Source organism: Hippocampus bargibanti, linkage group LG14 (genome assembly GCF_051943395.1).
Source record: "Hippocampus bargibanti isolate YZ-2025 linkage group LG14, ASM5194339v1, whole genome shotgun sequence".
NCBI lineage: Eukaryota > Metazoa > Chordata > Actinopteri > Syngnathiformes > Syngnathidae > Hippocampus > Hippocampus bargibanti.
The window spans coordinates 15,419,998-15,491,838 of NC_142747.1; the positions used below are offsets into that span (position 1 = coordinate 15,419,998).

Here is a 71,841-nt window from a genome sequence, read left to right on the forward strand (position 1 = left end):
AGGTGGCCACAGGAGGTGGCCATTTTGGACCATTGTTTTGAAACTGAAAAATAAACTTTTAATAAAATGTATGCTCTATAAAGATATGTACATATACAACTGGAGCGAATACGAGATATGTTACTACAAAAATGTTCATATCTACCGTTGTTCGTAACTCGAATGTATTTCTGCTAGCCCGGTAGTCGAGTGGTTAGCACCCTGGCTGCAGAGGTTGCGAGTTCAAGACCCGGTTTGGCCTCCCTGTGTGGAGTTTGCATGTTCTCCCCGGGCCCGCGTGGGTTTTCTCCGGGTACTCCGGTTTCCTCCCACGTTCTAAAACAGGCATGCCAGGCTGATTGAACACTCCAAATTGTCCCTAAATTTGACTGTGAGTGTGACTGGTTGTTTGTCTCTCTGTGCCCTGCGATTGGTGTCCCTCGCCTTGTGCCAAAAGACAGCTGTGATAGGCTCCAGAGCCCACAGCGACCCTAATGACGATTGAGCAGTCTGGAAAATGGATGGATGGAAGTCAAGCTAATAAAGTGACTTTTTGTATAATTTTCCCCAGAAAGTACTCAGGAGAACGAGAGCCAACAAGGATATGACAAGAGAGTCAACTCCATGTAGATTTGCAGTTGTGAAGAAATGTACACAAAGCTAATCGGCGTAGGCTTTAGTAATGTGTTGATATAATCGCATAGCAGCCTAATTGGCCGCTGCAAAGCTCATGCTCCAAACACCTCACTGTAAGAAATGTTAAGCACTGGTATCTTCTTTTTTCATGAAGTTGAAACACTAGATGCCCCTGCATAGTTCAAAATAAAATATTCGGGGTGTATAGGAAAACAATAATTCTCACAATGCTCAGTACATCCTGACACAACAAGGATGCAAACAATTACACGTCGGCAGATTGTTTCTCAGATTTTTTTTTTCACCAAGCCTGTATGAATCTGATAATTACATGTATTGTTGATGATCAGAATCAGAATCATCTCACCAGATACAATCAGATACAACTCACATATTAACCTTCAACAAGCTTATTTTGTTATGCTTAGAATATCTTGTTTTCTATCCTTTCACAACCACCCCAACCCCATCCCTTTTCAATTGCTGCTGTGGACCGCAAATTTCCCCATTGTGGGACGAATAAAGGAATTCTGATTCTGATTCTGAGAACTTATCAATAGGATGGTAGGCTTATGATTTAACAGTCAATAGCTGCCATATTCACCATCGTCAGCATAATGGGTGACAATCCCAAAGTTGTAGCAAAAATACTTTAAAAAGATGATTGGTTTTTATTGACACTATCAGGGATTATTATTGTGCTTTTCATTTGGACAGGTGTCACAAATTGCGCTGCCGTTTCCTGACAGTTGTTAGTCATGTCATTTTCACCTATTATGCAACTCCAACAGGTAGAGGTGCAATGATTAATCAAAAACTAATTATTACTGTGTAATTATTTTTTGTCACCCTACAATCATTTGCATTGAATGCCTTTTTTTTAATTGTTCGATGATTTGGATTTTCAGTTTCTCAACAGTAAATATTATCCGATTTCAGTGGAAAGCTGTCATGTCTGTGATTGTTTCATTTTCAATCTCAGCTGGAGTGAAGGGCGTTACCCTCCAAAAGGTGTTTATGTATTATCTGGCAACATGGTTTCTCAACGATTTGTGTTCAGACGGCCAGGTGAACGAGTGCTTAGCAGGGTTTGAATCCAGCTCCAGCCTTCCTGTTTTGGGTTTGCATGTTCTCCTCGTGCCTGTGTGGCATTTCTCCAGGTACTTGGGCATCATTCCACATATTAAACCTTTCAAATTTAAAATTGTCCCTAGGTGTGAGTGTGAGCATAGATGGTTGTTCGTCTCTCTGTGTCTTGTAATTGGCTGGCAAGCGGTTCAGGGTGTCCCTTGCCTACTTCCCGAAGACAGCTGGGATAGGCTTAATCAAGCCCTGCGATCTTTGTGAGGATAAGAGGATTGGAAAATGGACGGATTTGTGTTCATGTATCTGTTGCTTAATTATCGCACTACATCAACAATGATATTTATTACTAATGGTGGTTTAGTTTTTTTCTTCTTTTTTGATGGGGCACAACAAAGCTGGGGAACTCAGCTAAGTTTAATGGTAATTGCTTAGTAAGCGCAAAATTGGCAAATTTCCCCAGAGTTTTGCTTGAATGTGATGAAACACTAGCAAAAAACACACACATATACAATGACAAAACCACACAAAAAAGTGCATAATTCGCAGACATCTGGTCCAAACCCGCAACATAACAATTTGGTAAAAGTCACATTTTTCCCCACAATTCTACATTATTTTCCTGTTCAAATGTGGGTGTGATTTTTTTTACACGTTATTGACTTGTCTAAGTTTTGAAAATGTAATGATAAGAGTTGAACAAACACACTGCCTACAGAAAAGTGACTATTTTGGAGGTATAAAATGAATTGTGCATGTGCGTGTTTACCTTGGTGTCAACTATGGAGCAGGCAATTTGTTTCACGTAGGCCAGGTCTGCACTCTGTGGCATCAGCACAGACTCTCGCGTCAGGCCAATCTGGATGCTGAAAGACACCCCCGAAGGAGCCGGGGACACCGAGGGCATCATTGCACCTCCAGACGCCCCGAGCCCGTGGGTGAAGTCCATCACGTTGAATCCACCCTGGGAGGCGACGGAGCCCACGGGGAGGGGAGTCGCCGCGGGCGAACCATGCAGCGGGGAGGCCCCTGGAGAAAAGAAAACCTGGCCCAGGGGTCCCGAAGGCATGCAGGGGCTGGCGTTGGCCATCCTCGCAACCTCCCAAGCTGCGCTTTGAATCTCTTAACACTATTAAAAAAAAAGACAAGCTCGTTCACAGGCTCACCCACTCAGGAGTACTGGGCATAGTCCTCGTTTCCCAGTGGAATAAAGGAATTGATCCCTCTCTTGCAGGAAGTGCTTTCTGCGCTTCCTTGACGGTGTCTTGAACTGTCTTCCCTTCTTCACGTGAGCGTGAGAAACAAACACCCTCACTAAAGTAGGGGAAACTAACCCCCTCTTCCTCCTCCTCTTTCTACTCCTTTGTAGGAAGTTTTTCCTCCTCGTGATTTTAATGAGAAAGTCCACAAACTAAAAACCAATAGAAAGACAAAGTAAAACAACAATTACAAAAGCTGATGATTCGGGGTTACAAAATGGCCTCTCTTCGCACAGGAAACGATGGTAATAAAAACGTACGACAGATTGCGCTCATTTTACCAGTAAGCTTCAACCATTTTTTAAGAGAAAAGGAAGCTCAAAGACGGCATCAAACTCGCCTCCCAACAGGAAGTGAAATGATTGACGCGCGCTTCAGCCAATAGGGTTTTATAAAGGCAGGGTTATCTCAACTACTTGCTCCTCCCCCCCCCCCCCCCCTTCCCCTTTGCTTTGCTGCAGAACGATTCTCTCGCTTAGACTTGGGAGGGGGGCACACAACACTGGAAAAACACACCCAACCTCCTCCTACTCCGTGAAAATGCATTTCCTTTCCTTGATTCCACCCTTTCCCTCCTCTTGACACACTTAAACCAGCACTTTCTCAAGCGACATCAATGCCCAAACGGAAAAGGAGCACCGCACCTCACACACTACTTAATGACACACTTGTTTCTGTGGTTAGTTCGGGCAGGTCCAAAACATTTGCCACGCCTGACATTCAATAGTATAAAATACTCACACCCACTTTTGTCGTTTAGCTTTCAATAATTATCTAAAAATGTTCATTTTTATCATGTAAAAATTACATGTTTCAAATACCGAGGAAGTGAAGGACTTAAAAATACTCAAATATTTAAAATATCTTATTCAGCACGTCAAGAATCAGTTACTTACCATATTTGTAATTTAAAATGTTTTCATGCCTTAAAGGATAACCGACATCTCCGGACAAGTGTCCATAATTTGTAAAATGGATTCAAATGACTTCTACTGAGCGTATCTTACAAAGATTCCACCGCATGTAGCTATATTTTACGTTTTAAGACTCGTGCTGAATATTCCGGAAGTCTTGTTTTTGAGTTGGTGACGAGTCCGTACGTGCCGTCACTGAAGGAACGAATGTGACCGAAAAAAAGGACACATTGTAGCAGTCCTTCCATCACGTCAATGCTTGTTTGGTCTGAAAAGCTCATGTTGCACCAGAAAGAGCCAGAAGAGGGCGTCCAAGCTCCATGTAGGGAATTTATAAGCATGTGGAAACGGGCTGATTCATTTCTCCCAGGAGCTCGGTGGCCATTTTCTGCCTCTTTTTGGGTGAGACATTTCCCCCCAATGTTGCCTCAAAATGGCACGGAATAAATTATTTAATCGATTGCAAACATGTATGCTCTCCTCTTCAGAACTATTTGAATCATATTCATAACTGGATGTGTAACAAGAAAGCATATTCTCAGAATCTGAAGCCATTGTTTTGATTCTCCAGCAATGCAAGACGTCTTGGCGTGACGTCACAAACTGGGGGTGGGACTTTCTGAAAATGCCCAATTCGCAGCTCAATTTTTTGCAGATTTTGGACACTAAGTCATTTTTATTGGTGTTTTGCATTTGAATAATAATATCATACTGCGTGTTTTGGGTATTTTAGATGCTATAAAACGTTTTTCTGATGTCAGTTAAAAAACAAAAAAGTGACGTCGGTTGTCCTTTAAATGAAGAAGCTATAAATTGAAGGTGGAAAAAAATGTAATGATTTGCACTGTATCTTCGGTCATGTAAACCATAGCAAAGAAATAATTCAACCGGAAGGTAGACTGAGACGAAACAAGGAAACAAACATTCATTCTAATTATTTGTGAACAAGCATACTCCAGACAGCATGGTACCAGAATTAAATTGTGCAGACGCAGTTGATTATTTTGACTCTACGGGTACTGCATTGCCATAAATGTGTAAGATTTCAGTTGCTTCAGTACTGTAATTGCAAACAGCAAGGCAAAGAATGATGATAAATACACATGGTTACTGTACAAAATCATCTTTTTATCCTTTTATCTTAATGACATACAACAAGCGACCCATCACAAAAAAAACAGAAGTCATTTGATACATGCTAGAATGCAGTTCAAAAATAGATAAAATTAAAAAAAAGCAGGTCTCTTATCCCTTGTAGTTCAAAGAAATAGTTTGAATAGAGCTTAATGATATACAAAGTATCACACAGTGATAAATTGCTAATAAAAATAAAAATAATGAATCATTTACCTTGGCCTCTGACTGGTAACACATTTTTGGGCTTTTTTTCCAATGTGTATTTTTTTTTAATGAAGTAGCAAAATGTCATTAGCAATTTCTGTATAAGCAAGTCTTATGACAGGTAAGAAAGGATGATTAACTTATGCTGTGACAGAATTCTTTACGTTCAGAATCAAAGCAGATGTAAGAAAATAAAAATATTTGGGATGCCGACACCACATCTATAACCATTTTCATTTTTTGTAGACGTGTCAGTGATTTGCACTCACACGGAGCTCGTTTTGGCTTTAAGTAAACCCTTTACTATCATCTGTAAATTGATTGCATGTAATCTGGAGATCAAACGAGGTGATCATAAATCACAGGGCACCCTATTCGGCTGCCATGTCTATAGGAATAATAATAAAAAAAACAACAACAAGGACTCAAAAATGGGGGCTGTCAAAAGACCTTTCACAGGAACTTTCAACAATGACGAGAAACACTAATGAAAGCAGCAAGCGAGCAGTTGGCTCTTATCTGTATATAAAATGTCGCATAAACTAATAATTAAACTCTGGATACAATAGTTTGATTTATGTTGAAAAAGAGGCATTGTCACTGCTTCATCAAAGATCGAATACTGTTTTCGTATTATGAAAATAATACTTTAAAGGACAACCGACGTCTCCGGACAAGTTGTGTGCATAATTTGTAAAATAGCTTCAAATGACTTCTACTGAGCGTATTTTACAAAGATTCCACCGCATATAGCTATATTTTAAGTCTTGTTTTTGAGTTGGTGACGAGTCCGTATGTGACGTCACTAAAGGACCGCCCTTTACCGTAAAAAAGACGCATTGTAGCGGTCCTTCCATCGCGTCAATGTATTTATTTGCTGTACTTGTTTGGTCTGGGGACCTCGTGTTGCACCCAAAAGCCGCCAGAAGGCCAGAAGAGGGCGTCCAAGTGCCATATAAGGAATTTATCAGCCTATGTAAACAGAGGTGGACACAGGATGTCGCCATTTTGTGCCTCTTTTTTTTGGGTGAGAGATCTTCCCCCAATGTTGTCTCAAAATGGCACAAATAAATTCTTTAATCGATTGCAAACATGTATGCTTTCCTCTTCGGAACTATTTGAATCATATTCATAACTGGATGTGTAACAAGAAAGCATATTCTCCGAATCTAAAGCCATTGTTTTGATTCAATAGCAATGCAATACGTCTTGGGGTGACGTCACGAACTGGGGGCGGGACTTTCTGAAAATGCCCAATTCGCAGCTCATTTTTTTTGCAGATTTTGGACACTTTGTCATTTTTATTGGTGTTTTGCATTTGACTAAACATATCATACTGCGTGTTTTGGGTATTTTAGATGCTATAAAATGTTTTTCTGGTGTCAGTTAAAAAACAAAAAAGTGACGTCGGTTGTCCTTTAAGGCCGGAAAAAAGTGGAAAACGATAAGGGATAAAATGGCAAAACACAAAAGTGCTTCATTTTGCTATCAGGCGTTCTTAGAGTTCTGCTACGGTACTTAATGTAGTCACATGTCTATTTTTTCCAGTTTTGCAAATGCAGGTTGTAAAGGTTAAGTATCTGAATGTATCTGAAAATACAAAATACAAATAATAAAGTGACCGTAAAGGTACCCTGTTATCTTAAGAGTTGCAAAGGGGACAACTTCTGTCACAATTTTTTTTTTCAGTCATGACTAGGGATTAAACTAGGAGTCATTAGATGTATTAAACTAAAAGTTGCTTTCTTTAATCATAAATACAACTCTACAGAAAACTGTTCTCCATGATGGGTTAGGCCTTCCCCAGACAAATATGATAACACAGTGGCCTGACACTTTGGAGTTCTGATCAAAAGTTACTAAACACAAACTACACTTTCTATGTGTAGTGATAAACGTGACTGATTCAAAATAACAGTTTCATTCCCCTTTTGAGCTGTTTCTCCTTTGCCAAAGTGCAACTCATATGCGCCATACAACAAGAGGGACTCTCAGGAGGGTGGCCTGTTTTTTTCTTTTTTTGTGTGTGGAGGGTGCGGGGGTTCTGAATGCAGAACGCCGACATTCCATGGGGAGGGTTGGAGGGGGGGGGGCGATTAAGAATCTCTCTTGCACTCACACATATCACCGAGGAGAAATTTAGAAAATTCAAAATGGTGAAATGCATGGAAAGTTAACAAAGTGGTTCAACAGTGACGCGTCAACACCGCAAGTCTGACTCTACCATGCGCAAAAAAAATCATAATAATGTCCCTGAACTAACGCAAGCTTTCTTAGCACCATGGTGTCACTAGTGCGTACGCATGCACACACACATTTCTCTGTACAGTAAAAAGCAGCAAATAACCCAATTTGCTGAGAACGCACAGATTGGCCTCAAACCACACTCCCCTACTGTGCCTTCACCTTACTGATATACAAGAGCGCTGTCAGCCTTAAAGAAGAACTCAACCCAACGCTTTTTCAAGCAAGAATACAGTATATTGTCTCTACTAGCGCAAGTATGGCGCTGTAATCAATATTGTGCTAATGGAGTATGAATTAAAACGAATTATTAACTCATTCACTGCCAGACGAGCAAAAATGTGTCCATTCCGGTGCCAGGGTTTCTGTCATTGTCACTCGAATTCCAGGACCCACAGAATATTTACTTTTAGGACTACATAAACATTCAATGCCACATAAGAAACCTTAGATTCTCTTCTTTCATCAGAAAAAAAGAGTTAATTACTAAATCATATGGGTCTGGAGTTATATGATCTTGAAATGCGGGAGGCTGCCCAAAATACAATGCAATACACATGTAGGTTTATGTAGTGCTTTAACAACAGATGAATCTGTAACAAAGCGTTAACACGGAAAAACAGTAAATGATGCTCCCTTGTGGAAGGGAAAAACATTGTCAGAGGCCATAGCCAGCGCTTTATCGGCACCCAAACAAGAAAAAAACAAAACCCGAACAAATTCGGGAATGGTGCTCAATGTCATATTTTCAATTCCTGAATAAATTTGTGAATGGCAGTGAATGAGTTCATCAACATTAGGGGGCTGCGACACCACGTTGGGCCTAATCATTACCAGCTAGCCAGGAAGTAACGTGATGTATGATCAGAGCAATACCGGGAACCAGGGTGCACCATTGAATTATGTCGTTTGGCAGCCTGTCGAGAGCGATGAATTAATTAAGATGATATGTCCCAAAATCAGTCATCTGTTACAGTATATTACTTTTTACTAAACACTCTAAAGTTTAAACATGAATTGTGAGGTGATGTGCTGATGTTTGTGTGCAATACTTTATGATCGCAACATAAAGTATATTACTAATTAGAGCAATGCACTGTTGAGCAAGATGCAGTTTTTGGGCACTTACTGAAAGTTACTAATTTTGAGCAACTAACTGAGTTAGTACTAACCCTGGGTGGTTCTTTCATGAAAGAAAGCTTCATAATAAGTCGAGCAAATAGGTCACATTCTTGAGAATCTCAAAAAGAACTAGAAATGTCAGTCTCCGGAAGATTATACAAGGGCAGATGGATTTTTCCAAAAACTATTTGAAACGGCACTAGAAAAGCAAAAGTTTTAACGTATTGGGTTCAGTTCTACTTTAAATCTCGACAAATTTACATTCCATACAAAATCATACAATGAAAATGGGTTGTGACACCAAGTTGAAATTAAAGCTATTAAGTTGAAACACTGGAATGTTGAACATTGTCGGACCTTGAGAAAAGAAGTGGATAACCATTGAAAAAAAAAAAAAAAAAATGTGCCACATACACCTCATTGGGTCTTTGGAATGTGACATGTACAGACAGAATCCCGGATTTGATAACATACCTACATCCCACTGGTCAGCCACACGAGATTTACATGTTGCATTCAGAGGGCATGCACGAGTCTAATTGATGGTTCTCCTTAAAACAACCAGTAATTCAAAGAGCTCGAGTGCACATGCCACCTAGACATAACGATCGGTAGACGGAATTAAAAAACAAATAAAGCGGACAAAGCGTATTGTAGTGTAGAAATTGTTTTTTTGGGGGGAAGCTGCGGTTAAGAGCTTCTAGAGTTAAAAAAGAAAGCAGTGTGGTTTGTATAAGAAGTCACTGAGGCATAAACCAGTGAGGAAGTGAGGGGAGGTGACGTCCTGTGACAATAACCCAGCCAGTGGGGTGCATGACAACAGAGTGCGTGTGTGTGTGTGTGTGTGTGTGTGTGTGTTTGTGTGTGTTTGTGTGTGTGTGTGTGTGTGTACGTGCGTGCATGTGTGTGTGTGCGCGTGTAGACACGTGCTTGTGTGTATGAACGGGAAATTGTGTCCATTGTAGTCCCTTTCAGCACAGTCAATGGTGTCTGAAAAAGAAAAAAGGAGAAACATGGTCATATTTAAATTACTGTATTTTCCGGTGTATAAGGCGCACCGGAGTTGAAGGCGCGCACCGGAGTTGAAGGCGCGCCCCCCCCCCATTGAATGGTGTTTTTTCAAACTTTTTCCATATACAAGGCGCACCAGAGTATAAGGTGCGCCCCCAATGAATGGTGTATTTTCAAACTTTTTCCATATATAAGGGTCACCAGAGTGAAAGTCGCAACCCCAATGAATGGTGTGTTTTCATTTTTTTCCATATGTGGCGCACCGGTGTATAATGCGCACCCGCAATGAATGGTGTATTTCCAAACTTTTTCCATATATAATACGCACCGGAGTATAAGGCAGACCCCAATGAATGGTGTATTTTCAAACCTTTTCCAAATACAAGGTGCACCAGAGTATAAGGCGCACCACCAATGAATGATGTATTTTCAAACTTTTTCCATATATAAGGCTAACCACAGTATAAGGCGCACCCCCAATGAATGGTGTATTTTCAAACGTTTTCCATATATAAGGTGCACTGTACTATAAGGCGCACCATTCAATGAACGAAAACAATTTTCCAAATACAGTAAAGTCTCGTTATATCGATATCGGTTATATCGACAGTACTGCTTATTACGATACTATTTCTATGAACGCAAGGAGAAAATTTACATGCCGCAGGATCGGATATATCGATAGTCCGGTTATATCGATATTTTGTCCGACTCCCGAGAATATCGATATAACGAGACTTTACTGTATAATATATAAAAAAATAAAAGTTTTCCAAATATACGGCACACCACATTATAAGGCGCTACAGTATAGGTGGAGTTTACGCACAACTTCTTCTACAGGGCGAAATTGGGTCTGTGGCTGTTGTAGTTGCCAGACTTGTTGTGGCTCAATATTACTTCACATATAAGGCTGAATATGATGAAATGTGTAGAGTATCGCACCCGACACTTCTGCCTCACCAGATGGAACAGCGGTACTGTCAGACGAAGATCTTGGCGAGTGCGTCGGCGCCTGCGCTGGCGATGAAGGGCTGCGAACTGTGGAAGGCCACGTCGTGAATAGCCTCATCATGCTTCTTCCTGTGGGCCGTGATCTCCTGCACGCACGTCCTGTTGTCGAGCATCCACAGGCGCACGGAGCAGTCGTGGCCTGCAGGGGATGGAAGGAATCATAATACTGTACTGACTGCTTGACTTCCACTCGCCGCACAATACTGTGTATACTATAAGTTATTTAAATATTGAGTCGTTAACTCATTCACTGCCAGACGATGTGCAAAAATGTGTCCACTCCAGTGCCAGGGTTTTTGTCATTGTCACTTGAATTCCAGGACCCACAGAATACTGAGTTATAGGACTACATAAACATTCAATACAGCGTAAGAAACCTTAGACTCTTCTTTTATCAGAAAAAAAGATGTGTTAATTCCTAAATTATACGGATCTGGAGTTATCTGAGCTTGAAATGAGGGCAGCTGTCTAAATTACAATGCAATGCATACATATTGCTTTATATAGCGCTGAAGTTAGAACAAAGCGCTAACATGGAAAAGGGGAAATGATGCCCCTTGTGGAAGGGAACATCACTGCCAGAGGCCATGGCCAGCACTTTATCGGCACCCCCCCCCCCCCACAAGAAAATAAAAAACAAACACATTTGGGAATGCTGTTCTACGTCATATTTTCAATTCCCAAATAAATTTGTGAATGGCAGTGAATGAATTAACCAGAATTTCAATGAAAGGAACTACGGAGGTGGGATCAAGTTATTTTTAGAGCATTGTTACTGATTTAGTTTCAACTCACTGCCAGAGATGAGGTAAGTGCCTTTTGGATCTGTTGTTAGACATGTAACTGCATCCAAGTGAGCCACCATAGAATGGACCACTTTACCTATAGGGAAAAAATAAGAGTATTGACATGCTCTAATAGCCACAAAACACAAGGCCATTAAATATAAAACTGCGAGTACCCACCCGATTTGTTGTCTAGGAAGCGGATGGTCCGGTTCTCGTGTGCAGTGATGGAGAGGGCTTCAGATGGGTGACTCACCACACGGTTAATTAGCTCACTTCCTGCAAACGACAATACAATACATAGTGTACATATTTATATAGCGTTTTAACAACAGCTGAAGCTGCAACAAAGTGCTTAACATGGTCAGCTATCATATACAGGAAATAAAGCAGTCGCAAAGTTAGTAAAAAGCAACAGGGAGTAAAACCAAGATCAAATCGGAATCATGCTGAGTCAAATGTCAAAGAGTACAGGTGAGTTTTGAGATGGGTTTTAAAGATGGACAGTGAGGGGGCTTCCCGAATGTTCAGTGGTAGGTCATTCCAGAGAGTGGGACCAATAAACAAACATATCTCCAGATGCGTGAAAACGTCTTTATAAGGTTTATTCAGTGTGCCTGCACGTACCGTCCTTGGTTTGCGTCTCGAGTGCTGTGATACTCTGCTCCGTGTTGAGGTCATAGAGCAGCGTTTCGCCTGCGTCAAATGACACCACCACCTGGTTGGGGTCGGAAGCCACAAAGGCCACCGATGTGGGCGTCCCGTGTTCTGTAGAGACGTGAAAGTAGAGTCATTACATGTGGCAACAACAGAAAGGCGTAAGTGACGGGCATGTACTAACCTTTCTCCTTATTGATGACTGACAGGCAGGGGGCAGAGTTCCACGGGTCCCAGATGCGAACGGTGCCGTCCGCTGAGCACGAGGCCAGCCGATGGTGGACTGTGGAATATGTGAGACCCCACACGCTGTCCTCATGACCTGCCAGCACGCTGCTCTCTATGCCAGGATCTAATTAAGGTGACACAACATGCAGTTGATATAACAGCTCACTTAATCCAGCTGGCAAGCATATTGCTGGGATGCATCTGGGAAATGTAAAAATTCTAAAATTGAGGGGGCCTGATTTAATTACATTGCCAAAGTATACAACACTGATTAAAAAAAATATATATATATATTCATTGGAGCATTATATTTCTAAATGGCTAATTAAAGAAAAAACATTATTTGACTAATCTATTTTTCTAATACAGGTAACATCCAACTTACGACCGAGTTCCGTTCTGACCAAACGGTCGTAAGTCAAAATCCATTCAAAATGTTGAATACAGACTCGGAGGCTAAATTATTATTACTATTATAACTTCCCCCTCTGGTGCCATCACACGGTCGATTGCTGTGTGAGAGTGAGATGCTGGCTGGCCGGCCAAAATTGTTGTACGCGTTGCGGTGCCAGGCGTAGAATTTTTAAAATAGGGTCTGAAGGTCATGGTCGTAAGTCGAGCCAGTCGTAAGTCGGATGTTACCTATATATTAAATTGAAGTCAAATAATTTCTTCATACATAAAATAAACAAACCTTTTCTATTTTCTTGAGTTACTACACAATCAATCCCGTATTATTTTGATATTCTACGGTATTACAAAAAAGACAGAGAACAGACTTATCACAATATTTCTTACTAGTGCTTACTTTAACAAATGTCTTTGCTTTAAAGAGTTCCAATGTGCTTCAACAGCTCTGAAATCACTCCTATCGGCCCCTAAATTCGAATGATTAACAGCAGTTTGCTGAAACGAATTGTCAGTACCCTCTGTTGTTTTTTAAAAAACGAGAATTCTGTATAGTTTGTTTGCTGCTCATTTTTAATGTCTTTTAAAGTTTTACTCCTGTTCTCTCGCTCCATATTGCAACCATCTATGTCAATGTCGTTCGATCAAAATACTGCAATGCACCATGGGTAAATGAAGATTTGATTATCTCTTTCGGCAGTTTCCAACGGATCACGACAAAAGTTAAAACCTCTGAAGGAAAACGAGCAGTTTACAATTGCTGTTTAATTAAATGTGTTTCTTTAGCTATTTTAACAGAAGTATGTCATATGTGGCGCAGATCATGTAGCTGTGACTGCAAAGTGACCTTGAGAGTTCTGAAAGGCGCTTAGAAATGAAATGTATTATTATTATTATTATTAATATGCGCCAATCGTAATAGACATGCGTCGGTGCTAGCGCAGTGGAGTTCCGAAGTTGCGCCAGTAGCTGTCAAAATGCGTACTGGGTAGCTGACTCACTGACCGTAGTTATCGTAAGGATCGACATTGAAGTCTGGCATCTTCCAACACCTGACGCTTCCATCCAGGCCTCCGCTATAGCAGGATTCTCCGTCTTCACCCATGGTCAGTGACAAAACAGCACCACTGGACGCAAAGTTTAATGTGTTAGATACAGTGAACCACTTTTCTGAATCAATATGTAAATGTCTCCAATTAGAGACTAATAAAGGCGAATCCAAGCCAATTCAATCTGATATTCAGGAGTGGCCCAGTGCTGTAAAGGGCAGGATGAGCAGGAATTCACTTCACTAGAAATATGAACTGAATTGACATACAACATGATTCAAGTCTTGTTTAGCTCAACAACATAATAGGGTGTGTTCATAATTATGACTGCTCATTAGGGAGATGTTTAAACTCACCTGTGAGCTCGAAACGTGTAAATGGGTTCAACGTCCAAAGCAGCATTTCTGTGGAGAAAATGTTACTTAATTTTATTCGTTAAGAGGTCAAATTTACACTCCAAATTGCATTTAAATTAAATAGAGTGGTGCTTTGAGATAATTGGAGAAAAAAAATGTCTCCTATGGTCGTTCCCCATTGAAATGAATGGATATAATGTAATCTGCTAATATAGAGAGCACTTTAGAATATTTTCAATAAAGCACTGTCATAAATAATAGAATAATTAAAAAAATTATCAGTTTTGATCCTTTTTTTTCTTCAGTTCAATGGAAACCGTGCTGCTTTTTCCGATTTACAGCTCTTGATCACCTGGGGGACAGAAAATCCTGACACATCAGTGTACTTGATACTCATGGTGGTCATTAAGCTGGTTCCTTAGTTCTATTTGGAGGATAAATAAATAAATAAATAGGTAGGTAGGTAGGTAGGTAAAAAATTCTCCCTTCACATATTTTGACACAGAAAAAGTCCTAAGCATATGATGATTTTGATCAACTCTGCTGAATTCAGCATCTGTAGTTAGACAAATTCCCCTTAAAATAAAGTATTCATGAATACAATCAGTATTTAGTTTTTTTGTAAGCTTGGTGTAAGATCACCAGACTGGATTTGATTAAATTTGTGCTGGCAAGTCTGTGTGAAAACTGAGGTGAACCGACAGCTTTGGTTCACTCAAGGCAATGTCAAGGCAATAACTATGTAATTTTCAAGAAGGTCAGAGGATTCCTACTTCTTGGAATGCATGGCCTTGTTGAGGTTCCACAATTTTAGTGTTCCATCTTCCGAGGCTGTGAGCAGCACTGCTTGGTTGGGGTGAAACGTCAGTGCACGGATGGCATCAAAGTGGCTGCGAAGTGTGAAACGGGGGTTCCACGTCTTCTTAAACTCCTCTCTGTTATCCTGCATCTGTAACATCCACACGAGTTACATCATTAAAATCAGTGGATTCTGAGGGGTTGAAACGTATTGGGTGTGGCGAATAGAGCAAATGTGTTAATTACATCCATGGAGAGATCGTTGTCATTAGCGACGGTGAGATCAGCCAGTTCGCCCAAGTTCATGTCTCCACTTCCAACCGCATCCATGATGAAGACATCTGAGGAGAAACCCAAAGCGCCACCTGGAGGTTCGGAACATGCCAGTCAGTCTTGCTAACGTCACAGTTTCAGAAACAGAAGAGCAAAATCTGGAAAGTGATTCTTGTCTATCCTGGGATCATGTTACTCTGCTTTGAGTTGGCATAGTGGAATAATTTATTTTTGGATGGAGAAGAAACTTTACGCCAAAGCATCTTATTTGGGGTTCAAAACTACAAGCACACAGTTGGCAGACAGAGAAGCAGAACTCACATTTATTTTTCTTAAAAGTCTTACCTTCGCCAGAGCGAGTTTGTCCCGATAAAGAAGGGGGCGGAGCAGGTTTTGCGGGGAAGTCCGACATCATGCCTTGTAACTTGTTCCTGTGGTTCTCTGAACCCGACGACAGGAAAGACACACAACATATGCAGTCACGTGGAGGGATGGAAGATGATTTTTGAGGGCCAAACATAGACCAAAAAGATATAGATTTGTCCATTCTTTTAAATATGGACTTATGTGTGGGAGACAAAGTGGACATGTCAAGGCTGCATGCATGATACTGGCATATCATGATACTCATGATGAAATTACCCCAAGAGAGAGAATAAGAATCAGAAAAAAGACAAAAAGAGTGTGCATGTGTGTGTGAGGGAGAGAGAGAGAGAGGGTGAGAGAAAGAGAAATAAAGAAAAAACATCTAGAGACAGATGACAGCGACACAGTGCTAGGAGTCACAGACAGAGACAAAGAGACAGGCAGTTGGGGAAAGCGGTTGGTTTTATTGACAAGAAGAGATGTGGAAACATAAAGAGAAGTAACTCATAAAAAAGTGAGCATGTGGGAAAATGGGGGAGGGGTGTCAGGAAAGAGAGATACAACAGTGGCAGGGAAGTTGGAAGTGATGGTTGCTATGGTAGCTGCATACCTAACTCCCGTCCGTCCCCAGAGATCCTGGCCTCTCCCGCCCCCTCCCCATCCTCCCCGGAGCCTAGAAAGTCAAATTCACTGAGGGCGTCTTCTGAGTCATCCTCATCCTCCTCCTCGTCGGGGTCCAAGTCTGTGGTCAGAGACTCCGAACCAATCTGAAGGAAAAAGAAGTAAGAATCCCGCCACCGCCATCCCCCCCAAAAAAGATTACACATAATTACATAAAATGAGATGTAATTGAATATATTTCATCACCTCAACGAAACAATCTTTAATAAGGGAAATTTGCATGATAATATATCTTAGAAAAATCATAGCATATTAACTAAAAATCAACGGTTAAGAATATCAAGAATGCAGTTAGTGCATCACTACTTAATGCGACAATTCAATTTTGGATAATTGTCCAGCATGTCTTTTTCCACGTTTGACCACCAGGAGGCAGTTTAACACACTCAGCAGACAAATGATGAATAGACTTTAGTATTATTTTACATATATTATTTTTTATAACAACATGCTGTATTAGGCATTTTTTGAGAGGATGAAGAATATATGCATGTGAGTATTGTTATTTCACCAGTCAAGAGAGTATATATTATTTTACCCTTAATGGGTTTTCATCTGTGACTATGAGTACCGTTTTCCATTTTTGTTAGCATTATGTTAGCAGATCATTCTTATGGTAACACCAGGTTTTACATACATACTGTTGATGACATGCAAAACGTTGAATCTAAAAACTCCCGTATTTTCCGGTGTATAAGGCGCACCCAAAAGCCTTGATTTTCTTTAAAAGATGACCATGCACTTTATACGCAGGTCCACCTAATATGTGAAGTAATATTGAGCCGCAACAGGTTTTGCAACCACTGCCAGCAGCCACCGACTCCATTTCACCCTGTAGAAGAAGTCGTGTGTAACCCCAGCCTCATGCCTACACCGGAAAATACGGTAGTTGAATATTTTCTAGGGTAGGAATGTAGCCAATTCTAGCAGACGTGGCCAGCATATTTAGATGTAGAATGCAAAGAATTGTTTATTGTTGTCAAACAATTACGTGGGTGATAACATTATTACTCTACTTCCAAAATAAAAACTGTGATCGCACCTTTACTCGAGACTTTTTGCTCTTGCGAGGGCCATCGATGCAATCCGTCGCCATGCCTTGAAAGTCGTCTTCTTCATCACTGTCATCTTCATCATCATCCTCACATCCGTGCAGGAAGGGGATCTTATCAAGCACCGAGCCACCGAGACGTTCCTTAGAGCTTTCTTTGCCTGCATTCCTACCAATGGATACATTTGTCAGCCTCCCCGTAAGACACTGACTGCTTACTTTGCTATAAGAGCCGAAACAGAGATTCAGATTCAGTTTGGGTTTAATCGACACTGTCAAAAAGGCGATAATAACGTTTGTCAATGTGGGTGTTTCGAACGTCATCATCATACTGGGCTGAACAGCTCAAGATTAGTGCAAAGAGTAAAACTTCTGAGACAAAAGCATTTCCTCTTTATTACTTACCTCTTAATTTGCTCTTCGATCTGTCTGACCAACAAGGATTCGCCAGCTGCCCGCGTCTCAGGCTCCGGCGAGGATTCGGGTGGCGGAGGCCCATTGGCCTCAGGGCTGCTCCGCCCAAGCAGGGATCGCACTCGCTTTGAACGCATATCAAGTATGGTGTCCGAGTAGCCCACTTCCTCGAGATATCTATGTTAGCAGGAAAGCGACAGCCATCAGAAACTCAGCAAGAAATGACTACCTCGCAGTACATCATAACAATATACCAACTGTATAATATAATATGAGAAGGAGCATTTAGCAACAGCGTGATCTGTCTGCATGACAATGACATAATTTTCACTTAGCTTTGTGTCTGTGATGTCGACTTTAAAGTCCATATTGTCCAAATTTGTTTCGAAATTGACAGGCAGATTTTAAAATATGGTTTCAGCCTGAATGTCCAAAAGGAGTACTCAAAAGTAAGGTGTGAATTAATTTGAGGCAGCTATACCAAATTTTGTTGTCACCTCAAATCACAATTTGAACAAGTAGCTTTCCTAAAATATATATTTTTTAATGTCGGAAGTCGTTTTTCTTAATCAAGAATAAAACCATTTTTATTCAAAACAAAGCAATGTCAATATGAAGGGTGGACAGTCACAAGCCAGTTTTGCCTTGGGTAGATTTTGACACTTCCTGTTTACCAGAGATGTTAATCGATTAATTGATAACTATTAACTAGATAACTCATATTTTGATCATCGATTAATAAGCCATTGTTAATCATAGGATCTGGACAATTTTTGATCAGGCAATGGCTCAATGATTGATCGTTGATTAACACATTCACTGGCTGAGGATGTGCAAAAATGTGTCCAATATAGTGCCTGGCTGGGTTTTTGTCATTTTCATTTTCAATATTGAGTTTCAGGACTACATAAACATTCTATACGCCGTTAGAAACCTTAGACTCTCTTATTTTGCCAGATAAAAAGAGTTAAATCCGAAGTTACACAGGGCTGGAGTTATCTGAGCTTGAAAGGGTGGCGGCTGCACAAAATACAATACAATACAATACATATTGATTTATATAGCGCTTTAACAACAGCTGAAACTGTAACACTGGTCACTGGTTAAGACGTTCAAATCTAACGCAGAGTTGAATCGCTAGACAAAATGGCCAGCCAACCACACAGTTAGACTGGGAGGGGCTGGCGAGGGGGTGCCATTATTATGATAATATCAGCACTTTAACTTCTACATATTTTTTTCTTTTGCTATTTGATATTAAGATGGTCTGTAGACACCAAACTAACTTGCGTAGTAGCTGACGTCCCTCCTTCCACGACATCTGATTGGCTGGCTCAGAATCTGACTCAGCCGGGCCATTGGGAACTGTAGAGATTGTAAGGATAAATGAAGTACGAAGGAGGTGGTTGGCAGAACAAGGGCAACATTGCAGCAGAAATGGAGGATGTAACAATAGGCACAGGGGCATGATTTAAAAATAGCAGAGGAGATGAGGATGCAAACTTACTGGGTTCTGCTTCCATCTCTTGTTTCTTGTCACCTGAACCCAGGTCATTTCCTGTCTTCAGCTTCTGGTGTTTTGCCCTGCACACATGTGCAATACCACAAGAGGGCCTCATTACAAGATCATTGGCAAGTTTGTGTATAAATCACCCTTTAAAAGTAGACTAGGACATGTAACTGTGTGAAACGGAGTGTCTTACCTTTCTTGTTTGAGGGCATATTCCAACATTTTAATCCGCCTTACAAGGTCCTGTTTCATGTTCTCTTGCCCTTTCCGCTCACCTTGCAGGAATGCTACCTGGGCCTGAAAACATACAGGAACACATTTGGTGACTTGTCGCAGCAGCTACAACATAAATGTACACACTTTTTCACAAATGTTTTGAATGAGAGTCAAGGGAAAAGCTGTATCAAAGGACATTATTAAAAATAATAAGCAGTTTTGATTTATTAACTCAAGAGTTATTATTTCAATAATGGAATTATATCCAGACTTAAGAGGGCACAGAGTTAAGAGTTTGTCTAGACACAATCCATTGCACAGACAGTTTTGGGCCGTTTTCTTGCAAGCAATGATGTAAATGTGCAAGCATGAGTGCCCTCCATTTTAATTACACTTATCAGTAATTTATTTTCTTTCATAATGGTTTCAAACACTCTACAGTGGCTTGAATTTTTTTCTTTAACTCATTCACTGCCAGACGTGCAAAAATGTGTCAACTACAGCGCCAAGGTTTTTTGTCATTGTCACTCAAATTCTAGGACCCACAGAATAGTGAGTTTTAGGACTACATAAACATTCAATGCAGCGTAAGAAACCTTACTCTCTTCTTTCATCCGAAAAGAGTGTTAACACCTAAATGATATGGGTCTGGAGTTATATGAGCTTGAAAAGAGGGCGGCTGTCCAAAATACAATGCAATACATACATATTGTTTTAAATAGTGCTTTAACAATAGCTGAAGTTGGAACAAAGTGCTAACATGGAAAAAAAGGGAAATGCTGCCCTCTCGTGGAAGCGAAAAAACATTGCAAGATGTCTGGCCAGCGCTTTATCTGCAACCAAGCATGAAAAACAAAAACCAAACTAATTCAGGAATGACATTGTCATTGTTGGGGTAATTCGCTATACGAACATCTTTTTGCATCGTTTTGTTTTTCTTGGACTTCCTGATACGTCATATCCTGTCCGTCTTATGTAAATGCTCTCCCAGCGCGTCTATCTTTCTCTTTCCTCTCTGTCTCCCCTCAACCGACCTCACAATGTCCCTGCTGTCTACAAGATTAAAATAACTTATTCTGTTCAACACCTGGCTTCCTGCTGATTTCACCATCCCACTTCTAACACCCTTAAGATCGATGAACCAGGAACGATCACTTTTAACCCATCAGTCGTATTTTCAATTCCCAAATAAATTAATGAATGGCAGAGTTAATTACACAACCTAATGAAATTGTGTTTTTTATGGGTGAGAAACAGATTCTTTATACTCGACGTTGCAATGTAGTTGCTATTGCTATTAAAAATTATAAGCACTGCGTCAAGTATGTTGTAGAGTAGTATTTGATAACCGCACATTTAAAAAATTAAGCCATGCATCAGTTATTTTTCAACGTAGTATTTGTTAACCGCGAAGAGGCCATGATCAAACACAAAAAAGATGACAACGTTGCCAAACGAGACTGATGAGAACTGAGAGTACATGTTAAGTAGAGGGTTGTGGAAGACAGCTGTTATTTTTAACCTCGTCCTAACCAAGCGCTCAGTGCGCAGCTGCACAATGGGGGAAAACAAGAAACATCGGCCAGATTGTAATGGCTGTGCACGTTGAAGACACATCCTTTTTTTGCGCTTCCTTTCTCGTTTTCCGTCAATTTCCTTCCTCGGTGAGCAGATGAAAAAAAACAAATCATTACCTTGAAGAAAGAAGTGGTTACGAACCCAACATGTGTCAAAGCAATATTTTTTTTAAAGCCAGATGGAATAGAGGAAATACTGTACAAAGTTAAGCGCAAAGCGAACTAAATAAATAAATAAATGAGTGTCATGTGAAAACAACTCAAATGAAGCGATTAACATTTATATTGAGTAACACTGAATCATAAAAAAAACAATTGAAGAAAGGAATAATAAAAAGCATTTCTTTCAACAAACTGTGTTCCAAATAATAATTAAGTTGCAAGTTTACTCCATAATGTCATTTTGTTGATGGTAAATATTTGAGGTATTTCAACATTTCCATCACGGTCGATGCAACTAATGTAGCCGTCGTAAAATGTCATTTCAGGGATATACAGAAACTATACATTAACATTACTTCTTAAACTGCAGATTAAGGAGCCAAAGAAAACAAGTACGAGCAGGTAGGCATGCACAGCGGTGTTGTGTTTATGCCATGTTTAGAATAAACACATTTAGAGGCTCTCCCCTGACCCCACATGCATAGTCACTTATGGAAGAAGTAGAACAATATCAAAAGATCGCCCCCTGAGACAACCACTTGGTCTACTTGAGAGGGCAGCAAATCACCACACACACACACACACGCACACACGCGCACACACACACACACACACACAAACGAACACACGCAGTCATGTAACAAACCAGGAGGCAGATTGGAGAATCTGCCAACCAGCCTCACTGATGTGGCTGCAGACTAATCCCATTTAATACAATGTGATTTTATATGCTTATTGCAGACTTTCGGAAATAATTGTGTAAGCCAGCTCGTAAAGACTGGCAATGTGATCATACACAGATATTTGTGTATTTCTTTTAGGCCAGACATGCCCTTGGGGTATTACCTAAGACCCGAGAGTATATTATTAAATGCTGTGGTCAATGATAACATAAGTGCACAAAAGCACAACGATGGGACAATTTGTGGGAAGTCGATTAGCTGGTCGAAAAAAAAGGTTGTGATTTTGAAATCATTTCAGAACATATTCATTTATTTAAATAACTCAAAAAATAATACAGAACAAATACAGTAACCGTGTAGCAAGTTGACAATGCAATTAGCACAGTGTTAGCATTGAATAGTTAGTACTTCTGCCTTACAATTCTTATGTGGAGTGCCCATGTCCTATAAACTAGTGATGCTACCAACATTAGTATCTGGACTGGTGCAGATACTGCATGTATGTACAGGATTCATAATCATAACAATGCACTAAAAGTACAAACAAATACCACTTAAATAGTCTGATATATACCTTGGGTGGGAGCTTTGTTCAGCTTCATCAAGGTAAACACGGCGACTAAAACTTTTAGCCGGCGGTTGTTCTGGGTCGCTGAAATGATTTTTTTTTTTTTTTTAACTCATTCACTGCCATTCACAAATTTATTTGAGAATTGAAAATATGACATAGTGCGCCATTCCCGAATTTGTTCGGGTTTTGTTTTTTCATGCTTGAGTGCCGATAAAGCGCTGGCCATGGCTTCTGGCAATGTTTTTTTTCGACAGCATTCCCTTTCTTTCCATGTTAGCACTTTCACGAGGTGGCTGCGTTTGCGTTTTGTTACAGTTTCAGCTGTTGTTCAAGCACAAAACAATATGTATTTATTGCATTGTATTTGGACAGCCACCCTCATTTCAAGGTCAGATAACTCCAGACCCGTGAAATTTAGGAATTAACTTTTTTTCTGATGAAAATACAGAGTCTAAGGTTTCTAACTCTATCCTGAATGTTTATGTAGTCCTAAAACTCAATATTCTGTGGTTTCTGGAATTTTAGTGAAAATGACAAACACCCTGGCACTGGAGTGGACACATTTTTGCACCTGTCTGGCAGTGAATGAGTTAAATTTAATCACCTCTGATTTACAGCCAAAGAGAAGGCTATCATCTTCGGATAACTTTAGAAAAAAAATAATAATGATAAGGCAATGGAGCAATTTGGATGTAGGCTTCCTACGCCTTCCTATTGGGTTTATACTCTGTATCGTCAGATACTTATATCAATTTACTTGGACTCCTAGATGTCTCTAATTTTAGCACAATTGCGTGATATAATGGCATTCGATCAAATATCATAACCCAGTGGCAGCATGTAGTCAAGTATCAGCAAGCAACCTGTGGTAAAAGAAACCAACGGATGAAATGAAACAAGTGAGAAAAACAGATGACACACGCCTGCTCAACTAAAAGCAGGTCTTGATATATTTTGCAAGACTTAATGAGTTGCATAACTTCCAACGTGGGCAATTCATCCATTGCCCACAAAAAAAAAAACATAAAATATAAAACATGAGGCTAACACCTGCTTGCGCACAGTGGTACAGGTTCAAACAACACTTTTTAAAGGACCGCGAGGGGCTCAGAACCTGGCACCTTAGCTTATGATGAGGTTGATAAACGACAAGAACAAATGGACAAAACGTCTGTGTAAGCTCTCAGTCGTCCAGGAGTGTACTGGTAGTAAGACCAAAGTCTTACTACCAGTAAGATTTTAGTTTGCTGACGAAGTTTCTTGCATAAGAAGCGAAACGTCCGACACCTTCAAAGAAGTACAGATGACGGCTGAAGAAACCTTTTCATAAATGGACAAAACCTTATCTTAAGAGAGAAATCCACATAATCTTCAGACATGCTCAAAACACATTCATATACCTTGAGCGTCACAGCTCCATAAAACCACAACATGCTTATTATGGAATGTCATGATATGGCAATAAAAAGACGTCATCCTGTTCTTCCCTTTTACGCCTATGCCCTGATTCCGGTTTCAGATTGGTACGTGTCTGCTCTTGCTAATGTACGGGATTTGTGCCAGGTCACTCATGGTGATTCATTGGACAGCATGAAGAAATGAAGCACTGATCCTTCAAAAACGAAAAAAAAAATGTACGTGGGGTGGTTTTTGAGAAACAAAGATAATCAACAAATTGTCCAAAGAACATATCGACAGGCATTTTTAAAGTCAGCCAGCAGAACCAGCAGGTAGAATATGACCTCTTTGCACTTTGGAAGTCATCGAATCCAAACTGGCTTGAGCCTCTGGTTATTTCCTTTGTCTCATAAGGGTAAAACAAACAAAAGACTAAAATACAAAGGGGCCGTAATGCAAGCAAAGCCATCGTGCCACCTGATCTCCCCTTCCTGTGGGTGGGATTTATGCCACGTGATGCACCGGTGCTGTTGATGGTCTGAAGAAGGTTTGACAAAGGCCAAAGCAAAAAAAAAAAAAAAAAAAAAAGTCAAGGGCAGAATTCCTCCTTCACTGGCCACGATCCATCTCCTCATCCACTCATCCTTGCATCCCGAGAGACCAACCAAAAAAAATACAAGGGTGAACTTTTCTAGGCCACCGTGCTTCACTGGAGTATTAATGTGTGATAAAATGGGAATCATCCACAATAAAACTGGGGAGGACGTATATAAATAAACATCCAGAAAAGGCCCACACCGTATTCACGCAGTATTTCTGGATATCGTATGTGTGTCATTGCTGAAAGCACAATCCTATGAATTACTGATGTGCAACCAGGGATCCCCTGAGCCAAGCTAAACATGAAGTGAGATCCTATGGACCTACTGATATATATTCTTCGTTTGCATTCACGTAAACAAAAAAACACATCTCACATAACAGAAGGCTACCGGGTCCCTTCAGTCTGCTTGAGGTGGCCATACACAATGCAAAAATGCAGATTTCAATGTGAATTGAGGATGATTTTAAGTCTGCATCGTTATAAGCATATGTGTAATACAGACGCTCCCCACCTTACGAACGAGATACGTTCCAAGCGGTCGTTCGTAAGGTGAGTTTGTTCGTAAGTTGCTTCGGTGCTATATTTTGTATGGAATGTATGTTTAAGTCAAACACTGAACGGGGAAATATCAAAGACAGACGCTCTAACAGTTGTAAAATAAATTCAAACCTACTTTAGCACGACAACATATATGCTTGGGAGTCTTCAGTAAGCCATTTTCTGAAGCTGCTGGCACGTAATCACTGAATGATGTGCAGGCAGCCATGACTTTTTGTTATGCATTGTGTCCTCCTGGAGCGTCAACTGGGAAGAAGGATTTCCTCCCTGCCCACATACTCGACCCTGCCAATTGTAAAAGAACTCGGTAGATCTGGGCTTGAACTAGTTGGTAATACTTCAGCATAGCCAGGCGCTGATTGGTCAGTCTCGGTGTCTGTCGCGTAAACATCCAGCCCCCTTCAATGTGTTTGTGTGTGTGTGCTCGGAAAAAGGCACACAATACAAAATCTAACAGCATCTCTGTCCGAACATTTTTCGATTTACTGAACCCGCAAAAATGTTCGTGTGCACTGTTATTCGTAACTCGAATGTTCATAAATTGGGGAGTGTCTGTATGTGCAATTTGATGTTTTTTGGAATGACCAATGGCATATATTGGTCATCTGGGTGTTATCGATTTCCACTATTGCTCTCAACATAGTAGCCAAAATGCTCCCAAACTGTTGACTAAATGAACTTGAAGCGCCTTCGTTTTCACAGTAATTGGTATCACAAGCCATATTTCCTCCTCTCATCCACTTGGTGTAACTAAAATAGCATTTGCGGTCCCTAAACTTGTTTCCTTACTCCATTCAGATGATCTTTGATGAAAGAGAAGTTTAGCAAGGACTTCTTGTGTCTCAATGGGACAGAATAATAAGGCCCGATACCACCTGTCTCCTGTGGGATGTCCCACCTGGTCCAATTCGAGGGGGGGGGTGTCATTCCTGCCTTGACAGAGAAGACATGCAACCACAGGTGGCCTTCCACATCGGGGAGGAAAAATAGGCACAGGGGTTTCCTGTCAAGGGCACAAAAAAAACTTCCCACAAGTACTCACGCTCCTGTAAGATGATTGATGGTGCCGACATAGAACAGGAAGCCATGATTTGTATTTTACAAGACATTAATGTTAAGTGCAGCTGGCATGAGCCAACGTATCTTGGTAAGTATAAAAGGCCAGGGGTGAGTGGTTAGAGGTGGGGGGGCACAATAACTCGCATGTTGAGTTCACCGAAACCAACGGCGTGCGGCCCTCCGGTGATTCAATGGATTCGAGGTCATTTCTGCCTGTGCTCACAGAGGATAACGCTAATTGTACCCAAGAAAACCGCTGGAAAACACGTCACTAAAAGTTCCATGACATACCCTATTGGTCATGGCGATGGCCTGTTTCTGAGGGCTATTCTCACGACGGCATCCATAAGAATTGTTGTTCATCCATATTTTATCAAGCTTCTATTAATACCCATCGAGATAGGAGTGGAGGGCATGCAAGCGGGGTGAGTAAAAGTGTTAAGTAACAATACAGTATGCTGTCACAAGTTCTGGTTATCCTATATTTATGAAGAGTTAGTCTGATAATATAGTAATAAAAATGGATTGAAACATTTTGTACATTCTACAGTGTCGTTTGTGCAATAATTTGCCTCACATACACACACACACACACACATACACTATTTGTGTCATCACCTGGACCTATTAAGCTATTTTTGTAAAGACTTGTTAAGTCTTTGTTTGTTTGTTTGTTTTTTTTTTTTCATGGGTTTCCTGTTCAGGAGGTGAAATACATCCTTTATTGGGTTAAGGTCCGGTGACTAACATGGCCAGTATAAGATCTTCCAATCCCCCCCCTGTTGAAGTCTTTTGATTTATTGGAAGTGTTTTGAGTCATTGTTCATCTGTTTGATCGAACCTCCCCAAATTTATTTTATGCCTTATTCCTTAAGTTGCAAGACAAAACAGTGTTGTCGACTTCATAATTTATTTTTCTGCAACCAACACAAGTTACATTGTCAATAAAGACTTCACAAGTGAACAGATGCTTTCTTTCTCCATACATTGGCCCTCCTTTCCATTATTTTGGTCGAGGGTCATCTCGGTTTCATCAGTCCAGCAAACTTTGGTGAAAAACGCTGTAGCTCATCTTTGTATTTCTTTGCAAAACCTGAGTTGGCCGTCTGATTTTTATTGCTGATGAGGTATATTTTTTCTCACAAAGTCTCCTTTGACGGTGGATCGTAACACAGTCCCTGAACCTTGTGGAACTTGGCAGTGATGTCACTGACTTGGTTTTTTTTCACAGCTCTCACAATGTTTCCTTCATCAAATGCTGTTGATATCCATGTCCAATCAGTTTGATGTCTCTTTTTTTCAGCAGATTCCAGATTGCTTTATTGACGATAACCAGTGTTTGTGTGATAGTTCTGATCATTTTTTTCCTCTTTTCTCAGCTGCAATTTTGTTTTTCTTCCCATAGACAGCGCTAGGGTCTTCCAGTTCACTTAAAGGACAACCGACGTCACTTTTTTGTTTCCTAACTGACATCTTGAAAAACGTTTTATAGCATCTAAAATACCCAAAACATGCAGCATGATATTTTTATTCAAATGCAAAACACCAATAAAAATGACTTAAAGTATCCAAAATCTGCAAAAAAATGAGCTGCGAATTGGGCATTTTCAAAAGTTCCGCCCCCAGTTCGTGACGTCACGCCAAGACGTCTTGCATTGCTGGAGAATCAAAACACTGGCTTCAGATTCGGAGAATATGCTTTCTTGTTACAAATCCAGTTATGAATATGATTCAAATAATTCTGAAGAGGAAAGCATACATGGTTGCAATCGATTAAAAAATTTATTCTGTGCAATTTTGAGGCAACATTGGGGGGAAATGTCTCACCCAAAAAGAGGCAGAAAATGGCGACCTCCTGTGAGGAATTAATCAGCCCGTTTCAACAGGCTGATAAATTCCTTCCATGTAGCTTGGACGCCCTCTTCTGGCTCTTTCTGGTGCAACACGAGGTTTTCAGACCAAACAAGATTGATGTGATGGAAGGACTGCTACAATGTTTCCTTTTTTCGGTCAGGGGCGTTCCTTCAGTGACGTCACGTACGGACTCCTCACCAACTCAAAAACATGACTGACGCAATATTCAGCATGAGTCTTAAAACCTAAAATATAGCTATATGCAGTGGAATCTTTGTAAAATACGCTCAGTAGAAGTCATTTGAAGCCATTTTACAAATTATGGACAGAACTTGTCCGGAGACATCGGTTGTCCTTTAATAGCAAATGCTGTTTTGACTGGTAAAACTCCAAGCCGAAAACCAATACTCGCTAACGTTTAAGCAATGAAATCTCAAAGCCAACTACAAAAAGTCATCAGTCACACCACTTGTTTTCTCTTCAGTTGAAAAGCCGGTGGCTTCAAACAAGTGGTGCTCTGCTCAGTTCTTGACAACATCAAAACAATAGTCACTGTTCAGTTACCACTCAGTCAAAATGTGAATGCGATTGATGTGAATGGTTGTTTGTCTCTTTGTGTGACCAGCTCAGGGTGTAGTCCACCTGAAGTCTACCGGGATAGGCTAAAGTAAATCCCTGCAACCATGTTCTGGATAGGAAGTGTTGACAAAGGAAGGATGGATGGGTGGGTGGGTGAAATTAAACTTGGACATCTGACCTTTAGTTTCACATTCATCCTGTGATCCCAGTCCAAAACAAAACTTCCCTAGGCGTTTCAATACTATTCGACACGCCTGTATATGCCCAAAGTAATGTTATTTTGTAGGGTTCAATGTTTGTGCACATTCAGACTGTCATGCAATTGTTTTTGTGTATATTTCACAGGGAGACTGCCAGATGATATTTGTTTTGCTGGAAAGTGCTTTATAACAGTCGAAGAGGTCATTTGTGCAGTTTTATAACCTAAATTACGATGGGGAAGCAGCTCATATTAACGTTAGCCTTTTAGCATTGTGCCATCTGATTGACTGAGTGTAGATTACTGACTGCACCGTATGGTTTCCCAAAACAGCGTCAAATGGATAGGATTGTGTAAGACAGTGTAGTATGGTTCAATTCATGTCAACAGTCGAAATGCAGGGGGTAAATAGTAAAACCACTTACACGAAGTTCGTCTCTTTCCGCCTCCCAGCGGTATTTCTCGGCCTGGAAGCGTCCCCACTCGTACTGGATGAAGTGCAGGATCCCGGGAAGAGTCATTCCCGAATCGGCGTCTTGCTGTGATTCGCGGAGGTGTGTCGATCCAGGCATGCCTCCGACCGCCGCCGCCGCCGCCGTGGCGGCTGCCATACCTCCAGTAGCGGCTACTGGTGTTGACTGCCCCGGTGCTGCTTTGGGCCCGTTTGGGTTGCGCCCCACTCCGCCGCTGCCGCCTCCAAAGTTCGGGTTTGGTCCTCCGCCGGATCTGTCCGCCTCCATTTTATCCGCTCAACCCTGCGCCAGGTTTACAACGCGGAAATGGGCGAAGTATACAAACAATAACAATGATAAATCGCCAGTTCCCTTCTTACAACGCAGCAGCACTTGGTTGTAGACTACCTCCTTTCTTCCCTTTCTCACACGCACGAAGCAAAATTACTATGCCGTCGGTAAAATACTACACATCCAGTCTCTAACTGTCACGATAAAATACAATTGAATCCGTGATTTCTCACAGCAGTGTATTTTTAGGTAGTGGGTCCACCTATTTCATCATAATATATGATAATGGTACTTTAATTAATCAAAACGAAAAATAATTTAGAATTATAACCAAATGAAATGTTAACATGTTAAATTACTCTTATTTTGATAACCCTTAATCCGTTTCCTCCATCGTGTGTTCGCTCCTGGAAATACCCAACTGGAAGGGACAAATATTGGGCCAGACTTTCGTAACACGCAACGAGTGTGTGTGCCCGTCGAGATCGTTTCCTGCTATTTCATGAAGCGTAGATTATTTTGGGGTGAAGTTTGTGCTACCAACACATAATTTGATTTCTGGCAATCTTTTATTAATCCAGTATACAAATTGGATCGTAATAGACGTCGAAGCAAAATTTGCACATTTTAACATCGTGGTTTAAGTGGTCCTGAATTATATTTTGAATAGCAAAAACCGGAAGCAACTACGTTGTCAGTGTCTTGATGCTGGCGTTCAAAAGCTAGCTTTTTTTGCTAAGGCTAAACGCTGGACAGATGCTCTCTCTTTTCCACTTTACTTACGAAGCCCAGCGCACCGATGCCTAAATACCTTTAGTCATGTCCGTACAACAATTTGTAGTCTGAAATGCAATTTTACTGACACCTCTCCTGCCACGTGAGGCGAAAAGGGAAAATTACCAGAGCTGTGGACCCAACGGGATGACAAAATGAAGTGCTCTTGTGATGCTGATTCAAGTCACGATGAATTGACAGGCTATCTCCAAATGTATGCAAAGAAGAAATAATGACTGCGTTCAACTCTTGGTGAGTTATGTCAGTGAAAATGATAATAACCCTAAGTGATTTTTCAAGCATTGCATCGGATGATTTTTTTTTTGCTCTACCCATGTAATAAACATTTTATTTAATTAGAACCTTTTTTGTCACGAGTGGCAAAATTGTGAGAATATATTCCAATTTCAAAAAAGCACAATTGTCGCTGTCGGGAACCTCACTTCTCCAAAACATGACGTTTCAATACGTTAAAAAAGCACCGGCGTGCTTGTGGAGCCATAACATTGCACGGTCAGGGTGCAGATCATTTTAACAATTTATAAATAAATCAATTGTGCACCGAACTAAGCATTGATCAACGTTAAGAATTTTTGAAAAACTGACCAAATGTACACATTGGAGGTTTGAGCCCTGCACCTGCAAAAATGTGACCGTTTGAATATTAAAGGACTACAGGGGGAATGCCCATAATTACGATTTAATTAAGTTACATTGCATACAAAGGTTTAATGAAAATGTTTTTAAAGGATTAAATGTAAGTATAATCTGCAAAAAAGTTAAAATACAACAGTAGTGTTTCTAGCTGATGATTCTTTTGCGTACCACTAGAGGAAGACCGCACACCACCACAGTCACTGGGGCAATTCAGCAAACATCGAAGAGAAGAGAGGAAAAACGTAAATATATGTGAAATAAACAGCGGTCTCTCAATATTTAAGAAACATGAAAAAACATGAGATGGGTCACCTTTGCAGCATAAAAGATTTCAGTAAAACGTTTAAAAACAGTTCCTTCTGTCAAGGGATCTGGGTTCAAATCTGGGCTTCATCTTAAATCTTCAACACTTTTGAGGCTAAGCGCCCTTGAAAACAGTACAAATGGTTTTTCTTCTATGTTCCAGCCCTACCCTGTGACACCAATGGGGACCTGAGGGTTGGCGTTCATTGAAACAGTACCTTGTAGCCATGCGGATCTCTTTATGCCAAGGTGTGTTAACCGGGGCCATCGTCCTCAACCTCCTTATCCTTTACTATGTGTCTCGGGCACAGCAGCAGATGTTGGAGAAGAGGAAGGAACATGGCAGGGCCACCAGGAAGGCTGCTTTACCCGCCTCCGCTCTTGGGGAAGGCATAGCTGGATTACTTGGCCCGAGAGGTGAACCCAGACTTCCCGGCGTGTCAAATAATAATCGTAGCCCACGCGTAACTGTGCTCCTCCGCGAGTTTGAAAACTTTGAGAATTACGTCGGGGATGTTGCTAATTCTTTCCTGAGACAAAGACCTGAGCTTCCTTTCTTGGTTGTGGCTGATACACCTCCATACCCGCCTCTGGAGCTCCCTGAGGGCTGTCGCCTGTTGGTGCTCGCCCCAAGCCCGGACCAGCCGCCGCAAGCACACAGGCCTGAGTTTCACGTCCAGACGGACTTTGTGCTTCTCGTACCAGACGGTGTCGAGTTGGAGCCATCTCGAGCTATTGAGAGGTTGATTAAGGAGTTGGAAGGTGAGGGTGGTGGTCCTGTGAGGCTGGTGGCTTCACCTGTTCTGGCTCGATCGTCTGTGGAGTGTCTGCACTTGCGGGTGAACCTTCGCGAGTGGACCGCCACTTATTCTACCGCCGCGTCCGGGAGCAGTGGCAGCGTTTGTACAGCTTTGCATGGCGATGCCGTGGTCCTCATCCGTACGGAGGATCTCTTTAATCTCTCCGTGCCCTCGGCCGGCCCCTTTTCCCTTCGCTCTTCATCCAGACCACTTTGAGGGGTTGGAAGGTGAAGCTTCTGGAGAGTCCTTGTTTTTCAGCGAACCACCGGCCTCTCTTTGGCTCAGCCCACAGCCAGTGGAAAGCAGACACTCGCCTGAAGGAGTCCACAGGCAAGTTGATGAGGAGCTTCGGTCTGAAGCGTATCCTGCTGCCAGATGGGAAGGAACAGTGGCACGGCTGCAGCAAGGAGACGCCCCGCTGCTTCGGCACGGTGAAGGACGACACGCCGGACTACCTCTATCTTGATCGTTGGACACCTCCGTGTTGCCTGCGGGCACTTAGAGAAACCACCAAATACGTTATCAACATCCTGGAGAGCTCTGGAGTACGCTACTGGCTCGAAGGCGGGACTTTGCTAGGTGCCGTCCGCCACAAGGACATCATCCCGTGGGATTACGACGTAGACCTTGGAATCTACCTGGAGGACGTGCCCAACTGCGATCAGTTGAAGAACCTGGATTCCGGCTCGCTGGTGGACGCCAACGGCTACGTGTGGGAACGTGCGGTGGAGGGTGACTTCTACAGGGTGCAGTACAGCGAGGTCAACCACCTGCATGTGGACCTGTGGCCTTTCTACCCCCGCAATGGTGTCATGACCAAAGATACGTGGACCGAGCATAAGCAGGACATGGAGTTTCCTGAGCACTTCCTGCAGCCTCTCGTATCCATGCCTTTTGTGGGCATCAATGCCTACGGTCCAAATAACCACCGCGCCTTTTTGGAGCTCAAATTTGGAGAGGGGGTGGTAGAAAATCCCCAGTACCCCAACCCTGCCAAGAAAAGGCTTGACCGGGCTAAATTATGAGATAATATTTCTATGTTTGGCATGACTCAGTTGTAAAGTGTTCGATATCCAGCCATGGTGACCACGTTGTCGTGTCGTTGAACAAGGTACTGAACAAGCTACAGAACGCCGGCGACCATTCTGAGAAGTGCTTCGGAATAATGGATGGAATGAACTAAGTGATGTAATGAGAGACATCCTATTGTCAGAATTACTGTTTTAGCAAATACTGGCTTTACAATAAGTGTTGTACAGACGCTCTCCACATTACGAATGTGGTGCATTCCGAGCGGTCGTTCGTAAGGTGAATTCGATTGTAAGTTGCTTCAGTCAGTGCTATATTTTCTATGGAATGTATGTTTAAGTCAAACACTGAACGGGGAAGTATAAAACACAGACGCTCGATCAGTCGTAAAATAAATTCACACCTACTGTAAGTACAACGACATGTGTTCTTGGGTCGGCATTACTTTTTGTTATGCATCGCGTCCTCCCCTTCCACATACTCCATGCAGCCAATCGTAAGCGAGCGTCAACTGGGAAGAACGAAACATGCGAACAAAAATGTTTGCATGTACCGTTGTTCGTAACTCGAATGTTCGTAAGTCGGGTGTCTGTAAATGTTGTATAACAGTGTAAAAATTATATAGTGTACATTTTCACTATTGATTCGTGTAAGAGTAAGTATATTTCACTCTTTTATCCCACTTTTTGTGGTTTTATCTCACCCATTGCCATGGTTTGCACTGATTTCATTGAGAGAATGTTTTTTTGCACAGTTGAATGTTACTATATTGTTGTTTGCGCGTGAACTGAAATGTCTCTATCGCTGTTGGTGGTTTGGAGTATTTGTATGGAGAAAAATAAGCACACTATACCAAAGCGACTTTTGCGTCTTGTGCTTGTGGGGAAAAAAACCTTTTGTCATAAATAAATCATCCATCCACTAAACCGTGTTATGGTGGTTAGACTTTCTATAGGAGTTGTATACCACATAAGATGATATGGTATATTTTGTCACTGCCAAGTAACACACTGAGCGTCCTAATTCCATTAAGTAGCTTTGCACCTGTCAATGCAGCACACTATATATCCGATCCAATTCCTATCATTGCACAATTTATAAACAGCAAGGCTAGTATGTAGGCTACCAATTGGCACATTTTGCTTCTGACTACAGGCAGAGATTGCAAGTGTTTTGGGGATCTTTGGACGAACATAACGTTGCAGATAAACGCCACAAAGCTTAAAATATGTTTCGTTTGCAAAGAAATTGCAATATTGTAAAAATGATGCTCCACAAAACAAATCAATGATTTAAAAAAATGTATTTTCCCCAAACTGAAAATACTTCATTACCCTTTCCCGGCCTTTGGTAGAGACATCAAATATATATAAAACAATGCAATTATTTGTATTGGCAGCACCCGTAGCATACACACAGTCGTACCATCACAGGGATAAGATAATATAGTACCTTTGCTTGTCTGTAACTGTAAAATGTCCTTGAGAGCTTTGAAAGGCGCTTAAAATGTAATGTGTTCTTATCAGTATCGTTCATTCGGCAATGGATTTGATATTTTCAAAGATAACTGCGGTAATTAGACTGAAATTCGCGAAATTGCCACTTATAAAACTTGTTTGTAGTAGACAGCGTGAAAAAGCCGAGGTGGGGATCTTCAGACACTAGTGAGTGCACTACTTGACTGAAGCCACATTGTTGATTGACTTTTGTACAATTTTGCCATCTTAAGCTACCGGTAATCAGGCCAAATATGATCGTTTTTACTACCCATGGGCTACGTCCACTGACACCTCCACTGTGGCTCAAGACAAAGTTCAAAACATTGACAGAAATGTTCACCCCTACAAAAACAAAATCACCCATTTAAAACAGTCCATCAACCTTAAAAGGCAAGATTGCAGTTTTGTTTTGTTCTTTTGTTTGTTTCTTTTTGTAACAAGCGCTACGAGGAAGAATAATCCATCAGAGAAACTGGCATGCCTGTGACCCGCACGGACGGCCTCGACTGTCCTGTTAATTTGGGATTCAGGATCTTTTCTGGACCTATTTGGAGTATCTACGGCTGTAACAGAATAGTGTAATAGTAACCTTGTATTATGATGAAGTCATGCTTTGGAGCAAACATGGCTTCTTGACACAATCTTGTTGAAGACCTAAAGGATTCTTTGTCTGGCGTCCTCAATAATGCATACGCCATTATGAATCGGCGTCTTTGAGAATGGTGCTCATTGTTGCAGACTTGCGATAGATCAAGTTGAGTCTTAAAACTGCAAACTTGCTCTTTAAGGGACAGATATGCACAATGCAATGAATGGAGTAGATGGAAATTTCAAATACTAGACAGAGTAACCGCGACTGTACAAACACCATATCACGCAATAAAACATTTTGTTAAAAACATAGCAGGTTGGGATAATGGGGCAGGGGAGAGGGCAGCTTCCCATTGTGCATTTTCCATAAATCTTTTTGTTAAGCTCAATTTAAAAAGTGATCATCGCAGGTTATCCTGCGTGGGGGGGAGGGCCAGTGCCGTGACAGTAAAGGAGAGGCGAACTTTCAATAAATTACTGTTTGGGAAATACCTTCAAGGAAATCATTGCTCTTTTACATTCATATATCCCTGTTGGATTGTCCAAATGCCAGAATACGCCTGTTTGCCATTTTTTTAAAGTACAGTGGGACCTTGGCTTACGAACTTAATTGGTTCCCAGACAGAGTGTGTAAGGTGAAAAGTGTGTATCCCAAAAATTAATTTCCCATAGGAAACCATTAAAAGGAGAATAATATGTTCCCAGGTCCCTATAAAACATAATTTTCTACTTTCTAATTTTCTAAGCCTTAAAGGACAACCGACATCCCCGGCCAAGTTGTGTCCATAATTTGTAAAATGGCTTCAAATGACTTCTCAGCGTATTTTACAAAGATTCCACCGCATATAGCTATATTTTACGTTTTAAGACTTGCGCTGAATATTCTGGAAGTCTTGTGTTTGAGTTGTTGAGGCGTCCTCACCCTACGTCACTGAAGGAACGCCCCTCACCGAAAATAAGGACACATTGTAGCAGTCCTTCCATCACGTAAATGCATTTTGCTGTACTTTGGTCTGAAAACGTCGTGTAGGACCAAAAAGAGGCAGAAGAGGGCGACAAAGTTCCATGTAAGGAATTAATCAGCCTGTGGAAACGGGCTGATTAATTTCTTACATGGCTTTGTCGCCATTTTCTGCCTTTTTGGGGTGCGACATTTCCCACCCCTGATGCCTCAAAATGACGCGGAATACAATCTTTAATCGATTGCAAACATGTATGATTTCTTCTTCAGAACTATTTGAATCATATTAACAACTGGATGAGTAACAAGAAAGCATATTCTCCCAATCTGAAGCCACGTTTTGATTCTCGAGCAAGGCAAGACGTCTTGGCGTGACGTCACGAACAAGGGGGCGGGACCTTCTGAAACTGGCCACTTCCGGTTTCAAATTGACGTACTTTTTAGACACCAAGTCATTTTTATTGGTGTTTTGCATTTGACTAAAATATCATGTGTTTTAGGTATTTTAGATGCTATAAAACGTTTTTCTGATGTCAGTTAGGAAACAAAAAAGTGACGTCGGTTGTCCTTTAAAACGACACAAAATATACCCTATTTTCTGTATAATAAATGTGCTATAGTATTATGATTAAAGAAATAAACTGTACTGTACAATAAAGTCATTTTATTTACCTTTGTGATGGTCGTTAATGGCTTGATGGAATGGAGTGTGGTTTCCTCAGCATTAAATACTTGATGAGGAACGTAGGCTTCTTTCACCATCTTGAGGAATGATCCCTTGTAGGTGCTTTCTCTGTGATAATTGTATCTAGTTCATCAATTGTGATCTGTTTCGCTGGGTTGATAGCTTTTAGCATCAAGTGTACAGATGACTTGTGCGGGTTATTTGTGGAGCCTGATTGATGGGATATTTAACCTTCCAGTCTACCCTCTGCGTTTGAACTATCAAAGTTGAAATGGGTCCAAATTTCACCGTTTTCCATCCATTTTCTCACCATTTTACTTGTTTTTTTTTTCACTTTTTTTTTTTTTTTTGTTTTAAACTCTGTCCTCTCCCTTTCATGTGTGTGTGTGCGTTTTCTCACTCTCTGTCTGCCTGTCTCTTTAATGTTTAACCCCCCCCCCCCACACACACACACACATACTGCTGGGTTCTTGACCAATCACGTGGCTTTAAACAAAGACGCCATTTTGTTTTTTCGAGAACGGCCTCTCTCTCTGTAACCCCATCCCCCACTGCTGCGTTCTTGACCAATCACGTGGCTTTAACCGACGACTGGGGGCAGAGAATAGAGGACAAAAAAAGTCTGCTGCCATTTCCTTGTTTGGAGAACGGGCTTGTGACACATCACTCATTGTGGCAGCTCCGTGTGTATCCCGAAAAATAGTTTGTATGCCAAGGTAAAATTTTCATAAATGTAACATTCATAAACCGAAAAGTTCGTAAGCCAAAGGGTTCGTAAACCGAGGTCACACTGTACGTCTACAGCTTCCAGAAAAAATTTGCAGATGGATCGAGGTCCATCGTGTCAATTTGCAGTTTCCACTGTAGCGTTAAACAACGTTAATTGTGATCCCCACACCTCCATCACAAAGAGCCCAGCTTGGTGTTTCTGTTGTCCGTTTGTGGGAGACCTTTCATCTCAATGAGCGGCGAGTGTTCAGGCGGGGGCGTGACGCTGTTGACCATGCCCAGGTCAGTGCTTTGTTCTCGTCTGGCGGTGCGGTCTACAAAATGTTGCAGGAGTCCTGCGCCGAATGCGTCGCCTTCCACGTTCAGTACTGTACATGTGCGGTCACTGAATACAAAAGATGGGAAAATGATATACAGTAAAGTCTCGTTATATCGATATCGGATATATCGATAGTTCCGGTTATATCGATACTATTTCTATGCACGCACGGAGAAAATTACATGCAAACAGGGTCGGATATATCGATAGTCCCGGTTATATCGATTTTTTCGGACTCCCTTGAATATCGATATAACGAGACTTTACTGTAGTTTAAAATTATCTAAGAAAACAAGATGATCGCAATGCCGAGTGAAAGACAGCATCAAGATTTTTTTGCTACTGATTTATATTTCTTCCATTCATTAATTGAACTTTTATTCATTCATTCATTCATTCATTGACTTTGAAATGAGCACCTGCTTTTCTTGTTCAAATGTCCCGAACATTTTATATTTACTTAAACATTAAATATTTACTTCACCAAAGAACATGGTAATGACAAGCACAATGGGAATAACACAACAGTTTTTAGCCTCAATTTTTGCTTCAGTTCACTATGACATTGTGCTGATCCTTCTGGTGGGTGTGCCTTGGTCAATTGTGGGCAGTTTAATACAGAAATAGAGACACATGAACAGTTTTTTCAAGTCAGCCACATGCATTAATCACTTTTTGGGGAGGGCAGTAGGTACAAGAAACTGTAATGTATTATTATGATGTTTACTTATCTAAACCTCTTATTTATTTATTTACAACCATATTTATTTATTCATTTATTTTTTGGTTTGTTTATTTGTTTATCTATTTATATATTTATTTGTTTATCTATGTGTACATATTTATTTATAGCCCTATTTATTTATTTATTCACTCATAGCTTTATTTATTTATTCATAGCCATTTATTTATTTGTTTGTTTGTTTGTTTGTTTAGAGCCATATTTATTATTATGTATCTGGTTATACTTTCGGTTGAGTGAACGCTGGCGCGTATGGCTGACGCTGCTCACCCACAGAAGAACTTGTTCTGTGACCTTGAGAGTTTTGAAAGGCGCTTATAAATGAAATGTATTATTATTATAGTGGTTGTGATTATTCTCTGTGTACGTGTGTTGCACAACAAACAACTTGATCGCTAATCGGGATGTATCGGAACACAATGATATTTGTTATCCCATTGATGGAGTTTTGCACTGTTGGCTAGCAAAACGAGGTGAAGAATGAATTAAAGAAAGAATGTTTTTAATATTCACTGTACAACTTCATTTACATTTAGTTTGACAGTGAACTTCAATTGGAAGTGGAATATAAGGGGGTCAGCCCGTTTTTTTGAAGAATTGTTCACATGCTACTCTCCATGTTAATTTACTATGACTGGCCCACTTGTCAACCACTGAGTGCAAATGATCACATGACATTATTTATCCAATCAGTGCTGTGGGAAATTTTGTTTGCTTAATCGTCAATGTGTGACTGTTGTGATAATAATAATAATAATAATAATAATAATACATTTTATTTCCAAGCGCCTTTCAAAACTCAAGGACACTTTACAGTCATGGGAGTATACCGGTACTTATCTCTTTAAATATTATAGACATTATTCTGTTTTTTAAAAATATTTTTTTTTGTCTCTTAAATTTGTTATAAATATTTATGTATTTATGTATTTATGTGTTTATTTGTTTTTTTTATTTGAACTTATTGTAAATGTATTTACACCAAAAAAAAAAACAGTCCAGGAGTAAAATGTACAGAAAATACAGTCTATCCTATGAAGAAGACCCTTGTGGAGTGGCATGCAAGTTTCTAGACATGAGCTGACAGCAGCTCCTGCATGAATGAGCTCATTATTTTTGTGTTTTACGGACTGAAAAGTGATTCCATGACTGTGGCGCTCTTTTCCGAAATCACAAAAATTCCATAAAAACACAGTGGAAGGAAAATAATCAAATAATGCAGCATTCAGAGATGCAGTACCAGGTGAACAAATATTGGTCATCTGCATTACTCAACCAACGGACGACTAGTGAGTTTTCTATCATCTATTTGTATCGCCCAGCATGCCTCGACTCCAGCCGGTACTACAAACACCGTATCTTGCAGTACCTTTTTTCCATTGGAAAAGTGTCAAAAACAACAAAGCCAAAAAGACATCGATGAGTGGAAAATCAGTGATGTATACTCACACAAGCCAGTCAACTGCCAGGATTAGCGAGATATCGTTGGTGGGCAAACCGACTGCTTCCAGGATGATTGCCAAGGTCAACACGCCGCCAGCGGGTATTCCTGCTGCACCAACACTCGATGCTGTGGCAGTCACGCTGATTAGGTGGAAGAAAAAAGGCATCATCAACTAAAACAATTCATGACCAACTTTTTTTGTGAGTGTGTGGGATACATACAGGATAGTAACGATTTGGATGAAATTGAGAGGAGAGTCGTTGAGCTGTGCAATAAAAACGGCAGCCGCGCATTGAAAGCATGCGGCTCCGTCCATGTTGACGGTGGCGCCAATGGGTAGGATGAAGCGGCTTATTTGCTTGGAGACGCCGTTATTTTCCTCCACACACTTCATCATCAGTGGAAGTGTGGCCGAGCTGCGGGAAGGATATTAAGAGTAGACCAAAGGCATGAGTTTAAGAAGGAATTGTAGATGTTAAAAAAAATCCCTGGTTTGGCTTGCGGCTTTAGTTTATAACAGTTTTATACAAGGAATGGTATTCCACAGGCTTCTGTCCTTGGGCCCTATCTGTTCATTAATCTTTTTACTTCCATTTAGGCACAGTTCATAGAGTGGATTTGCAAACTATCCCAGCGGACTCAGGGCCAAAGTCAGACTGCAGTCGGACTTAATTTGTTCCCATACAGAGTGTGGAAGGCGAAAAGTGTCTATCCCAAAAATAAATTTCCCGTAGGAAACCATTAAAATGAGAATAATCCGTTCCCAGGTCCCCATATAACTCAGAATAAATTTCTACTTTCTAATTTTCTAAGCCTTAAAACTACACAAAATATACCTTGTTTTAGGTATAATAAATGTGTGATGGTATTATAATGAAAGAAATACACTGCACTGTATAATAAAGTCGTTTTATGTACCTTTGTAATGGTCGTTGATGGCTTGATGGAATGGAGTGGCCGGTTTCATCAGCATTAAACACTTGATGAGGAACGTAGCCTTCTTTCACCATCCTGAGGAATGATCCCTTGTAGGTGCTTTCTCTGTGATAGTTGTATCGAGTTTCTCATCAATTGTGTTAAGTTTAGCTGGGTTGATAGCTTTTTGCATCAAGTATACAGATGGCTTGTGCGGATTGTTTGTGGAGCCTGATTGATGGGATATTTTAACCTTGCAGTCTACACTCTGCCTTTGAACTATCAAAGTTGAAACTCACTCACTGTTATCTGCCTGTCTTTTTAATGTTTAAACCACCCCCCCTCACTGCTGCGTTCTTGACCAATCACGTGGATTTAACCGAAGACTGGGGGCAGGGAATAGAGGACAAAACCAGTCTGCTGCCATTTTGTTGTTAGAAGAACGGGCTCGTTCGCGAACGACACATCACTCATTGAGGCAGCTCCTTGTACGAAAAAAGTTCGTAGGCCAAGGTAAAGTTCGTATGCCAAGGTAAAATTGTCAAATGAAACGTTCGTAAACCGAAAAGCTTGTAAGCCAAGGGGTTCGTAAACCAAGGTATCACTGTATTTCAATTTGAACCACTGCACGACCGAATGTGCAAATTTCCCCACTGTAGGACGATTAAAGGGTTTCTGATTCTGAATGAGCAATTCCGTACCTGGAAGCTGTCCCAAAGGCTGTGGCCAGAGCTGTGAATATTCCCCATAGGAAGGTGAACGGATTCTTTCTTGTAATGATGAAGTAGATGCCGGGCAGCACAAGGAGGCCGTGGATGATGTGCCCAACAACGCAGCACGCTATATACTTTCCCAGACTGGCAAACAACGTACCGACGTCCTCCATTTCAACTATTTTGCCAGCAACAAGGAACATGATACCGAATGGGGCATACCTGTGGAGAGATGGGAGGATGTTAACTCATTTACTGCTAGACGATGTACAAAAATCTGTCCACTCCGGTGCAAGGGTTTTCGTCATTTTCACTCAAATTGCAGGAAACACAGAATATTGAGTTTTAGGACTACATAAACATTCAATACAGCGTTAGAAACCTGAGAGACTCTTCTTTCATTAGGAAAAAAAAGAGTTAATTCCCAAGTAATATGGGTCTGGAGTTATCTGAGCTTGAAATGGGGGCGGCTGTACAAAATACAATACATGCATATTGATTTTTATAATAATAATAATAGATTTCATTTATAAGTGCCTTTCAAAACTCTCAAGGTCACTTTACAGTCACAGGATAAGTTTTTTGTGGGTGAGCAGTGGCAGCCACACGCGCCAGCATTCACTCAACCCGGAAGTAACTCAAATAGATAGAAAGCTAGCTAGCTAATAGATAGCTAATGGGTGACTAGTTAGTTGTGCAAATGCTGCCCCCTCGTGGAAGGGAAAAACATTGTCAGGTCTGACCATTGCTTTGTCGGCACCCCCGCAAGAAAAACCAGAACAAATTCGGGAATGGCACTCCACATCATGCTTTCAGTGCCCGAATAAATTCAGGAATGGCAGTGAATGAGTTCTACAAAGGTTGTTAAGGGGAAGGTGATTTGACATTTTTTTAAATTATCACTATTATGATTATTATTGCTTCCCTCGTATCTCTGTAACATCAGCTAATTGGGTACTGAACATGGAACCACCTCGTCAAACTCAAAACCTTACCACATGATCCACGAGACCAGCACCATGGTGGCTTCATTAAACGAGTTGAAGAACTTAATCAAGATCTCGCCTTCCGGTCCCAACTTCCTTAAAGCCACACCGAATACAATGGCAAACACTACCAGACCCAGAATATTCATCCCATCCTGGTCAGTGCCAAAAGGAACCTGCACAAATAAACAAGACTGTCAGTAAACACCCCAACAACAAAACTCAAAGCATCAGTGAAAAAAGGTTTCTTCAGCTGTCATCTGTACTTCTTTAAAGGTGTCGGACATTTCACTCCTCATCCGAAAAGCTTCGTCAGCAAACTAAAGCTGTGCTGGAGTTCGATGACGAAGCCTTTGGGATGAGGAGGGAAACGTCCGACACCTTCAAAGAAGTACAGATGACTGCTGAAGAAACCTTTTCATCGATGGACCACTCCTGTACGACTGAGAGCTTACACAGACGTAAACCTCAAAGCAGTTTTTTTTTTGTGTAAACGTGTTGCCCTACTCACCTTTTCCACTGTTATGTTACGGACTCCGTTTGTGCTATTTATGCTGACCAACTTGTAGCTTGTCGCATACTGCAAAGGAGAGACAGTTTGCTTTGTCAGCCTTACAAAATCTAGGAAACTTTTTGTACTTGTTAGTTACATTTTAGACAAATGCAGCTTACCGACTGAAAGGCAGCAGAAACCAAGTTGGAGGGAAAGATGTTTCTGTTGCGCAAACAAAAGAATCGTAAACACATGGCATACCAGGGCATCACATGATCCTGATGAGAATCACTTAAAGTCCTGTTTTTAATGTATTAAAAGGAATACAAGTGACTCATATTTTGTATTAGCAATGTCAAGCAAGTTAAAGCTTTGTGCTTTTTGCGCCTGTCATGGGCAGCATTTTCATAGCCCCGCTTTGTTTAGCAGAAAGGTCGGGAACAGTCTGCGGCTGGATGGATGCATGCCTAGCTTGAGGAGCCCGCGATGAGAAGAAAGGAGCGTCAGCGCAGAGCGCCTATGCATATGTGGATTTGTCGCATCTTGGAATTGAAGCGGATTTACGTGGGGCAGGAGATGTGAGACAATCTCTTTGTGAATGCATGCTGCAGCTTTGTGTTGGCTTTCAACATTTAGCTTGTAGCAGACGTGCCCATTTTACCATGACATTCCTGATCCACTGGTGAAAAGGACGCTTTGATGCTCTCCTCTCCCATGCAGAACTGCTTCATGTCACAAAGAGGGTGCGGAACGTGCTTAAGATTGAATGAGTGTCTTGTGTGTTGTTACATTAGGTTTTTTTTGTTTTTGACTTCAAGATACAGCAGGTCCTGTATTTTGTTTTTCTACTTCTTCCTTTCCTCTGACTTTCATCACTTTGCTGCTGTGAAATGTAAATTTCTCCACTGCGAGACTAATAAAAGCTAATCCAATCCAATCCACAACGTTGAGGTGGTTTGAACTATGGGATGATGTTCACCATCATGAACAGCTAGCATGCGAAACCATTTGATCATGTGGTAATAGTGCAGTGGGAATATGACATTATACAGAGTTAACTTGTATATTGTAATTAACTGTTAACTTGAATATTTGCATCACCTGATCGTGCTATCTGTGTATTTATGCAAAGTTGGTTACTATGCTAGGCTGTAATTTTCCAGTATGTCAGGCTTTAACTTCATTGTCATTATTATTTTATGTACATGTTAGATTCCATTTGTTTAAAATATACTGTAGCATATCAGAATATTTCTTTGATCGGAACAATTTGTTTGGACATCATGTGACTGGTAACAGTGCAAATAAGAAGGAGCGAGCTGAACATGAAAGACAGATGTCAGCTAAATCCAGAAGCAATAGTTTTCTTCTTTTCCTTTTCGGCTTTTACTTTCAGGGGTCGCCACAGCAAATCAGTGTTCTCCATCTAAACCAGTTTAGTCTGGCTTCGCTGACTTTCTCTCCAAAATATCTAACCCTTGTAACCGTTTATATACAAAACTATTTTAACCACTATTTTTGAGGGGTTATCAATATGTCTCTGATATACTCATTCTTGATCCAACCTGGTCACTTCTAAAGAATATCAGTTTTGTGACCAAACAAAATTAAGCCAATCTAATATATTGAGGGTTTTTTTCACTAATAAAAGATTTGATGAATGTGCATATGAACTAGTTGGGTTAAGTATTTGGACTATTCACCATATTGAAGCTCCATTCTTGTACACCCAACTTTTTTAATTTGTAGTCTCATTTTATGAATGTGGCAAAACAATACAATCAAAGGTATGTAATAATAATTAGCATCTATGTACACGAAAGGAGCAATAGAATAATTCTGTATGCCACTCTTTACAGTAGATCCCATATTATGTTTTCATACTTTCATACTTTTTCCTTTTCTCTTCCTTACATAACTTGGCAGTTGTGAGTTCGGAATTTCTACAAACAAAAAAAAGGTTCTCTGTCTCTCGCTCTCTCTTGGAATAGATCTCACATGTGCAAGTGTTCCAGGAGGTGCTGTGGCTTTGGGGCCTACACATTGCCTCTGAGGGACATGTCAAACTAAACTGCTCAGCTCATTAATGAAAACCAGAAAATCTGAATCATCTTTATTGACCAAGTGCCAGTATGAAGAACACACAAAAAATTATCTCCGGTGGAAGAGGCTACATTTGTATTATCATTAACAAGCAACTACTCATTACCTTTTGCCAAGTTACCAGCATTTATAGAGTCACTGTTTGTTTTGATGATTAATCCTGTTGAGATTTTACAGTAGGGGAAAACATAGACAAAGTGAGGTGCAAAGACTCAACAGGTGGGGGCGTCTTGTGTGTCTCCAGAAAGTGTTGTGGTGATATGTGCAAAATAAAGACTGCCAAACGCGCGACAAGTGCTTCGGTTGACCTGCAGGACTCCTCTTTGTTCTGTTTTGTTTTTAGACACTTGGTTGAACAGCAGTAGCCATGTTGCCACGTGAGATCTTTTTGTCAAAAGACAGCAGGGCACCAACCGTGAGGGTCTCACTATAATGAGGCGCACGGGTTTGTCTTGCTGCTCTATTATCATTCAGGCTCAGTGGGAGCAAGTTTGAATGCCCTGCTGGGATACATTCCCTCGTTATTCATTTAGCTCCCAGCTCTCTTTCACGAGTTACCGAAACGTATAACATTCTCCACATGTCCAGGCCGAAACTGTTCTTCCATTCAAGTGTTGTTATGGAAGTAACGGCATTCATTTGAGGTCACTCACATTTATGTACTTCTATGTAAGGTATAAGCAGCCTATGGCCTGTGGGCTATAATTGAACCGCAAGAGCATTTGATCTTGACTAAATATTGATAACCCCTCAAAAATAGTGGTTAAAAAAGTTTTGTATATAAACGGTTACAAAAGTAATGCATGTAACTTGCTTCTCAGATAGTTTATTTATTTCATAAAATTACACTTGAATGACAAAAACCAAAATGTGTTGTGTACATACTGCTAATTAAGAATTAAGATTCGCAACAAGAATGATTGTGTTTAATGGTATTGGTAATACAACTTACCAGTGTGACAGTTGGGAATGTCAGTTCAAACACTGCCTGTACGTGATATTAATGTTACTAAATGTTTTTGATCGAAAAATAAATTAAATCATGTTTACATTACTTTCAATGGGAAAACGTCTTCAGATATGACTGAATATCTTTGGATTTGATTAGCCTTTATTCATCTCGCAGTGGAGAAATGTACATTTCACAGCAGCAAGATCATGAAAGGAATAGGAAACGAAAAAAATAAGTAGAAAACAAAAGACAACTAGATGCAAATGTTTTTTCAGCCGTCATCTGTACTTCTTTGATGACGGCGGCTGAATAAACCTTTTCATCGATGGACCACTCCTGGACGACTGAGAGCTTACAGAACACAGACGTTAAGACAACTAGCATAACACACTCAAACAACAATTACCATACGAGCAATGGAAAACCCAACTTTCTGTTCATTAACTGTGAGAATTTGTTTCCAGAAAGTGACACCTCACTGTTTGGCGACTTCCTGATTTTAACGAACGGGGGTTGTCCCAACAGGTGAGGTTACATCATGCGCTTCTTTGTTAGCCATTACATGGCCAAATGCGACTGATATGATCTTCGTAGTCAGTTATTTAAAAAATACAGACAATTAGAGCCACGTTTGCATGTGGAATGGTGAGTGTTATATGGCGACCTCGTGCCCCTTTTGCCCCAACAGTGTTAATTTAGCTCATGGCAACACGATCTGATGCAACGACATGACTTCGTTGCAGCAAGATACACAACGTGCCATGTGGTTTCGGGCTTCACGTGGACTTACGGTAGGAGCCCTTGACAAAGCCGCTTGGACATATGTAATTGGGGAACTTCACTCACCTGATCAAGTCTAAAAAGGAGTCGATGATTTCTTTGGGTTCGGGCACGGTGTCATCCAAACCCGCCAATTGAGGCTTGGTCAAAGTCACCGAGCCCGGCTTGATGATATACGCCATCACAACGCCGATGGCCGATGCGATCAACGTGGTCACAAGGAAGAAAAGCATCGCCCAGCCGCCTAACTTGCCCAAGGCTTTTGGGTCGATGCTGGCCGCCCCAGACACCAGACTACACACCACCAACGGGATGATTATCATCTTCAGCAGCCGGATAAGCAGTTCGCCGGGGAAGCCGATGTAAATGATTTGGGTGCGTGAGAGCTCTGCGTTACGTACGCCGAGGCCGATGAAGACGCCGATAATGACACCCGCCACGGTCATGATGACCAGAAGATTGTCCCGAACTATCCGCGCTACACGCCGGGAGAGAGGTTGCTTCACGCCGCGGGACGAACCGTTGGGCAGCGGGTCACCGCCGCCGTAGTGCGCTTTGGCATCTTCCAGATTGTTATCGGCCATAGCTCCGGCGAGTTAAAAGTTGACCTGGGACTAAGTTCCAACTTTGACAAAGACACGAGTTGAACACCACCGGCGGTCCTTTCTTGTTTGAAGTGACGACGCGACGTACACAAGAAGATACATTTCACCGGAAGAAGGGAGGTGCTTTGTGACGTCAAACGGGCGGGGTCTAGTCTGTGCATTTATTTACTACACTAGTATAAATGTGGCTATCCTGTGTGGAGTGACCGTTCTCCACGTGTCCCCGTGGGTTTTCATCTGGCATTCTGCGACATTCCAAAAACTTCAAAAAACGAGGTGGGGACATTGTTTTGTCACTATCTGGCCTGTGGCTGACTGGCAGCCAGATATTGGGGTACCCATTGGGGTACCCCCCCTGCCACCACTGCCGAAGAAATCTGAGATAGGCACCCGCACGCCCTCGTGAGCATACGGAGCCCCTAAGGGGACATCGAAGAAAAAAAAAAACTTTGCGAGATCTCGCAAAACTTTGCGTTCCCTCGCAAAAGTTTGCGTTCCCTCGCAAAACTTTGCGTTCCCTCGCAATACTTTGCGTTCCCTCGCAATACTTTGCATTCTCTCGCAAAGATTGCGAGATCTCGCAATCTTTTTTAAAAAAATGTGCGTTCCTGTACTTCCGGGTCAGCTTGGCTCAGGTAGACGGTCGCGCGCGCTGCTTATTGAGAGAAGGCAACAACTCGGCGCATCATGGAGGAAGACTTGGAACACTTCTTGCAGTCAAGAAACGTCCCTCACGTGGACATTGCACGTATGAAAAGCGACAAGGTGGGCATACAGCTACAAAGTCTGATGTAATAAGCAAAACAAGAGAAACATGGACATTTTTTTTCGAAGTAGTATTGGTAGTAGGTCAATAAAGTGAAAGTGAAGCTAACATTTCTATCTACTCTACCTGTACTGTTAATTCTATTTTAATAATGAGGTTATTAACACAATTTAAAATCGATATTACAGTTAGTAATTGGGCTGCCGCTACCTAATATACTATTCTCGTGTAATACTGAATACAAATAATGATGACTGTAGTGTCCCATCACTCATGTGAATATGTTAAATGTATTAAAAGTTATTGATAATTAAATAAACATGTCAAGTATTTATTCTCACAATTTATCTTTGCAGGTTGACATGGCAGTAATTGCTATGATGACCGAAGAGCAAATGGGCAAATATATCACTTCTTATGGTGATCGAATAGCTGTCCTTTGCTTTTGTCATCAGAAAATGTCCAGTGGTGATAATGAACTGCTCCTCCAAAAATTAAGAGGCAAAATAAGATCAAGGAAAAAAGGTGTAATGGCTGAGACTTCGGGAGTACTCCAAAACCATGTTGATGGGATGGCAAGACATAACAATGTTTCTGCAGAAAAGACTCAAAGGAAGATTTATGGCAACGATTACCATCAAGTGAGGACAAGCAAAGGTGGAGGAACAAGGTATGCCATCCTGGAAAAAAACAGCAACTGTCGCTCACATTTTGGAGCTGGGAAAAGGGCTATTTTTCCCAGATGGAAGCTAAACCAAAGGACCTGTTGAAGACTTTACTTTTGAGGTCTGTGATTTCAAAAGAAACCACATTGCTTTAGATGAAACAATTGGCAGACTCTATGAAAAAAACAAATTGAAACTGTTAAGATTTTACATTGGCACAAAAGAAAATACTCCAACATCTCATTTGGATGAATGCAGTGAAGCTCATTCATCTGTCACCAACATGGTGGGAGAAAGTGCGCAATTGATTGATTGACTCTCTTATGTCTACACACACATGCACACACATCAGTTTAGGAGCATTTCATTATTTGTACTTTGAGATGTAAAACATCTGTCATGGTCAACCTTGCGTAGGGCAGTCTACAGTTGTATTTTCCTTTTGTGTCTACAATTGATTTCATGGTTATTATTCATTCATTCAATTTTCCATATCACTTATTCTCCTAATGGTTTCGGATATGGTGCCACTTTCAGTTTGACCTAAAGGTTTGAAGTTGATATGTCATGTAATGTTGCAAATATTTGCACTGTTCAAACAAAAGCAATTCTTTTTGTACTTGATATTGTATTCCATTTATATGTTTGTGATTGGTGTTCATACCAATTTGTCAATGTTAATACAATTTGTTCCAAATAATTCATGTTTTTTTTAAACACAAGACACCACCTGCTGACGAAATTGAAGAGTGACAATTATGTTATCATTTACAGGCAAGTGATTGTGTACTGGGGTGCAGGAATACTATTCAGATCCACATTGGTTAAGTATTTGTGGTTAAAATCAGCAACCAAGACAGTATATTTATTGACACCCAGAATGATTTGACAAATGAACATTTCATATTGATCAAATATGCTTTCCTTATACAGTAACAAAAACAGCAGACAAAAAATTATTTAAATTGTGATTGCTATATATTATTCGTCCTCAAATGTATCCCAATAATCCATTTAAAGTGAAGTGATAAAAGAAATGATGAACAAAGGGTTGAAGAAATGGCAATGGTCGTCGGATTCAGCCTTCATTAAATGTTACTTCGAACCAGTTGAGGAGCCATAAAATGGTTTCACCCAAACACACACCAAAAAATATATGGTTATTGCTTTGAGTAATTCATGTTTAAATTTTAATGTAATATAATTCCAGTATGACTGGTATACGGAAACAAAAATGCTTTCACCAAAGGTTAATGTCTCTGACCCCTGAAAACATCATGCTTCTAATTTAGAATTGCAGTAAGGGCCTCTCTGAGGTGCAAGTACAAGTTCACAGCCTGATACGGCTCTTTTGGTGGCATCAGACCAGACTGGGCCATTAAGGAAGCACACAATACAAATACATCCGGATCACAAGGCATAGTTAAACGGAAGACACACTGGCTTTTGCATAGTTGAACTTGTTCATTGTCAACTGTGGAGAGGAAGTCCCTTGTGCCATAAAGTTCAGGTAAAGAATACATCACGTTGGGCCGACCACTGGGGACATTTATGTTCTTTGAGGGCCTGATGAGATGGCTGTTCCAAACACGGGCAGTATCATCCAACTCATCCTGTTGAGAATAATATCAGAATCAGAATCATCTTTTTTTGCCAAGTATGTAGTACACACAAGGAAATTGTCTCCTGTAGCTGCACTAGTCTCATCAAAAAATGGAGGCACTATACAGTTCTATTGGGGTTACTTTTTAGAGAGTTAATTGCTTGAGGGAAGAAGTTGTTTAAATGCCTGCTGGATTTGGTGTGATATACAGACAGATTTAGGAAGAGTTGCACAGTCATAGCAGCTCTTATGAGCAAGAAATTATAGAATTAGACTGCTTTTCTCTCCCTGCTCCCTCCTTTCTACCTTAAACTCGTCACTCATGTTTACTACTCTGCCCATCCCCACTTTTCCTTCATCTTTTCCTTGATCATTTCACCTTCACCCTATGTCCCCACACACACAGACCACTATCTTCTTTCCACTATCCGATTATTTACCTTCTTTTGTGTCCCATCAACACCCTCTCAAATACAAAAATACATATTTCATAAATGGAGCTACAGAATATATGAACTCACCTGAATAAGTCCCATGCAACAAAATTGCAGGATGCTTTTGTCCAGAAATCCACCATCAAAGAAGCCATTGTCTCTGAGGTCTTTGAAGAGTGATAACCAGAATTCCATGCATTGGCTGCGAAGAAACCCCCACCAATATTCAATTCTTTGATTGGCGGTGCTGGCTCCATCCAAGTAACTGTCAAGGGTGCTGCCTGGCGGTATGGGCACCAGGAAACGCTGGAAGCCTTTAACATGACCATTTTCAGTCCCCAAATCAGCTCGAACGATTCGAGGACAACCCCCCAAACGGTGCACAACTTCAATGTAGTAACCTCCAATTAACTTCGGGTCACTACTTGTTGTGTAGGCATTGAGCCACATTATTTTCCTTGAAAAGCCATCAATAGCCCCATTGATGCAAATTCCAAACAGTTTCAGTTTGTCATGAATCCATATGCCAAATAAAATTCGGCCCTTTCGAGAAGTAGTTTCGTCGTCTCAGACGTCTTGCTTGCATTAGACACTCCTCTCGGATCCAACTCTTTCAGGACCAGACGAACATCCTCTTCCCTGACAAGAAGCCCATGTTCTCTGCACTTACTGTACATCCACCTGTAACCGTGTAGTTGTCCGGAATTCTGCAACTGGTTGTGAATAAAGTCAACCAAGACGCCCAAGTCATCGACGTTTTTCGGCGAAATAGTCCACTTTTGTTCACCACTCGCTTCAAATGTCTTTCACTTATTAGTAAGCCGTGTTTAATCTCAAGAACGGATTTTATATCTTTGTATTTCAAGCCAATTTTAAAGTAAAACTGGATTAAAGGAACGAAAGGGTGAAAAGGCTCCATGTTTGTTGTTTTCGGTTACACTGACGATGAACCGGAAGTACATGTACGCGTATTTTTTAAAAAAAGATTGCGAGATCTCGCATTCTTTGCAAGATCTCGCAAAGAATGCGAGATCTCGCAAAGAATGCGAGATCTCGCAAAAGTATTGCGAGGGAACGCAAAGTATTGCGAGGGAACGCAAAGTTTTGCGAGGGAACGCAAAGTTTTGCGAGATCTCGCAAAGTTTTTTTTTTTTCTTCGATGTCCCCTTAGGGGCTCCGTATGAGCATAAACCGAATGGAAAATTGATATATTTAATGTTTTTTTTTTGTAATTATCATCAAAATGCGTAACGTATTTTTCCTTTTGAAATCCACCATCAAAATGAAAAAAAAAATTCTAAAAAAAGAAATCAATCATACATGTTAAGTCTCGCGATTTGTTCTTGAGACTCTCGATTTTGACCACAATACCACACTTACTTTATAAAACAACTATTAACACAATACAAATAGTTTATTTTTAAGGTGAAACAAAAGAAAATGTAAAAAAACAAAATACATTTTATACTAATTGAATACATGTATATAAGTAAACAATGAAAGCATGTTTGTGTTTTATGTACTTCTAATTTACACTTAGTAACGCTCACATTATTTTAACACGCACCAGAGTCGCGAGTTTTTATGATTTATGAAACTTAACATGTATGATAAATGGTAGCGATTTATTTCCATGGGCGAGAACCAGCAGGCCCTCCAACGGCAAACATCAGCATATAATATACACCTATTGAAACGCTTTGACAAGATAAAAATTAAACCTAAAATGTTCTTTGAAAAAGATATAAGAAAAACAAATATGCTGATTCACATAAATAAATAAATACATAAATGATACATAATATAACTTTGGTGCTGGCAACTCCTTTTTGTTGTGGATTTTGCTACATTTATTCTGCCTAAAAAAATTTCAAAAAGTGAGCTAATTTGCTATTTGTTACCTGTGCAAATTTCTAATTTGGAAATGAGGAGAACGTTTGACATATGTTAAATTTGTCCTTGAATCGCTTTTGGCCAAACTGCTAGTGGGACGTGTACAGAAGCTGTTGGGTTGGTCATGTAAACACCAAAAGTTGGGCACGTTCAAATTAAAGAAAAAGCATGGTATAGTAACAGTTCTGCTGTCTCAGATATCACGAGCGGAGACGAACATGGAACACTTTGCCAAGGTGGAGACAGAAAGTAAACTGATCTAACATAATCTTCATGTCACTCAATGCCAGATATTTGGTCCGGAAAAGCATCATACTTAATTCGGGCCTCTTCATGATTGCTTATCTTTGCTATCCAGAAACCACATAGAAGTTGCAAAACATGTTTTCTTCTAAGTTTGCTTGCTATTAGGAAGGAATGTGCTTCATCACTATGAAAAGGCATCACTGAGTCAATGTGGCGAAGAGATATTTTATTCATATTTATCCAAAAGTCATCATTTTAAATCCAAAGCGCCCTTATGAGTGTGTGCGGTTCGGTGTACATTAGAGTACAGTACAGTATTGATAGAACCATCCATACATTGATTCACTCATTTCCATAATGCTCATTTTTATACGCACATTTTCTGGATCTGCATGTCAATAAAAGAGTACTAGGAATTTAACGCAGACCATGTGTTTGTCAGCTGTTTTTTTCCCACAGCTCTCATTTGATCTGATTTGTTTGAGGACCCATAATAACTTAACTGTTCTGCACTTATTAGTCACGCATTTTGAATGTGTGTGCCAAGCTTAACTAGCCTCTAACCGTTTCTTGTTAAATCTGGTGGAAAACTAAGAGAATGGCATTTAATGCCCTTCCTTTTTCCCCCCTTCCTTAATTTTTCTCAATTGAATGTCATGCTAAATGAAGCTTTTGCAAAGCAATGCTCCCTTTCAATTCATTTCATCGAGTGAGAGTAGCATTTCTGCACACCCGAGTGTGTTTGTATAGCAGTAGAGTTACCTGTTAGAGGTCACAGCTGTCTGTTTAGTCGGGGCTGTTTCAAAACACGCCCTGCCACATGACACCGTAACCAAGCAACAGTCTTCCGTCTCTGTCAGCCTATGACACAATATTATGTATACCATTAAAACCAACTCTGTTGGTACTTTGCAGTGTTGGAAAACCACTGAGCGATGCGGCTAATATTCTCATTATGTCGGCGGTCAATCAATAACGGAGAGCAAGCTGGCTCATTTGCCCTTTGAGCACAAGCGAGACTAATATGATCTTCTATTTTATATTAATCACTCTGATTCATATCCATGTGCTCCTATGTGTTCTCACGTCCTTCCTCTTATGCATGCGGTGCATCAAATGAGACATTCCTGTTGTGGATATTACTCAAGGGCACATTGTCATTGATGCCATCTTGTTAACCAGCATCACATTGTGGGAACAATAAGACTGCCAGGAACAAACAGAAGAATCCATTCACTTCAAATGTAATATTTTTCCCTTTGTTTAAACTTTAAAAATACAATCTTCAATCCATATGCCTTTTTTTTACATAGATGAACACTTATTTATACCTGTGTGTTTTCCAATAGTGAGTGTTTTTTTTTAAATTTGAGTCTATTTGGAAAAAAAAGAACAATTCTTATTTTTGTCATAGTCAAGTTAATACTGTCTCCTTATTATCTAATTTACAAACGATTATTATATTACAGACAGTGGCGTTTTACGTGTTCAATTACCTGACATGTTTCGGCGTGCACTTCCGCCTTCATCAAAGTCTTATTTTAGTCATGTTTCCTTTATTATTGTACTATGAGAACATCCCTAGCATAGTGTGTGCACACTACAAACAGACCTGCTGGTTTCTTCGCTTAGTAAATGCATGTTATGCTAAGAATGTTTTAATGGTTTGGGATGTGGAACATACAAGTCGTTGGTTGAGTTACCAGGCTCAACAGAGGGGCCTTTTAAGGGTGACTCGGAAAAATGTGTACTTTGTGAGGCGAAGACACAGCAGCTCCGGGGCTAAAGAAAATGCTACTCTGATTATTTTTCCCCTCATGTTGTATCCCAGAATAATTACAGCTTCATTCCTTTGGAATGTGTCCCATCTGTGGAACAATCTTGTCACGGTTTGCGAGGTGGTGATGGCGGGTGCGGATCCCAAGAAGCAGGCAGGAGGGAGCAGGAGGTTGTTTGACAAATTGTATTAAAATAAAGGTCAGCAGGAACAAAATGTAAAACATCAAAATCATCTGAACAGAAAAAAATACAAAGTATCAAAAGAAGACCAAAAGTAAAAGTCCGCCAAGGTTAAACAAACACATGCACAGCATACACAGTGCATGCAACAAACAAGCAGCAAACAATGAACCGACACCGGATGGTCGTGCCGGGTGTCCTTTTAAGTGTCAGTGATTAAAACGACCAGCACCTGCGAGGCTGCAGGCAGGGCTGACGTCGCTACCCGTTGGTCGCCAATCTGATCGGGACGACCAGCACCTGTGCAGGTGCAGGCGGGGCCGACAGCGCCCCCGTTGGTCGTCAACCAGATCATGACAAATCTATGGCTAGTTGGAATCCAAAGCAGAGGCAAAGTATTGGCAAAACAATTCAAAGCTTTCATTGTTGCGATGTACAGCATCACGAGAAGACTAACAACTACAAAGTCACCATTTTTTTTTGTTCGTGAGATGTTGCATTTGTCCAGAATGTTGCATTATTTCAATTTCAATAGGCAACAAAACTGTTGTGACCAGATTTAATCAAATTACATGAAATAGAGACCAACACTGGGTCTGAATCAAAGCAGGGTTATAAGTATTCAGTGCGATGGGTGCAAGAATTTTACCGTTAGTACAGTGTACCACAAAAATCTTACTCATACACAAAAAATCAATATATTCCTAATTTTGAAATGACTCAAGTTGAGTCAAATAGTTTGTTCAATTAGTGTTCAGTGAGGGTAAGCAGGGCAACAGAATTATTGCTAAATATCAATATTATTTATTTATCATATATGTCAATTCGGTTTACATTTTAGCAAATTGAGACACATGAAGTGCTTTTGCGGGCCACAAAAAAATGATGCGGTGGTCCAGATCTGGCCCTCGCGCCTAAAGTTTGACACATTTAAGTTAAGGCTACCAAGAAATGGGTTACCAGTTAAATTTATTGCCACAGTTTTCTAAGAATTAAAAGCAAATTTATGATCTGTACTTCCCTATACATAGATTTTGTGGTCTGATGCTGAGGAAGCATGGAAAACTAAAAGCTGCCAATGATAAGTTTGGTCAGTTTCTGTTTGAGTTTATACGATCAGTAATAACAGTGTAATAACAACTTCTTCTTTCGTATTTCATCTTCTCCAGTTAAGGGTCACCACAGCATTTAATCTATCTTCTATATGCTCATCTCAAACACCAGCTGTCCTCATTTCTTCTAATGCATCAACCTTCTCTTTAGTCTTCTTGGTCATACTCGCAGTCGCTCGATACTCATCACCATTCTATACCCGCTATCTCTCCTCATGTGTCCAAAACACGTAAAATGGCTCTCTTGAACTTTCTAACTTTAGCCCCAAAACATCTAACCTTGGCTATCCCCCCCATGATGAGGTCATTTCTAATCCCATCCATCGTGATGATTAAAAACAGAGCTAAATCCACCTTCGTGACATAGGGGAGGCCTTCAGGTGAAGTAGAACTGGGTGTAGGGCTGCTGATGACCTTTGATCTATTTGCTTTTTTTATGCAAATGGTTGTTTATCATGCTTAGCAGCATTTATTTAAATTAAATCCGGATTTTAAATTGCTCATAAATGCATCTGGGATTGGCTGCAATGCACCCATGAGCATAACAAGGATGGAAGCCGTACAAAATGGATGTTGGGATCAATAAAAAGAATCCATACAGATGCACAAATGTCACAACCCATTTTTCAATACTTTGGTCCAAGATAAACCACAGAGTGAGCTATTGTTTAATTCCATCCTTGATTCAAAATGCTTATCCTCAAGGGGGATCTGGTTTATCCATTCTCAATTAATCAATCAATCTTTATTCAACCAGGGATAAATCATGCTGACTCTTTGCTGGTAGTGGAAGGACCGCAGCGCTACAATGTTGAGGAGATGCCGTACCGCTATATTGTTGTGCAAGGCCCAGAGATGAAAAAAACAGTGATCTCCACCGCAAAGAACAACAGGTGGGAAATGAGTACAATACGAGCGTGCTACTCCTTCAGCATGATCCTCTTCATCTGGACCAGATGCTTAGTCCCCTAATCTTCTTATTATTCTTATTCCCCAGGCGAGGATTACTCTGCGGACTGCCACTTATCGACAACATTAACTCAGGTTTATCTTCTGTTTTTTGTAACCAATTTCCCTGTGAGAAACAATGTGAACTAGAGCAAACGCTCAAAGACAATTCTGGGCATTCTATAAGCAATGTTTTAGCATTTGAACACCGTACAAAGGTCATTCATTTGAGCAAGGCTCATTTAAGATAATGAGGAATGAGTAAATGTGTTCTAGAGAATTGATCGATGCACTGAAATATTCTTAGCAATCCTATCATGACCAAGTATTCCGAGAAATGTAAAATGCAAAGCTGGTGGGAGGACTAAGAGGAAATAAGCCAATTTTTGGTTTTGCAAACTAGGCAAAGAAACAAAGTGTGAAGCCATATCAACTGCACCAACATCTGGGCGTTGGGTGGTATGATAAGCCTTGTGCGATATCATTTCACAATCATTTTTTTAATAAAGTAGAACTGAAATAATCGAGTTGACTCAAAGTGGGGACTTGCATAAGGCAAAGGGGTGGGGGGGCTTGTCAGATAGAAGGATCAGATTGTCTAACAGTTCTTCTACGGCGGGCCTGGAAAATCTATCGCATGAGCATATCCAAACAGAGTGTAAGGTTTTGTGATGACAGAAAGCGAAACAATACAATGAACACGATTAAGTGTGACAGCAAAACTAATAATAATAATAATAATAATAATAATACCTGTTTTATTGAATAATATGGGTTGCCAAATGAAATAGCTTAATTTTGATTGACACATTGAAGAGGTATTAATTAAATATGTTAATTGATAATCCGGTTTCAGTTTATAAAGTGTTCAATTATTGTATATAATGTGTATTTTTTTGTTACTTGTCTGGAACAAAGTGACCAAATGAAACTATTTGACAAATTTATTCTTCTCTGTTGTGACTGCGCGACACAGGATGCGATGGTCCGTGTGAGCCTTTGCCAGTGTGATGGAGCTTTTATGCGTGCAACCTCAGAGCATGAAATAGAAATAGACATCAGAAAGGAGAGATTCATATCCGGTCATTAAAAACCCAGCCTGGCTATAAATTTAAGTAGAACTGTACAATCACTAATAATGCTCTCATTTCTAAACAAAAATGAGACATTTCCCTCTCATGTCAGAAACACATTTTACTATGATTAGCTTTTTTTGGTCTTGTTTTTTTAAATGAAAGCACAGTATTTAGTAATTGTACAAAGAACACTGAGCAGAAGGCCGTCACATCCTTGACCTTCAAGTAGAGGATATTTAAGGTGGTTCTTGAGATTTGCAATAAATAAATAAATAAATCATCGCTGCAATGTCATTAACTGTAACTGTAACAAAATTTGATAAAACAAAGACAAGAACAAAAACAGAAGTGATAACTAGAGAATGGACAGCGCCGCCAAAGCATGATAAAATACATACTGTATGTTTTCACTTTTTAAAAATGTATCGCTTACAGCAGTATGTCTAATTTAGATCAATTCAAAACACTGAAAAAAGCACCTCCTTGGCAGACTAATTTAGTGTAAATCTTCAGAAGTTAAAAATAGTTCTGATTCTATAAGGATGTGTATTAACAGCAAAACAAATGAATATTTTTATAAAATTAACAAATATTGCGATCAGTATTATTGTACTCTATCACGATTAGAGTGTGAATTCCTTATGAGGACATAGCAGAGGAAATGTGTATATTGTGACACATTGTGAAGAAATTTATGAGAATTTCCTGTGTTTGCTAATTGATATATCAATGAAGTTTTTCTTTCTTGCAAAATTGCTCAACCCAGAACCTTTGTGAAAATAAGCGGTTAAGAAAATGCATGGATGGAAAATTGCTTTACGGTGTCCTGTCTGTGTATTGATTTTTTTTTTTTGTTATCTTTTGAATACCGTTTTACATACACGTTAATTTAGTTGATGGCATTTTTTGACATTAATTGTCAGACTGAACTTTCTTTTGTTGTCAAAAAATATATAATTTTTAAATGAAGATTGTAGACAGGCTTGCGATGGTTACTTTTAAAATGGATTCTGATATACTGTAGTAAGTAGTTAAAATGCTGCTTGTTTTGAATACTTTATTTGACAACTCAAAAGCAAACCAACTCAAAAGCAATTTACTGTACATGTTTTGGGTAGCGAGTGACTCGTTTGTCGTGTGTTCTTGGGACCCCTAACGATTGATCACGGCACTACATATACAATTTGTTTGTAAACTGTTAGGCCGCAAATTAACCACTAGGAAGTGCTAGAGGAAAGGTCCAAAAGTGGTCATTTTAGGATCTGAGGACCTCAGATCTGATATTTGAGCATATCATGATGGATCAAACGCTAAATTAAAGCAATGCCTTAATTTGATGCAGCAATCGTTTATGTTGTTTGTTTTAAATCCGATGTGGTCAGTTGTGTGTATTTTTTGGTCAATGTCAATTGCCAATAATTGCTTAAGCACATCCGTTAAAAACAAAAAAAGTGACGTCGGTAGTCCTTTATGATAAGGCCAGCCTGTTGAATGTTGCTATTAATTCATCAAATCACCCAATGAAGTATTTCATTTTCAAATTTTAGTCACACTATAAAGTGTCCTTGGGTGTTCAGAAAGGCGCTGGTAAATTAAATGTATTATATACCGATATACCTAATATACCTTATATGGTAGTGTCAGTTTGCAATTCTCATATAAGATATCATGAATGGTGTTGAATGGGGAAAAAAGAAACTGTCGTGGATTTTAAATAGTTGATGGACCATGTAATTACAGTAAATGCTGAATGAGGGGTCCGCTTCCCCAACCTAAGAAGGGTCGCGGATGTGCTTGAGCAATTTTTGGCAATTGACATTGACCAAAAAAAGACTTAACCCAAGATAATTAAAAAAGATTTAAAACAAACTACATAAATGACTTATGGAGCCCCTTTCCAGAAACTGGTTGTCTGCTGGGACTTTGTTTTTTTTGTTTTTTTTTTTTTTTTTTGTCCCTCAAGGTTGACAAGGAAGTGCTCTCAAGTGAACTGGCTCGTAGCCTAAAACCGAGTTTAGCTAGCTAGCTGTATCTCGTTCTGTTTTTGGACATTTATTTTTTAATTCATTTTACAGGATTTTTCAATGACCGTTCAATTTTTTTATTGTTTGTATTTCTATCACTTGACTAGGAATCTCGTTATTTTGTGGGGAAGCTGTGGGGTGGTGTTTTCCTACAAAATGAAGTCAAGGCGATTGTTAATCTTGACTGAGTTTAGCTTGTACTGTATTAGTCTTTTTGTTTTGAAACCTCTGTGTTCTAAAAATCATAAGCACCACACATGAAAATCTGCATTTAATTATTTCCATCTCGTTCTCACAAAATTTCACAATTTGTGTGATTGTTGTCAAGAATGAAAAACAAACAAACAACCAAACAGGCATTATTGCATTTTCTTTACCTAGCCAGTAAAGAGTAACTCCTTTATCTGGCTCAGTTGTCTTTACAAACACTCATTTAGTTAACTCCATAAAGTGCTTTTATTTGTTGTTAAGTAACCCCTTTAAGCAGGCTAACACAAACAACGATAACTGTTGTCAAGACAGTAGATCCATCACGTGTGCAAATACCAATTGGAAAAAGTCTCACACACACGCACACATGCACACACACGCACACACACACGCGCACACACACACATGCACGCGCAAGCAGTTCAATGCTGCCGTACACAAACGATTTGTGTGTGGGTTCAACCTTGTGCTTAGAAACGTTCTGTCTGAAATAAAAGTTGTGCCAATAATAATTAGCACTTCAAGTCACCAGCAACAAATTATGTATCTTTGTCCATCCATCTATGCCATAACTTACGGTGACATAAAGAACAAATATGAACTCATTCACTGCCAGACAATGTGCAAAAATGTATCCACTCCAGTGCCAGGGTTTGTGTCATATTATCACTCGAATTCCAGGACCCGCAGAATATTGATTTTTTTAGGATTACATCAACATTCAATGCAAGGTAAGAAAACTTATATTCTCTTCTTTTATCAGAAAAAAAAAATAGTTAATTCCTAAATTATATATGTCTGGAGTTATAAGAGTTTGAAATGAAGGTGGCTGTCCAAGGTACAATGCAAGACACACATTGGTTTATGTAGCGCTTTAAGAACAGCTGAAGCTGGAACAAAGCGCTAACATGGAAAAAGGGAAATGCTGCCCCCTGGTGGAAGGGAAAACATTGCCAGAGGTCTGGCCAACGTTTCATCGGCACCCAAGCAAGAAAAAACACAACCCGAAGGGTTGGGGAATGGCTCTGTATTATATATATATTTTTAATTCCCGAATACATTTGTGAATGGCAGTGAATGAGTTAATATATCCCAAGGCACAGATCTACAGTTGTCATTATTTTTTAGGAAAATAAACCTTCAATATATTTATTGCAATTGCGGTGTCAATGCAGCTTGTGTACTGTATTAAATGCATATATATGTTTTTGTTAATTCTAACTACAGATTGTATTACATGTCAGCATTTGGTCGACTTCTGAATGTTCTGGGAGTAAGTAGTGAGTTTCAAATGGCCTCGCATACACATCTACACACATGCACACAACACACTTTTAAATGAAACCCTGTTTGAGGCTATGAAGTGGTGTCTGTCCACTTCACTTCTAAACGCAGAGTGAAAACTTTTCTCTCATGCTGTAACTCCTGTTAGATAGCATTTGCATTGAATTGAGAGCAAATGAAACACTTATACCACCTTGTATTTCAATATCTTCAGTTTAGTTTAGTATAGATGGTCAGTACTGAGTAAACGAGTACCACCTCCTTACTGTCAAGTAGTCACAGTTCTCCATAATGTCCATTTCACATCTATGCAGGGGATTAAAAACATTCCATTGATGATTGATTGACCCTACTTGTTTACCTCCGACTGGAATCAAAATGTTCTTCCTCTTTAAAGGACAACCGATGTCACTTTTTTGTTTTTTAACTGACACCAGAAAAACGTTTTATAGCATCTAAAATACCCAAAACACGCAGTATGATATTTTTAGTCAAATGAAAAACACCAATAAAAATGACTTAAAGTGTCCAAAATCTTCCAAAAATTGAGCTGCGAATCAATCAGCCCGTTTCCACAGGCTGATACATTCCTTTCATGGAGCTTGACTCCCTCTGCTGGCGGCTTTCGATGTAACACAAGGGTTTAAAAAAAAACAGTACAGCAAAATACATTGACGTGATGGAAAGACGCTACAATGCATCTTTTTTACGGTCAGGAGGCGGTCCTTTTCTGACGTCACGTGAGGACTCGTCACCATCTCAAAAACAAGACTTTGTGAATGTTCAGAGCGAGTCTTAAAATGTAAAATATAGCTATATGCGGTGGAATCTTATTAAAATACGCCCAGTAGAAGTCATTTGAAGCCATTTTACAAATTATGGACACAACTTGTCCGGAGATGTCGGTTGTCCTTTAAATTGGGAAAGCATTCCTCACATTACTAACAGGCAAGGTAATAAACATACAAAATAGACAGGAGTCCTTTTCTTCTAGTTAATTGTCCTCATTAAGGAAGCAGTGAGATGTCTAAGGAACAGGAACTTTTAATTGTCCACGGGAAAGGACTGCTGGATTGACCTTTACTGTAGCAAGGCGGTCTGTTCTGCACAAGCCAGTGACAGTTTAACTCCCTTCAGTCCTTTTATAGCATCCATTAAGAGCTCAGAAAGAGACACGGTGCTTTCATGCCTGCTCTCTGGTGATTAGCCGGGATTCATGTCCTGTTGTTCTGACTGACAGGCACCTGAACACCTTTCTGTCCTGTTGCTATGGACACAGGTGGCACAGACACAGCACATTTGTCACAATATAACACGATTCATTTAACATAGATTTAACAAATATAGCGTGGGCGTGTGTGCGTGTGTCTTTGACATGAGCTCACCTAGCTTGTATTTCTCTTTCGCTTCCGCTCGCTCTTTGGCGTCAAAGTACCAAACTGTGATGGCATAACTGAAAGACAAACAAATCAATGAATTATTCGACAACTATGTCATGGGTATCATGCATAGACTATGAGAACAATTAACAAGACCTAAATACAAAGAACACTGCCTAAATTGTATCTGGCACGACATTTTAGGCTATAGTGTAAATCACAGGTGTCAAAGTCAAGGCCCGCGGGCCAAATCCGGCCCGCCACATCATTTTTTTCGGCCCGCGAAAGCAAATCAAACTTGTTAAATTCCATGATGATTGCTAAAATCTGAGCCAAAATTTCATATTTTTGGATGTCAACCACAATAAAAGTCATTATTCTTGACTTCAGATTTGAAAACGAGTTATTCATTAATTTGCTGTGTGCTCTATATGTAATATTTGAAGGGATTTAAACATTCTAATGGGTTCCCCAAATTCATAACGGCCCTCGAGAGGAAACCATAACTACAATGTGGCCCGCGGCAAAAAATGACTGACACCCCTGGTGTAAATGGAGGTAAATGAAAGGAGTTGTGTTCATTATGGGATGTTAGTTAGTACAGGCTGATGTCTCGGTTGCTGAGGGGTTAGTTTCCGCAGTGTCTCCTCACTCCTGTGGGGCTGCTTTGTTTATTCCTGTCTCTCATGTATGTGCTTCAGCAGCACGAGCCCTGCAATTGAACCTTCCTCCCCACCGGCATGTCCCCCCTTTCAGGAAACACATACTTCCTGCCTCTGCCCCCCCCCCCCGCCCTCTAGGAGAAGAGGATGGATGCTGTTCAGTGACATAAATGAAATGTTTTCAAATGTTCCAAGATGGTGGCACAGTGATCGACTGGTTAACAAATCTGCCTCACAGTGCAGAGGCACAGGGCAAGGTTTGATTCCAGCTCTGGCTTTCCTGTGTGGATTTTCTATGTTCTCCTCATGTCTTAGTGGGTTTTCTGCGGGTACTCCAGTATCCTCCCACATTCCAAAAAAAACATGCATGGCAGGTTTCTGGAACTCTGTAAATTGTCATTAGGAGTGATTTTTAATGTGAATTGTTGTTCTTCTATGTGTGCCCTGTGATTGTCTAGAAACCAGTTTAGGGTCTACCGCGCCTCCTAGACCAAAACAGCTGGGATAGGCTTCTGCATGCCCGGACCCTTTGGTGAATAAGCGGATAAGACAATGGATGAAGGTTCCTAGTAGGAGCTCACCGAGTGGCATAGGCCGGTTTGACTTCATGTGGGTTACGGCGGTCCGACCAGAAGATTAGCAGCCGGTCAAACAAGGGTTCGATGCTGGCGACTACATTTTTGCCTTCAGGAAAGATTTGCAGAATTCCTCCTTGTGTCTGTGATAAAAAAAAAATCGGCTTCATTCAAAGTGCATCACCAAAGTACAGTGAACCTACACATATTCGCGGTTAGAATTTTGGAAATTTGCCAATTTCTGTTGGCGGCTTGTATAACAAGCAAGTTCTCAAGTCATTTGTTGGTAGTGTGTTATTTAGGCTAATAGTTAGCAAATGCTTTTGAATTGCAATAATTTAGCTTGCTACTAGCCTGATTACATTCATTCATGGATTCATGATTGTGTACATTCTCAATTCATGGTGGGTTGTGCTGCCACTTGAATGGCACTTTTCCATTTTAACTGCTTGAGTGCCATTTTGTGGCACTTACGGCAATGACGAAGCCATTTTGTGGTGACCTAATTTAGGCAGGCTTCAATTCCTATACATCATACAATAGTGGGGACTCTTTTCATTATCATACCTTAACATCCCAGTTCTTGTTGAGATAATAGATACATGTGATGCAGCGGCCGTCACCGTTTGGGTTATCAACATGGCGGACATACCCTGCGCCTTTTCCTGGGTAACAAGCAACCATTGCCTATAACAGAGGGAAAAAAAGGGTTAGTTTTGTTTGTTCAGCAGAATTACCATATTTCCCGGTGTAGAAGGCACATGGCAGTATAAGGTGTGCCCTCAAAGAATGCCGTATTTTCATTTTTTTTAATATACAGTATAAGGTGCACCGGAGTATCAGGCGCACCTTCAATGAATGCCAAAAAAAAAATCCAAATATAATACAGTATACAAATTAATTTTTAAAGTTTTCCAAATATAAGGCACATGACAGTATGAGGCCCAACAGGAATAATAATAATAATAACAATAACAATAATAATAATAATAATAATAATAATAATAATAATAATAATAATAATAATAATAATAATAATAATAATAATAATACATTTCATTTCATTTAATCTATAAGCACCTTTCAAATCTCTGAAGGTCACTTTATAGTTAGAGGATAAGTTTAACTCAAAGAGATAGAATGCTACATAACTAGCTAATAGATAACTACATAGCTAATAGATAGCTGGCTAGATAGCTAATAAATAGCAAATAGATAGCTAGCTAGGTAGCCTGAAAGGTAGCCAGCTAGATAGCGAGCTAGATAGCCAGCTAGATAGATAGCTGGATAGCTAGATAAATAAAAAGAAGTGGAGAGAGGAAACTTCAATTTTTCACTTCTTCTACAGGGGGAAATTGAGTCGGTGATTGCTGAGAGTTGCGAGACCTGTTGTGGCTCAATATCACTTCACATACAAGGCACACCTGCATATAAGGCGCAGGGTCATCGTTTGAAGAAAATCAAGGCTTTTGGGTGCGCGATATACACTGGAAAATATAGTACGTTTTGGAAAGGAAACAAATAGTTGCCTTTGGAGCACCTGTACGTAGCAAAAATTTATATGGTTGTAAAATATTTTGACATATATTTCCCAGAGGCTATTTTTGCAAATATACTCAATATACTCTTTGAACTCTTTCAACAGTAGCCAAAATGGAACTGTATAGTGCAACTTAGCAGTTTTTTTTTGACGACGATACTAGTGCAGCGTGTTCTACCGGAAACAAATTCCTTGTGTGTTCTACATACTTGGCAATAAAGATGATTCTGATTCTGATTCTGATTCTGATTGTAGCTAGTGATGTTTGCGCATTGCCAAATGTGAAATATGTGGAAGGTTCCCAACTGGTCAACACTATGACCCTATCATTGAAATCCCCAATCAAAACCTGCTCAAAGTCAATGTGTATTCCAACACCAAAGTGCCCGTAATGGCCTTGAAACGTGCTATACAGTGAAAACTGCAAAAAGGGGTGCCATGAGTGCAGGCCACAGAAAAAAAATGTAAACAACTCAGCCTACTTCGCGGGTAACAATAGCAGACTGGTTCACTGGCTGGCAGCAGGGAGAGATGCTGAATGATGATAGCCAGCAGCAGCGATGGCAAATTATGCTTCCTTAGATGTCAGGGGTGGAAAAGTAATTTTGAGGTTACAGGCGGTTGCAATATTGATTCGACACAAGTTGCTTGATACCAGTGTCAATGTTCTACTACAACAAGCGTTTACACCCTGAGGAAATCAAAACAAAGATTTGTAGCATACCAGCTACTTGTCAGAGGCTTTTAGAGAGGTGGGATCTAAGGGCATTCAACTGATATTTGTCATTCACAGCCAAGTGACTTTCAATTTGCGCTGCTAGTTAACAGCCGGGCGGCCCAGTGTGTAGTGGTTAGCACGTCGACTTCACAGTGCAAAGGTCATGGACTCAATTCCTGCTCCGGCCTTCCTGTGCGGAGTTTGCCTGGCGTTCTGCGTCATATTTTCAATTTCTGAAAAAAATCTTGAATAGCACGAAAAGTAGCATGAAACGTTGTACAGTCAAACGTCGGTTTTCGAACGTCTCGGTTCTCATCCCATTTGGTTTTCAACCAAAAATGTCATATTTTTTATGCCCCGGTATACAACCGAAATTTGGTTCTCAACCAAACTGAGTGCATCTGAATGCATCACTCGACTACCCTGTGCTTCCTTATACGTCACTTCCTTATATGTCACGTCTTCCTCATTGTGACTGACGCATTAATATTGTTGTTTTATTTTTGCGAACATGCTGACATATTTTTTTAATATCTCCTGAATTGTATGATTTTAAAGCAAGCACAGGATGGTTTGAAAGTTAGTGTGCCCTGTGTTTGCCCAAAGACAGCTGGGATAGGTGCCAACACGCTCCGTGGCAGAAAGATAGAGAGATTTTTATGTACAGATGTTAATGTTGATGTTAAAAATTGGTGAAAATAAGTTTGTTTTTATAGAATTTTACACATGACCTGCTCTATTATTAATTTTTTATCCGGTTTATGTGATTAAATAATTAAAAAGTCTTGACTTTGAACGGATTAAGATTTTTTACATAGATTTTAACGAAAAGTGCCGTTTTGGTTTTTGAACAAATCGGTTTTTGAACAGGTATACTGTATATCAATCTGTAGATATGGATATACCTCCCTGTCTCGTTCCGTTTACTAAATACTCAGTGACACAATTGGAAGAAGCGTCAAAATACGTATGTCCTTTTTACCTCCAATCATTTTTCTTTTTCAAATCTCCACTATCTGAAAGGACGCAAAATAAAACGGTGGTCTACATCTGGAGCTTCTTGTTGTGTAACAGCTGTACGTGTTTATACTACCAGCTTCAGCCGGCATTATTTAACACCGGAAGGGCATCTGAGGACAGACTTGCTGCAGCACACGCTCTCAGAATGGCACAGATTATGCTGCATGGCTCCCCAATCATGAGTGAATTCGTCATACCGCAAAACTGCATACACGGTGACCAAAATCCAAAAACATCCAACAATCTAATTTCCGCTGACCATGAGAGGTGCGCCATAGCAACACAACGTGCCGCCGCTGCTACTGTTTTTTGCATATGTATCAGACAACATAGAGCTCAGATCTGTATGGGCCCGTTACCTAAGCAAAATCTCAAACGATCCAAAAAAGGGATCTGCTTTGATTACATAGCAGTGAAGGAGCCAGAAACAAAGTCACTAGAAATTGGATGGGATAAAAAAACGTTCAAAATTGGTGTTAAAAATGGAACTTAACCATTGCAAAGGAACACAGTGACCTTGTGTCCAGTGACACCCCTCCTTGATTCCCCTCTTTTCTTCTTTGATAACTATCGCTGCAATGTTTTACATAATCTTTCACGAGGATACTATGGAAACGGTTAACCAACCAAAATTATTGACAGACTAAATACCTTATGTATAAAACCACCTGACCCGTTTTGAATCGCTATCCTTCTGTCTGATTGATCCAGACAGCGGCGCAGTACTGGGGAAGCAAAGTTCACCGAAGAGAAGTCGGCATTGAATAAACACAGCCTCTGTCTAATGTAAATGGTAACAGATTGGGCAAGGGGTTGAGGCTATGACTGGTAATAAAGGGAATATCTAAGTTTTTAGATGTTAAGAATTGTATGAAACATGGACATCAAAAATCAAGTGACAATTGGTGGAGTCCAATCAAATGTCAGATGATGCTTTTCCCCAAAATCTGGAAATAGCAAACAGAAGGTATCTAAAATCCTCCAAAACTAAGAAACGTGTTCATTAATTTATTTTATGACATGTTTATCCTCACCAGGGTCACGGGGATGCTGGAGCCTATCCCAGACGTCTTTGGGTAATAGGCGAGGGACACCCTGAACCGGTTGCCAGCCAAACGTAGGGCACACAAAGACAACCAACCATCCACACTCACACCTTGGTATAATTTAGTGTTCAATCAGCCTGCCTGGAATGCGGGAGGAAACCAGAGTACCCGGAGAAAACCCACACAGGCCTTGGGAGAACATGCAAACTCCACACAGGGAAACCACAGTTGCAATTGAACACGGTAGCTCTGAACTGTGAGGTTGACGCGCTAACCAATGAACCACTGAGCACTTACTAAGAAATACAGTAAAGTCTCGTTATATGGATATTCTCGGGAGTCGAAAAAAATATCGATATAACCGGACTATCGATATATCCGATCCTGCGGCATGTAAATTTTCTCCTTGCGTTCATAGAAATAGTATCGTAATAAGCAGTACTATCGATATAACCGATGTCGATATAACGAGACTTTACTGTATCCGAAAAAAATAATAGATAACTAAAGTATATGTTCTAGTCTATGGCACACATGGCCTTTCTCACAAATAATGCTCTGTTTTAGTTTGACAAGTTTGAAAATAAGTCCTGCATGGACATAAATTGACTCCTACCGACACTGCAGGAGTACCATGTTGACGTACTTAAACCGAAGAAGGACTAGTGTTGCCTTCAAAGCCATAGATAGCTGAACTGATTTCCACGTGATACAGCATCACATGAAATTTTCTTCATCTGGGTGCCAGTATGATGAGGGCACTGGTTGAGGCAGGCCTAAATGTAGGCAAAACGCCAGGGTGGCAAAGAAATAATCTACAGTGGGAAATCTGCACTTCAACCACGGACAAGTAAATATGCCACAGACATAATAAATAAAGAAATATCTTCTCACCTTAGTCCGTCCATTGATGACACAGTCCCCCAGCTGTCCATTGGCTGCACTATACATGATGGCCTCGTCGATAAAAGACATCAGACTTGCGATGTTTTTACATCCTGGCTCATGTCCTTCCACCCAGGCAATCTGGTCACCTCGGATACTCCGAGAAGGAATACCCCTCTGACTCACCAGCTGCCCTCCTCTGAATTTTCCGTTCTGATTTAAGACTTTAACCTCCTCCAAAACCCGTTCGCCTAACACAGATCCAAGAAAGTTATCCTTAATACAGATGCCGTAGTACTTCATGCAGGGCACGACGTACTGAAGAGCTACACGCTCAGCAGAGCACACAGACACGTCTGACGGTGGAGGTGTCGGGATTCCATTAGCCTCCATGGAGGGGGTGTGACTGCAGTCCGACTCCATGTGACTGCAGTCATATGGAGGGACAAGGGTGGCCTGCTCATATATGTTCTGCTGGATAATTTGGGGTGAGGGGACCTTTGGGATGAAGGAAGACTGGGACGTGACACACTGAATAGTCATCAGCTGGTCACTAAAACAAGTCTTACTGCAATCGTCTGTCAGTTTAGCACCTGAAAAATTGTGAGCAATGCTTCCATCAGTCAATCTCCTTCGCTTCAAGTCAGATTCCACCAAAGTAAAAACGGTGTCCACTGGGTGCACCACCCCTGCTGACCCAGTAAGAATTACAGAACCAAAGTCCCGGTTATCCCCACCTTTCCTCTTCTGTTGTTGCTGTCTCGCTCTTATGTCATTATTGAGCCTCCTTATCATAACAGGGTCCGCATTCTCTAACAGACAAGCTTTGCTTGTGACGGGGCACAAAGGGGCCCCTGAGGTCCCTTTCATTTGTGCAGGGTTTGGTGTGTGGGCAAAAGCGCTCGCGGGGGTTCCTTCCACAGACAGAGACGCTACACTATCATTGGAGAGTGGCAAACCAGTTCTGCATTGTTTGGTTGGGGTTGTGAGTCCGCGGGGGTCACTTTGGGAAGCGAGACCCACCAGAAATTCATCAGCAGTCGGACCCCCGACCAGCACCCCACACAGGCTGTTGATTCCCATGTCTGTCGGGTGTGAGTACACTATCTCTGGTGTTGGGGTGACCTGTTGGGCGCTGATCCTCCTTTCCTGAGACGCTGAAACAGCTACCGATTTGCAGCAGGCAGCGCTTGGCTTCAAGAGGTCGGTGCCTCCCAAATTCTCCATTTTATCACGTCATGCGACGCTGGATCTGAACGTAGCCCTTGTCCGCCCTTCATCTTTTAGCTGAGTGGCTTGGTTGTCTGATGGAGAGGAGCTCTGTTGAAACTATGTTCATGTCCTAGCCTTGTTTTTCTAAATTTGGTGGCAACCATCAACTATTATCTTGAACAGAACCAAGCTGTGGGGCGGCTTGCATTATTCTCAGAAACATTTTGAGGACGTGTCGGGTATCTGTGAAGAGTAAAATGATACACTTTAGGCCTATTAATAGAATGGCACAGGTCATTTTTCATCAGGCAGGCAATAAATGCTGAGTTAAAGTTGCTGTTTTATTAGCGATCTTTCTACCCTGACACAATGCACACTATTGTCTCCACGCACCCAAATTATCATCGAAGATGCTTATTTTAATCATTCTTGGCCATTGAACTGGTTAATCGGGCATTTATATTGATACTCACATGAGGTGATAAAAACCCGCATGAAGATATCATGATTGAGTTTGCATTAAAAAGAGACTTTTTCGATATGTTTCCTCCAAACTGTTAAAGTCCTCGCCAAGCGGCTCCATAACTTTTTGGGGTCATCGTATTATTTTTGAAATTCATGCAATATGTCTTTATCTATGGCTTCTGTCCATCTAAATAACAACACATGAGAGTTGAAAATAAAGCAAAGTGAGACAAAAATAATCCTGATGCGCTGTCACTTACTTCATACCCACAGCAATGCAAATTCACCTCCGAGTGTACGTGACGGTCTGCGTGTACGCTTGTTATTTCCGGAATTCTCGACTCCAGTCTTCGCAGCCTTCTTTCCTTCCCACGTACATTGAAAACACGGTCATGCACGCGAGGATGATAAAAAGAAACGAGTCGGGTCGTCACGATGAGACCAAGGGATGTAGGTGAGAAATGTTCCCTTCGATTGTCTTCGTGTTTCTGTGCGAGTGGAGCCGATGTGGTCCCTCTCATCTTCCCTCCCCCTATTCCACACGTCCACTCCCTCTCGTCGCCACGCGCGTGGTCCATGTGACCACCAGTCACTCGCTACTGTGGCGAACCCGACCGCCCACCACATAAGAAAGGAACAAATGTACGTATTACCAAT

The 71,841-nt window shown here is 40.6% G+C and overlaps 5 protein-coding genes across 6 annotated transcripts in view; 1 reads left to right on the plus strand and 4 right to left on the minus strand.

The window, feature by feature from the left end:
• The window catches only part of prkd2 (protein kinase D2), a 26,026-nt gene extending 22,735 nt beyond the window's left edge, over positions 1-3,291 (minus strand). Inside the window, exon 1 of the mRNA XM_089014062.1 lies at positions 2,468-3,291. Coding sequence (XP_088870188.1) covers positions 2,468-2,788 — 321 coding nt within the window. The 5' untranslated portion in view covers positions 2,789-3,291. The remainder of the gene's footprint in view (positions 1-2,467) is intronic.
• Positions 3,292-4,781: 1,490 nt separating this feature from the next.
• strn4 (striatin, calmodulin binding protein 4) lies at positions 4,782-29,542 on the minus strand. Its single transcript, XM_089014448.1, has 18 exons — positions 29,065-29,542; positions 19,373-19,476; positions 19,177-19,253; positions 18,956-19,034; positions 17,661-17,846; positions 17,247-17,424; positions 16,134-16,290; positions 15,503-15,598; positions 15,131-15,249; positions 14,860-15,035; positions 14,087-14,134; positions 13,687-13,808; positions 12,230-12,397; positions 12,016-12,156; positions 11,569-11,667; positions 11,399-11,485; positions 10,553-10,742; positions 4,782-9,568 (listed from the first exon to the last, which is right to left on the minus strand). Exons 1-17 carry the CDS (start codon positions 29,377-29,379, stop codon positions 10,573-10,575), a joined length of 2,322 nt encoding a protein of 773 aa, XP_088870574.1. The 5' UTR covers positions 29,380-29,542; the 3' UTR covers positions 4,782-9,568; positions 10,553-10,572.
• A 397-nt stretch (positions 29,543-29,939) lies between these two features.
• Positions 29,940-34,106, plus strand: fkrp (fukutin related protein). The gene is given in 3 exon segments (XM_089014449.1): positions 29,940-30,408; positions 31,280-32,085; positions 32,088-34,106. Coding segments are annotated over 2 exon segments (1,596 nt in total). The 5' UTR covers positions 29,940-30,408; positions 31,280-31,343; the 3' UTR covers positions 32,942-34,106.
• Positions 34,107-34,232: 126 nt separating this feature from the next.
• slc1a5 (solute carrier family 1 member 5) lies at positions 34,233-47,867 on the minus strand. The gene is made up of 8 exons (XM_089014451.1): positions 46,924-47,867; positions 43,202-43,244; positions 43,041-43,109; positions 42,539-42,705; positions 41,532-41,765; positions 40,137-40,331; positions 39,921-40,055; positions 34,233-37,795 (listed from the first exon to the last, which is right to left on the minus strand). The coding sequence occupies exons 1-8, from the start codon at positions 47,439-47,441 to the stop codon at positions 37,585-37,587; spliced, it is 1,572 nt and encodes a 523-aa protein (XP_088870577.1). The 5' UTR covers positions 47,442-47,867; the 3' UTR covers positions 34,233-37,584.
• A 12,577-nt stretch (positions 47,868-60,444) lies between these two features.
• Positions 60,445-71,717, minus strand: egln2 (egl-9 family hypoxia inducible factor 2). 2 transcript variants are annotated; one of them, XM_089013850.1, is made up of 6 exons: positions 71,445-71,717; positions 69,517-70,962; positions 64,866-64,985; positions 64,305-64,441; positions 63,068-63,135; positions 60,445-62,943 (listed from the first exon to the last, which is right to left on the minus strand). In XM_089013850.1, exons 2-6 carry the CDS (start codon positions 70,732-70,734, stop codon positions 62,897-62,899), a joined length of 1,590 nt encoding a protein of 529 aa, XP_088869976.1. In that variant the 5' UTR covers positions 70,735-70,962; positions 71,445-71,717; the 3' UTR covers positions 60,445-62,896. The 2 variants fall into 2 exon arrangements, with proteins under 2 accessions (XP_088869976.1, XP_088869975.1); XM_089013849.1 differs by having other exon boundaries at positions 60,445-62,949.
• Between the last annotated feature and the right edge of the window lie 124 nt (positions 71,718-71,841).

Coding starts and splice junctions, on each gene's coding strand:
- egln2 (XM_089013849.1), bottom strand. CDS start 70,734: ATGGAGAATTTGGGAGGCACCGACCTCTTGAAGCCAAGCGCTGCCTGC. Junction 63,136..64,304: donor AAACCGGCCTATGCCACTCG/GTGAGCTCCTAC, acceptor TTTGTCTTTCAG/TTATGCCATCACAGTTTGGT. Junction 62,950..63,067: donor GAAAGAGAAATACAAGCTAG/GTGAGCTCATGT, acceptor CTGTGTCCATAG/CAACAGGACAGAAAGGTGTT.
- slc1a5 (XM_089014451.1), bottom strand. CDS start 47,441: ATGGCCGATAACAATCTGGAAGATGCCAAAGCGCACTACGGCGGCGGT. Junction 43,110..43,201: donor TTTCTGCTGCCTTTCAGTCG/GTAAGCTGCATT, acceptor TCTCCTTTGCAG/TATGCGACAAGCTACAAGTT. Junction 40,056..40,136: donor ATCCAAATCGTTACTATCCT/GTATGTATCCCA, acceptor CCACCTAATCAG/CGTGACTGCCACAGCATCGA.
- strn4 (XM_089014448.1), bottom strand. CDS start 29,379: ATGGAGGCGGACAGATCCGGCGGAGGACCAAACCCGAACTTTGGAGGC. Junction 14,135..14,859: donor AAGGCCATGCATTCCAAGAA/GTAGGAATCCTC, acceptor TTTTCTCCACAG/AAATGCTGCTTTGGACGTTG. Junction 12,398..13,686: donor CGATCCTTACGATAACTACG/GTCAGTGAGTCA, acceptor CACCTTAATTAG/ATCCTGGCATAGAGAGCAGC.